Here is a 72,089-nt window from a genome sequence, read left to right as displayed (position 1 = left end):
AGGTCTGGAATCGGTCCTTCTCCACAATCTTCCTCAGGGTCCGGTCACCTCTTCTCGTTGTGCAGCATTTTTTGCCACACTTTTTCCTTCCCACAGACTTCCCACTGAGGTGCCTTGATACAACACTCTGGGAACAGCCTATTCGTTCAGAAAATTTCTTTCTGTGTCTTACCCTCTCGCTTAATGATGGCCTTCTGGACAGGGTCGGGTCAGCAGTCTTACCCATGATTGCGGCTTTGAGTAATGAACCAGGTTGGGAGTTTTTAAAAGCCTCAGGAATCTTTTGCAGGTGTTTAGAGTTAATTAGTTGATTCAGATGATTAGGTTAAAAGCTCGTTAGAGAACCTTTTCATGATATGCTAATCTTTTGAAACAGGAATTTGGGGTTTTCATGAGCTGTATGCCAAAATCATCAGTATTAAAACAAAAAAAGAGCCTTGAAATATTTCAGTTGGTGTGTAATGAATCTAAAATATATGAAAGTTTAATTAAATTTTTCATTACATTATGGAAAATAATGAACTTTATCACAATATGCTAATTTTTTTAGAAGGATCTGTACATACAAATTCGGTAACAATCAAAAGTTAACAGTATCAACAAAAATGGTCTCTTGTATATTGTGTGTGTTAAGGGAGGAACAAAACATGTCCTAAAAACCATATAGGGGTCCAGGTTAAAATGAACCTGCAGCAATACATATTCAGTTTTATTTTGAATTGAACACCACCAAAAGTCAAGTGTGAACTTACGCTTTTTGGTGAGGGGGGTCCCCCTCAGTCCAATCGGAGCCCTAAAATGAGACACAGCCACACAGTTGCACCACGCTAAGAACAGCCCTGCTCTGTAGTGTCCAACCGATATACACTACATTGCTAAAAGTATTGGGACATCTCTCTAAATCATTGAATTCAGGTGTTCCAATCCCTTCCATAGCCACAGGTATACAAAATCAAGCACCTAGGCATGCAGACGCTTTTGTAGAAGTGCCTGCATGCCTAGGTGCTTGATTTTATACACCTGTGGCCATGGAAGTGATTGTGAATGGTCGCTCTCAGGATCTCAGTGAATTCAAGTATGGAAAAAATTTCCACACTACTAAATATTCCACAGTCAACTGCTAGTGGCATTATAACAAGTGGAAGCAACTGGGAACAACAGCCCTGTAAAATCACAGAGCGGGGTCACAGTGCAGAAAACGGACACTTCACGCTTGTCTGTCTGGAAGTCCGATCCAGTAGCCAGGAGAATGGTGCTTGCCTGACTGCATTGTGCCAAGTGTAAAGTTTGGTTGATGGGGATTATGGTGTGGGGTTGTTTTTCAGGGTTTGGGTTTGGCCCCTTATGGTGCGTTCACACTGGACATGAATGACGCGATTCGTGCAAGTGATTTATATGTTAAGTCAATGCAGAGACGTGAATAGGCATTCTGTGGCACGATTCGAGCAAATGAGGCAGTGCGAATGTGTTAACGCACCGTGTTAAGCAGTGAGGAGCCTGCTTACTTAGGTTTGCTGTCACGTGGTGAAGTGACGGATGGGAAACCTCGAGGCCAGAGAAATTTAAAAATACTACTGTTATTGTGTCACAAAATGAAGTTTTAAGAGTTTAAATCTGTTTAAAGCTCAAATATGTGGTTTATTTATTAAGCGCCTATTTGAAAATTTGATCTGGCATTTTCGGAGGTGTGACATCCAGGCGATCAGCAGCACTCAACGCTCATTAACCCTGGTAAGATCAGCCTTAACTCAGCAAGTCCTTCTGCCGACTGCCGCTGCCTGGCAGAACCCCCTCCCATGACGCGAATTTGTGTCTGTTGTGTAATAAATGTCACACTCAAATGAAGCGAATGGATTCAAAATGTTCACGCGTCCAACTTCGAACGAATAGCGCAATTTATTCGTGTCCGGTGTGAACGTAGCATTAGTTCCAGTGAAAGAAAATGCTTCAGCATACCAAGACATTTTGGACCACTTCATGCTCCTAACTTTGTGGGAACATTTTGGGGATGGCTCCTTCATGTTCCAACATAACTGCGCACCAATGTTTGGTATGGAGTTTGGTATTGAAAAATCATTGCAAAGAGCTAGGTCATAGTCATTTGTTCCCAGTTGGACATCACGGCTTGCACCATGTTCGTTGTTGTGCATAAATCATAATATACCATTAAGCCATTATGGTCACACTTAGAGAATCAGTGTGAGGTCTTAATATAAAATATACCATAAACAGTTATGTAAATATATTCCATTCCACAAATATTTACCGTTAGTGGATGTCTTTCCCTATAGGTTATAGCTCTCAGAGATCACTAGTCACAGCTTTATGATGTTAAACCTTTCCAAACACTTAAGTGTTATATATATTGTGTACGCAACTAATTGTAAATAGGGCTTTGCTAGCTACTGCACAATCAATATGAATCTCAAAAGCGATCCATTTCCACAACCACCCTGGATAACAATGAAATCATCAGGTTATGTGAGATCTTGTTTTCATTTAAAGCCAAAGCTGTGCAATGTTTTAGGTCAAGCCCTCATTCAACACACACAATTCTTCAGAGACGAAAGAGAAAACAGGCTTTATGTTAGCAAACTATTCAGACAATAATTTATAAATCTACAGATAAACCATTTATAGAGGACTAGTAGGGCACTTTTAATTGCTATTAATTAAAAACTATAAATAAATATCTTTTTGCATTGAAAAATAAACAGATGTGGTTCAAAAAGGTTAAATTAATATATCACTTAATTTATTGAATTTTTAAGGCATGGCATTTTTGACAAATTTATAAACAAAATAATTTAAAGGGTAAATGCATTTAATGATTATCAATTTGTTATTTATTTAACAAAATTTTCCCCCATGTTTTTTTTTTTCATATTTGTTGCAATGATATTTGTTAGCTAAAGCTGTCACTGTTCTTCAACACCACGACATCTATTCCGCTCAACGAAGTATTGATTTATTTCAGTTCAAAGCAATACAGAGAACATTATAAATTGAGATTTAATTAATAAGATATGACTGTTAAAGCATACATATTACTTACTTTCTAAATCCACTGACAATTCACGAATGCCTATCAATGATTTATCCGTTTGATCTGAGAATAATGTCTTTCTTTAGTTCCCATATCTATAGACTCGAAACAAGTGCTATCAGATATAAATGCCAATCTGCTGTGCAAATCGCCTGAGAACATCAAGATCTTGTGCATCTTTTATTCGAAACCAGAGAAGAAGAAAATAAAGGCTGAGCAGCATTGAAATACGACTGGTACAAGGGCTCTTGGTGATTTCCATTAAGATAGACTCTCAGGCCTTGTCTTATTATAAAGTCATTAGTCTCTCAATCAGTGGCAGATTGGCTGTAATGTAGAGAAGTGAGACAGACAGCGTTACTGACCACGCAGGTGTCCAAACCACTTCGTTTATGATTGACTAATTAACTCATTATATATCTGCTGGAAAGTGTTTTAATTAGGCTAAATTTCACAATATGGAATTGAGGACTTTCATATTTTTGCTTTCGTAAATTCTTTGCAGTCTCAAGATCTATAGTAAAAAAAAGTGGCTAGCTTAAAGATATAGTTCAAACATTTTCCATACTATGGATACCATAAGCTCTTTAGTTATCCATATTCTTCAAAATATCTTTTTAGCAGAAAAACAATTCAAAACAATTCAAAACAATTCAAAACAAATTCAGGGTAAGTAAATGATGACAGAATTTTCATTTTGTGCAAACTACCCATCTAAAATTATACAGAGAAGAAATAAACATAAAATATCCCTGTCTCCTAACGAGATTAATTCCTGCCAGATTTTTCTTATAAGAAAAAAAAGGTCCTCCTCCTTTAAAGAAATGATTAATTTTATTTCGTAAGAAGACATTACACTGATTAAAAGTGACATTAAAGACATTGTTACAAAAAGGTTTATGTCAAATAAGAATATCAAATAATGTAATTAAAGAATCCTAAAAAATTTTTTTTTAAAAGATCACGGTTTCCACTAAAATATTAAGCAGCTCAACTGTTTTCAACATTATTAAAAGTTTCTTGAGCAGCACATCAGCATATTAGAATGATTTCTGAAGGATCATGTGATCATACACTGAAGATTGGTAGAGTTCTACAGGAATGCCATATTTTTGTAAGCCAAACCCCGGAAACAAATAAACATTTTAGCAATTGCAGTTCCATCATGAAGACATGAGGTTATATGCCTGAAATAAGGTCAGTGGTAATCATAAGCAATTTATTCTACAACATAAAATACATCAGTAAAACCCTCTCTTGTGATTAAATGGGACTACAGAGGTTGTCTGGGACATTAAACGTCATCACACCACACAGGAAAACTCATCTTCACACTAGTCCTTATTGTGTCTATAATCATGCTATTGCAAACTGTTCCAACTCAAACTTTCAGGGATAATGTTACGAAAAAACACTGAAAGAAGCTTAATGGGGGTGACATTGAAGTCATGCAACCATGGTGTAGCTCATTTATTGTCTAGTTTAGCATTTTACTTCTGGCAATTGTATTTGGGCTTGAAAATTAATAAACATGTACAAACATCAAAAGCAAACAAAATGTGCATGAATAGACTTTCATTGGTCACGGCTTATTTTCTACATTGACAACAGCCCTGTAAAATTATGGTATGGACTACAAAGATATGCGATATGTGATATGTGTTCACTACTACACAGTTCACTACTGCACAGACTTGGGTCCCCTGTTCACTACTGCACAGACTCGGGTCCCCAGTTCACTACTGCTAACACTCAGGTCCCCAGTTCCCTACTGCACAGACTCGGGTCCCCAGTTCACTACTGCGCAGACTCGGGTCCCCAGTTCACTACTGCACAAACTCGGGTCCCCAGTTCACTACTGCGCAGACTCGGGTCCCCAGTTCACTACTGCTAACACTCAGGTCCCCAGTTCACTACTGCGCAGACTCGGGTCCCCAGTACACTACTGCACAGACTCGGGTCCCCAGTTCACTACTGCGCAGACTCGGATCCCCGGTTCAATTCTGCTAACACTCAGGTCCCCAGTTCACTACTGCACAGACTCGGGTCCCCAGTTCACTACTGCGCAGACTCGGGTCCCCAGTTCACAACTGCACAGACTCGGGTCCCCAGTTCCCTACGCCGCAGACTCGGGTCCCCAGTTCACTACTGCACAGACTCGGGTCCCCAGTTCACTACTGCGCAGACTCGGGTCCCCAGTTCACTACTGAGCAGACTCGGGTCCCCAGTTCACTACTGCTAACACTCAGGTCCCCAGTTCACTACTGCACAGACTCGGGTCCCCAGTTCACCACTGCACAGATTTGGGTCCCCAGTTCACCACTGCACAGACTCGGGTCCCCAGTTAACTACTGCACAGACTCGGGTCCCCAGTTCACTACTGCACAGACTCGGGTCCCCAGTTCACTACTGCACAGACTCGGGTCCCCAGTTCACTACTGCACAGACTCGGGTCCCCAGTTCACCACTGCACAGACTCGGGTCCCCAGTTCACTACTGCACAGACTCGGGTCCCCAGTTCACCACTGCACAGACTCGGGTCCCCAGTTCACTACTGCACAGACTCGGGTCCCCAGTTCACTACTGCACAGACTCAGGTCCCCAGTTAACTACTGCACAGACTCGGGTCCCCAGTTCACTACTGCACAGACTCAGGTCCCCAGTTCACTACTGCACAGACTCAGGTCCCCAGTTCACTAATGCACAGATTCGGGTCCCCAGTACACTACTGCTAACACTCAGATCCCCAGTTCACTACTGCGCAGACTCGGGTCCCCAGTTCACCACTGCAAAGATTCGGGTCCCCAGTTCACCATTGCGCACACCTGGGTCCCCAGTTCACCACTGCGCAGACTCAGGTCCTGAATCTAGATGCCAGGGCCATATTGGGATACTGACGCCTACATTTTTCTACAATGGAAGACAGTGAAGATGCATTGTCAATTTTACAGCTCCAACTCAACCATCAAAAACACAACTTGTACAGGGTCTTGAGAAGGCATGTCTCAACAGGTAGAAACAGACATTAAAAGACAATACACAATAAAATATCCAACATATGAGGAATAATTTTAGCTGTTTATCTGTCATGAGTAAGTAATCAAGTAGGCAACACTGTCTAGAGCGAATGCGAGCATCTCTCTTATAATAAATCCATCTAACATATCTCTACCAGGGGCATTTTTTGACACGATGCGCCACAACTATTTGAGGCTGTTCACACTGGACACATCAAATTAATCTATAAACTGGAACATTTGTCTTTCTGAATGAGTGCGTGATGATGTTGTATTGAAGAGTTCATTGTAGCGTGTTGCAATGCAATGACCTATTTAATTTTATCTGACATATATATATATATGTTTTATATACATATATATATATATATATATATATATAAAATTGAGCAGTGCCACCAGTGTGGATATTAGTGTGAATTCGCCTATTATCAGCCTGAACCTGGAATATATTGACCATCAAGCATTCTGTTGACCTGGATCAGCCTCGGTTCAGTTGCTATGAGACGAGGCAGCAAGCGCTTAAACAGTTAACTTCACAAATACTCCCTGCAGCCAATGTTCTCTGGTGGACAAGTAAAAGATGCGATTTTTGTGTGCTGTCATGATGGTAATAACCGATAAGAAGCTGTTTCCCTTAAAACGTAATGTTTTCTGGCAATCTCCTATTTGAGATTCCAAGATAAGTCTTATAACCGGACGCTGCAGTTTTTTGCTGCAGAAATAAATGGATTCTGAACCTGGGCTGCCCTAAGCCCTTAAAGTCAGGCTTTATGCCATGTGGCTAAATCTTGCTAACACAGTGCAACTTTAAAGCTAATCATCAGTGAGGAAAGGAGGGTGATTAAGGAGAGGGCAGTCGCTACAAGATGCCCTCTCTTATCTCCATGCAGTCAAGTTTCCATTGATCCGCCCCGTTATGGTGTGTGTGCCGCTCCGCAGGCTAGCGAACATTACGATTCAGCTCCACCCATCCCGAGTCCATTGATCCAGTCGTGCATCTGGGAGAGAGCCACAGGAGGCCTTTGAGATGGCTAATGAGTCGAATAAACAGGACGGAGAGACAAGAAAGGAGCACATGCGAGGTGAGAGGCCTCCCAGGTCAAACTCCTGATGTGGACAGACATGTGCAGATGTTCTCCGGTATGTGTTCACATGGAGGAAGCAAAACTGATGGGAGGGGGGTAAACCAGATTGTTCTTGGTCACGCAAGATGTCTTCTGACAAACAAATGGGTGTTTAAATGAGCAAATATGGTCTGTTTTGCAAAATCCGTGACAGTTGAGCACGACAGGAAACATAACTGAGAAATATTACACCCCTGAAACCGAGTAGCATGACTGATGGTAATAAGGTGGGTGTGTTTTGTGATAAAATCTAGCAGAACCGTAACAGGACTGCTGTAAAACTGTTTGGGATTCAAAGCACGTGGCTCTCAGGTTCACACAGTATCCCAGCCAGACTCCTTGGAAGTGATGTTACCGAACTCGGATGGCTAGCTCAGCTGTTTATTTGTACTGGGATCATTCCGCTTTGTCTTTGCAATCTCTACGTAAATTATTGTCGAGATAAAAAGCACAAAAAAAAGAGAGCGAGAGATAATCTCCAAGCTTGCATTGCATTACCATTAATCAGTTTGTTGACAGTTTCGTCCTTTTGTGTTGTTCAAGTTCAAACAATAACTCCACTAATCCAAACATCCGTGAACCATCAGACAGAAAGATGATGCAAAGCGCTGATCTAAGATCAGGTTTTTCTATGCTTCACCTGATCTGAAGGAACATTACCTGGGATTTGATTTTAAATGCAAATCAGGTATGCCTTTCTGAATTTACAGCGATCAAATGTTTGGGTGTTTATGGGTTTATGAAGAGCTGAGGAGAAATATATTCCAGTCACAATCCCTCTCACATCTGTCCCAAATGCCTGACAGCTTCAAAGCAGGTTTGCAACCACAATTCCAGGCCACAAACCACCAAATATTGTATATTTTTAGCACACAGCCTTTAGCGGAAAGCAATCAAGTGGCAAAATGTGTTAACGTCTATTTGAAGTAGTGCTGCAACGACGCGTCGACGTCATCGATGACGTCGACTACGGAAATACGTCGACGTTCGTGAAATGCGTCGACGCGTCGTGTCAGACGTTCATCTCGCGTAATGTTGGCTTCCTCTCCTGGTTCTATCACAAAAACCTAGACCGCGAATATCAAAAGTATGGGAATACTTTAAACAGAGGCCAAACAGTGTTTCCCACACATAGACTAATTTGTGGCGGACTGCCACATAATCAATAACGGCCGCCACATTCGTCATTCATTCATTTTTACGCTATTTAAAAGACGCGCATATTCGTTTAGCTGCATTTCCTTAACTTCTCTCTCCGCCCTTTTGCGCGTCTACTCACTCACACACACACGCGTTGCATTCGACCGTAAACAAGTTTTATTGCATTTTGGCGCATTTAGTATGACATAGCTTTTAAAACCAGAGCAATTGAATTACAAGCGACAAGCAGTTGAATAACAAACGACAAGCAAGGCTGAGTTGCGACAAGCCTTCATCACGCGGCAGCGCGCGGTCACGGCGCTCATATAATTCTAAACAAGCCAGCGCGGTGTCAATCAATACAGACCAGTGTTTCCCAACCGGGATCCCGAGCAAAAGTTGCGGGGACGCACTTACACTTCGGTTCATCTCGCATCTGATGACGCATCTTTAATATGGGTTGTTACTTGAAAATAATGCTGTATGTTTCTGTCGATGGATACACGTGCTGACTCCTCAGGTACACTACAACAACAGCGATAATAAAAGAAAAACGTGGGCAAAACGGTCTCTCTTTGTAAACTTTATAAAACGCATGCGAGTGCTGCTGTACGTCCGAATATGAGCAGTCATTTTCACCGTCATCACCCCCGTGTAGCCAGGAGACTCGAATGAGAAGATCTGTCTTTGTGCATTCGTCCCAAAGCGCACAAATATTGAGTTATCTTTCAAATCCTGTGCTTAAACGGACAAACTCACAAAAAGTATGTCAAAATGTCATAGCCTACTCTATATGCCTTAAGTGAACTTTATACAGAAAATACGACGACTATCCGTGGGTCTTAAAGGGGCAGTAGCATTCACTGCTGTCTGTTTAATGTCAAACAAAAGATAAAGACATCACTCACTGCTCCTGACTGAATAGCTTTTGTAAGTTTAATAAGGATTATTTTTTAATTTTAAACAGTTAAATGTGTGGTTATTTTACTTTTGATTACTTAATTCCATTTCTCTACCTAAAAACTAATGTTAGACCTACCTGAAAATCCTGAAAAGCATTGTTTATTTTATTCTCATCTTTGCTCAATAGTATTTATTTGTGCTGCTGCTTCTATTTAAGTTATCTGTTCTTATTTTCTTTATTTTCATTTGACAGTAGTCCTTTTTCCCCTGAACATAGCAAATACCGAACTGTACTGAAACGTGAACCTAAAACCGTGATACAAAGTGAACTGTGAGCAGTCTGTACTGTTACACCTCTAGCGTAACTTATGCGAGGGGGTGCCACAGAATTTTGAAAAATTTCAAAGGGTAAAAAAATTAATCGTTAGATTAGTCGACTAATCGAAAAAATAATCGTTAGATTAGTCGACAGAAAAAATAATCGTTAGTTGCAGCTCTAATTTGAAGTCAATAACCGATTTTCAAAAGAGAACGTGAGTGGCATTTGTCCATTCAAAACTGTCACAATGTTGCAAGGCATTGCTATGCAGAAGCTGATGTGTTCTTCAAATGTTCTTGATATGCATGTTGCAATATGATCGCTAGGATGTTTTTAATCATCCTTTTTCATGTGAACATTATCCGTCCGATCACTCAGAAAATAACTAACTTCATGTTCAAACTTGGTATCATTCATATCTGTAGCACAAATTGTGTGCCAAAGTTTAATCCTAGAATAGGGTTTAAACAGAGTGTGATTTTTCTTCTCAATGAAATCATATTTCATAATTCTTTGATATTCCATAGTATAGAAATACATACATTTTGTATGTGAGATTGAGCAAGACATCATAATGTTATTATTATTATTTTTTTTTCAGATTTCATTCATCAGAGAGTGAGGAGCTGACAGACAAGATGATCCCAGAAGATTTGGATTGAAAGTGAAGCATAAAATGTAGCGAAATGCCTATTTAATGGAGTTTGTCATTGTATTATTTTGTTGTGTTTTTCATTAAGAATAAGCTAATGAACCCACAATTCAAGCAACCCGCACCCGAATTGGCACTAATTCTTAACCTAAAGTAAACCGCTCCAGGAACTTTTGTAAAATAAACAGTTATGGAAATGTAGAAATTAAAGGGGGGGTGAAATGCTGTTTCATGCATACTGAGCTTTTTACACTGTTAAAGACTTGGATTCCCATCCTAAACATAGACAAAGTTTCAAAAACTAATGTTGGATGTTTGATGGAGTATTTCTGTGTCAAAATTCCCCTTCCGGTTTCTCACAAGTTTCGGAGAGTTTTTTTCGAGTGTGGGTCGGCTTGACGTTAATAAGAGCGGAAGGTCCTTGTATGGGCCATACGGGCTCTTCTCCCGGTAGGGTGTGCCCGCGCCGTGACTAGAGCGAGAGAGGAAATGCACGCCCATAAACACTCTCAGCTGCAGATCCAGTCGTCCGTGAACACTTATGTCACGTCGCGCTCCACTTTATTCCTATGGGTGACATCAAGCGACTTCAACGCTTCAGCACAGCATTCCGGGAAGGCAGCGCTGCATTTGAACCAATTTGAACGCAGAAATGACGGGAAGCTTCACAACATCGCTTCAGTCGCGTCGCAAAGTGGATTTCCACGGTCACTGCTGTCAGGACTTCACCAAATCATACCAAAGAAGTGTGTTTTTGACGGAGCGGTCCCAGCAATAAAGGTTCGGTCCTGCTTTGGAAGCAGCCGGTGAGTAAAACTGCTTCAAATGTCTATGCTGTTGGCTATCGTCACGTGAGTAAACATCAGTAAACGACACGATCGCGTGCTTCGTCGTTCAAATGTGCTAACGTTACTCAATTGTTGTTCTATGTATAACGTTACACTAGTCTGACGTGCAAAACCGTTTTGCTTGCTACTGCTAAGGTTTAGTCGCATACAATGGTCCATAAACCGAATCATGTCCTCATAAACTGCGAGTAAAGAGACACAAATGTTAACAGGCCACTAAATACAGTCCATACCACAGAGACGGACGTCCTGCTGTTGCTGTTTCTCCTGTTCAATTTATTCCAGCCTCCGAATAATTCTGGATCATTATCTGTATTAGCTGAGATAGCCATGGGTTTCTCCACACTTGAGGACGTCACCGCTTTGTTCGCACTCGTCATTCTTCAGCTCCGCCCACACGATACGCCTCCAGGCGCTCGTTTTTTTCCGGAAAGACTCGGTTCAGCCTATATTTCTTTTATTAATATAATAAAACTAAAGACTTTTTGGAGATATGAAGGATGCAATACTACTCTATAGGTACTCAAGATTGACATGAGATTGACAGAAACCAAGTGCCCCCCCCCCCCCCCCCAAAAAAAAGTTAAAACTTAATTTTCAACACTTGAACTAACATCACTGTGATAAAAACTGCCTAAAATGACAAAAAACATCTTTGAGAAAATTAATTTAAAGTATGATTTGATTGTTTAGTTTGTCTATGTCCCATTACATTATATGGAGAGGGCGAGGTTTATGTTCTATAATGCATCCAGTCACCTAGGGGCGATCCAAGTCGCTTTGGTTTCCCTTTTCAGGACTCATGTGGCACCCTCGGATGTAATTGACACTGCTTAGCACATGTTCAGGGAATGTCACACCCCTTACGATAACCACAAGTTTTATCTGCTCGGGTGTAAATATTAAAGATGACATCAATTTCAAACCAAGCCTGGTTCAGACTTAACAAATGTAATATACAAGTGGATCAGACTTTGCAAGCACGTATTTCAAAAGACGTTGAGAGTGTTTTTTTGTTTGTTTTTACTTTAATGATACTTGTCAGAAAACTATGGTAATACAACCAGTAATCAATCACAAAACCATGGTTAATTTTCCAAAGGTGCGGTGAACAGCCTTACAAAAGCAAGAGCTTACAAATGCTACAGTAAACACTATAGGACATTTCAGAATGTTTGTAAACAATCGGCACCAAGATACTTCCGGGTGCCAGAACGTGAGCGGCTTCTACTGACAAACTGAAGAGATCAGCCAGCTACTGTAAACAGTTACATAGTTAAGAACATTGTTGTTGATTAAAGTTGAAACTATGACGAAAACGTGTTGTGTTTGGGGTTGCACCGTCAGATACACAGCAAAAGGTGTAGGATTTTATCGATTTCATTCAGAAAGAAGTACATATATCCAGTAAAACCTGTGGGTGAGGAGGCTAAAGGCATAATAATCTTCAGCTGGGGAAATTCGAGACTAATATTAGTAAACTTTAGATCTCTTTTAAAGATCGAACTCATTGCCAGTCACTGCCTGAAGTAAAAGTAGGAAGAGACCGGACTTGTAGTGTCATGTAGGCTACTGATCGAATGTCAATGGAAGAAATAGGAAACGCAAAACATAGTTGTAGGCTGATGGATGATTGATGCGTGTACCACACTGGCTTCATCATCACCGCGAGTTTAGTTTGAGTGAATGCCTAAAGTTAGCAGAGTAGTGCTAGTCTACAGCACACTATCCTTTTGACCATCAGATGCTCACGTCTGTGCCATCCGATCCGAGCAATAGAAAACGATCATAGCCTTTTGAGTTAGATAACAGGAAATAGAGTGATAGCCTAACGTATTGTAATTCAAACAGCAACAGTCACAAAAATAACTCCTCAATGGTAGCGTGAGGCTCATTTAAAAATGATGGTATTAGACTAGCGCTACATCTACTGGAGCAAGGTTAGGCATTTCATGTATTGCTATCTCCTGAATTAGTTGTTATTGTCATTTTCACCACAAGCACAAATTTATATTTCTGCTGGTGGGTGCCCAAAGGGGCGCAACTGCACATTTCCTGAGGGGTATAAAGATCAGTGATGAATGAATTTAAATTCTCACTGCTTATGTTGTTTTGACCCAACCTTTTAGATAGGCCCAGTGAAATGTTTGATACCACAGCAAAATAGCCATAGTCTAACTATACGGTTCAAATGTTATTAAAGAATAAAATAAGCACAAATAAACTTAATTACAAGCAATCGCCAGTCAGTCCCTCAATAATCATGTTAACTTTGAAACCCAAGCAATTTACTAGCGTTGCCATAGGAACGCTTCGGCTATTGCCACCCGGACGAACGTTTATTACTGTTGTGACGTGATGGTGAATTGACGTATATAAAGTAAACACTAGCGGAGACAAAGCGTTGTCCTTTGTTTATATATAGCAACAACATAAAACTTATAATTTGTGTTTTTAATAGAAAACGCAACAACAAATAACAAGATTTAAGACAATACTTACAAGTTGTGATCCACAAACAACAGATTGCCCTGACAAAGTGGGAACAGCTCAACCAGGCCTCTTCCCCTTTTTTCCAGCAGGGGTTCAGAAAAAAAAAAAATCGACAGCTGGCAGCAGGAAGTACCTGCCGATGGCAGCCGGAAGACACTTATTGGCAGCCGGAAGTCAGTCGTTGGCAGCCAGGCAACCTGCCAAAGTAGGCGGCACCTGCCACTTCTCGATCTCCAATCACTAGCCCCCAAAGAGTGACACCAACCAATCAGATGATGACCGGTGACTGCAGCGTGTAAACAGCGATGATGTCGGCAGAGCTCGAATGAGTAAATTGATAGGCATCATAAATAAATAACACCTGGCATTCGCGAAAAATCGTTAGGTTAGTTAACTTTAAAATCAGAGAACGACATACCTGAGTTAATTGTTTAAAGAGCTGCGTCTTGTATTTTACATTTAATTAGCATCACCGGCCGCAGTATTGTCTTTCAAACATTAACTTGTCAAAACAGAAGAGTCAACACTGGAGACTGTGGAATATGTATGTTTATGGTAAGAAATGTAAGTAAAAGAGCAGGCTTTTCTAACACAACATTAATGATAGACATGTTTAATCATTTGTAAAACACTGGGATATTCCTTATTTAGGTGTTTTCAAATCTTTAGTTTGATTTATATTCATAATTGTTATAAAAATGTGGGGGAAAAAACACTACTACATTGAATATTGCGCTGGACTGGGGGTTTGACTTTACTAACCATAATACATTTTGTAATTATTTATCAAAAGTATTTTGGGACGTTTTAAATGTCATTTTGAATGTATCTACTGTGCTTCAGCATGACTCCTACCAGTGAATCTGCTGGTGTCAGTAATAAAGAAGTGAAGGAATAGATTATGTGAGTTCAAGATATTTTTGACTTAAATTTTGGAATATTAGTAATAACCAAATAATATTTTCTAGGAAGACACAGGGCATATTTGATGCAGACGAAACAACAGACAAGGTAACAGCACATTCAGTGTGACAGGCTAATTTCAAGTGTTTCCCCCGTATACAGTATCTTTCTGAATAAAATACAGAATAAATGTTTTTCTTAAGTACTAACTGCACCCATAGGATGTACTTTCTCTATTAAGGAAAGTTACTGTAAGTAGTGATGTTTAGAAAATAATAGTGTTTAATGACAATGTCATTCATTTTTGTTAGTTTTGTATGCCTCATTGTTGCCAGAGAAATGCTACTTAATGTGCTCATTGAGGTGCTGTGATCCTGCTTTTGTAAACTTGGGTCTTGTATGTTTGCATTACAAATTCTGGTGGGAACTCATTCTTGTGAAAGCACACATTTGCTGGTTAGACCAGTGTTTCCCAACTCTGTTCCTGGAGGCAAACATTTTGAATGTCTCCCTTATATGACCTCTCCATTTCAGGCCTTGGAGCAGAGATGTGCAGTTTCGTTCACAGTCCTGCAGAGTTCAGCTCCAACCCTGATCAACTACACCTGAACCAGCTGATCAGCGTCTTCAGGGTTAGTAAGTACAGGCAGGTGAGTTTTGATCAGGAGCTGTCTCATTTCCGAGGCTACATTTGTCGACCAAAAAGAATCAGAGACCTGTAGACAGTAGCTGTGTCTCATTTAGTTTAATTTCGAAGGCTCCGTCCTGTGTAGGATGCAGAATACGGAGTGTCCTCAATCAGAATTGAGATGTCCTTCGTAGGACACACAGGCAGGAAGTATCACGCTGCTATGCCAACACGTTCAGCCTCTTTGCGCTCTCATGCCAGTTATATGAATTAAAAATTATTTATAACTTTAAAATGACTATGAAATGTTTCCTATCTTGTCAGCAATGTACTGTTTTAAACGTTTAAACAAGCACTAAACAGTTGTAATCCTGTTTACCACAACTATCTGTTTGAGGTAATCGAGCTTAAAAAACGAAAACAAGCTTGAACTAATTGCATTTAAACACCACATCAACACTTGCATGTATATCTGGCGAGGTGCTGTCTTTTCATAAAATAAAATGACGGTTGTTAACGGCGACGCAAAGAATTGTGGGTTATTCCAGCTGTGAAGGATAGAGCTCATGCACACTCCAAATTCCTGTGAAAGAAGGACTCATTCGAAGGTCGCATTTGGAGTGTCCTACTCACTTTTATTTTAAATGAGACGGCCTTATGACGTATGCAGGCTTCAGATGCGACTGCCGGAGGATGCAGCCTTTAAACACGGCTTATCTAGCGATAACGGTTTAATAGGTATTTGATTGCAAAATGCAATAAGAATAGTATTCACATGGATGTGCATGTATACTACTGTTAATAAGGTCATGTAAATCTCGTGACACAGTTTTCTTATGAATCCTCTAGGCTACACTGGAAGAGGAAAATGGAGAGAGATGCTTCAAGAAACACACTGGTGCCAGGAGAACCATCTCTAACTCAACATCAACAACATAATCAGCTGGTGGTGGATTTCAGGGGAAAGGACAGAGAACACACCCTGTCACCTTTGACGCCTGTAGGGAGCAGGTCAACAGCTTTAAGTTCACATAACTAAAGATTTCACATGGTTTGCGCACAGCCGCACACATAAGCACGTCAGCACCTCTCTTATACCTCATGTGCCTGAGGAAGTTTGGAATGAACCCCAGCATCCTTAGACCATTCTGCATCTGCACTGTGGAGAGCATCAAGAACACTTGGTAGATAAACTGCACTGCAGGTGACCTACAAACCACATTGTAGGAGTTGAGCTTCCCTCCGTCCAGACGGTGTATAAAGCCCAGAGGATCATCAGTGACTCCTGCCACCCGAGCCACGGACTGCTCTCTCTGCAGCACCAGTCCCACACAAGCCGACTGAGGAATGGCTTTTTTCTTTTAGGCTATCAGGCTGCTAAACAACCCGAACTGATGTGCCTTACAACCCCACTCTATGCTATGCCATACACTGCACTTTAGACTCCACACTTTACACAATTTCAACCAAACGTGAACCTAATGTATTATGCACTGCACTTTTAACACCATCAATTCTGCCATCACCTACTTATCAACCTGCTGTACCTCTGTAACTGTACAATGTGTATAATTGGATGCTGAACACTAGTGGTGGTAGGAGAGACCCCTGACATGGTTGTAAAGCACTTTGGGTGTACATCAGTTCATATGAAACCACTGTGCCTCATTCATTCATTCATCTTATGCATTGTGTGTATAATATGTACATTATTTATTGTGTATAATGAGTATTGTTACCTGTTAAGTATGTCCAATTGTATTCTGCACTGCTCTCAGACTTTCACTTACCACAGTGCATATGCTGTTGCTAATGTGACAATAAAAGTGATTAGATCTGAAAAACACACACAACCAGGTTTCTGAAGTGACGTGTGCCAGTTGCTGGAGAAGTGATTCTTTATTTATTCTGTCTTTATAGTTCCACTCTTAAATTCACTCTCAATAAAACATAGTTAACATTTTGTGACTAGCTCAGTGTTTCTGAATTACATCATGAATCAATTTGTGGGATGTTTGAAACTCATCACACTTTGTTTTTTTTCTAACAACCTACCAAATTCAACATATAGCAATGAACGATATACATATATTTTGTTTATAAAAAGTCAGCTAGCCTATCTACTATAGTAAGTTTTAATCATTTAATATCACAATTATGATAAGGCTGTTATTCATTAAATCACTCGTTCTATATTTGCCTTGCTTCCGGTGGCTAAAAGTGACAGGTACCGCCTACTTCTGGTAGTAAACGGCAGCCGACGTCCGGTTTTAGTGGCAGGTACTGTCGGCTGCCATTGGCAGCAACTTCCTGCTGCCAGCTGCCGATTTTTCGCTGGACCCCTTCTCCTTTTTTCGCATATTCTGTGGGAGGGGATTATTTAAATGAGTAACATTGTGACATCAATGTTTTGCAGTCCAAACAAGCGTTCGTTATAGTTCTTGGAAAGGGAATTGTGTTAAATAAAATATCTTCCCCTAGAGTGGAGCTTTTTAACCTTGTCCTTGCAGATCTTTTTATGCTCAAACAGCAACATTACACACTAAATAAAGTTGAAAAAAGTGAAAAAGCATATTTTGTCCTTTAGCATGATGTTTCAATTTCCTGACTGTGTCCTTTTTTTAATTGATAAAAGAAAAAAGATATTAGCTACTGCTATTATTACTGTTCAAAAACAAAAGTTTTTTTTTTGTTTTTGTTTTTTGTAAAAATGTGTTGTTTGGAGATATGCTAATGATGAGAGCTATGACCAATCAAAAAGGAGGAAACTTCAATGATAAGCCGTTAAGCTTCCTGCTGGTGTGGATGTTTGGCAAAGACCTGCTACAGCAATATATCTGAATCCTAAAGTTTGATTCTGCCATATTTATTCTGAATGATCCTTTCACTAAAAAAAAAGAAAGAAGAAGAAGCAATTTCTAGTTTCATAAATTTCACAATCAAGAACTTGTCAAAACTCAACAATACAGAATGCTAATATAATTTGTAATTGGTTGAAGGAGGTGGGATATAAAGTTGAAAGCAATGATAATCCAGGATAAGTCACTATAGAGAAAATGGGCTGTTTAACGCAGAACCATGACATGGCGTTTCACGGTTTTACGCAGAACAAAATAGATAGCAATATTAATGGGGAGACATTTTGCAGTATTTTCAGAAGTTTCCCTTCACAGAGAAGCAAAATCAGTTCACGTCAAAGATGAAGATGTTAATTACAAGGAAAATGAGATCTGCATGGATTATAATTAAAAAAACAGTACATATTGAGTTCCACGGATCAAGTAGGTGTTTATGGGCTGTATTTCATTTGAATAATGAATTCAAACTAATTATTTAAGGCTGTCTTTTCTGAGGAAGCCCGTGAGGGTTTAATTCATTTGTCTTTTCACTCCTGCACTTCTAACAACCTCGTGTCATTTTTAAACTTTTGTCTGTTTCGTTTTAGGAATGCATCCAACTTTCTGAGCACGATGGGACCCCATCGCCTCAGCCTCTATTAACAAATTTCCTTGATTCCTAATTCGAGCGGACAGAAGCAGCCACTGTAATTATGTCAGAAATCTTCCCCATCTGACTAATTATATTTCTCATCATAGTCTGATGATGCTTATTATACTTCCTTTTCATGAAACAGTGATAAATAAGAGGCACAAGACAAGCCGTTGAAAACACTGGGCCAGAGTACAGATGAACCATATGCTCAGTATGAGATGCAGCATTTAAAAAATACAACGCAATACAAAGTACAAAGGAGTTTTTCGAAAACGCACTGCAAGTAATATAAGATATTAGTGTGTAATTTTACCCTAAAATATTCCTGTAATATGCTCACTTCTCTCTACTGATGTATATGCAAAACCACACTAAAGATTACGCCAATCGAATTCACAAACAAAAGAAAATATCTACATCCATTCCAGTATGTAACTTTACAAAATTAAGCAATCTATAATTAAAACCACGCCCAACCAAAACCATTTTCTTATTCGATTTCGCTTGGAAAAATGTCACATTGTGGTAGACATTCATGCTAAATTTAAAAATATGAAATATGTGGAATATGTTGGCTTGACAAAGCCTTGTTGTTTTATAAACTCCCTAGCATGTTGCTAACATATGCTAGGAAGTTAAGTTTTATCATGTATTTAGCTCGTCTTAACGTGTCTTTGTTTTGCATTTTCCTAGCATGTTTTTTTGTGGCATAGGCCTATTTTAGTACATTATTTGCTAACATGAATTAGCATGTTGCTAACTTGAATTAACATGCTGCAAGGACATTAGAATATTTTTTAAAATTTCTTACCAAATTGATATCATGTTGCTAGCATGTTTTAACACTCTCCTAGCATGAATAAGCATGTTGCAAGCACATAAATTAGAGTCTTTCTAACATCTCTTAGCAAGTTGATAACATGTTGCTAGCATGTTTGCAGTACATTTTAATACCTTGTTTGCTAATGTGAATTAGCATGTTGTTAGCTTGAATCAGCATGTTGCAAGCACATAAATTAGAGTCTTTCTAACATTTATTAGCAAGTTGATAACATGTTGCTGACATGTTTGCAGTACGTTTTAGTACCTTGTTTGCTAATGTGAATTAGCATGTTGTTAGCTTGAATCAGCATGTTGCAAGCACATTAGTATCTTTCAAAAATGTCTTACCAAATTGATAACATGTTGCTAGCATGTTTTAACACTCTGCTAGCATGTTTGCAGTATGTTTAGCACCGTTTGTTAGCATGAATTAGCATGCTGCAAGCGCATGAAGTCGATGAATTGCAGTTTCAGTCAATTGCGCATTGAAACTGGGGAAGGTGTTTGTTTTAACACATTGGATGCTATGTTTTATTATTTTTATTTTATGTAAGTTTTATTTGATTAATATTAAAATCTTATTTTAATAACATGTATTGTAATGTAAAGTAATATTTATAATGTTCTATTAATTTATAAATAAACTGGCCAAATGTAAAGAGAAGGACATATTTGGCCTTGCATTGGGTTAATATGGAACTTATCGGCAGTATAGTATAAAGGTGAATTTAATAGTTCAAGTTGTTTGGTATATCAAAATTAAATCATTTACATAATTGTTTATCCATGTTAAATAGACAACAAAAAGTGCTCTGACAAACAATTATACGAGACTCCAAAAACAAACCCCATCGAAAATCAATCTGAACATGCATTTAAAAATGTGCCGTGTCGAATAGACACTTTAATTTGACGACTGGTTTTTGTATGAGTGTATGGATCCAATAAATGCTGGATCGTGAATGTTCTCATTGTGTTTGTCAAGGGACGAATGGCGTAAAGATAGGATACTGTACATTTGACTGAGCCGTAATCAATAATATTGTCAAACTTATCTTGTTCTTCTCTAAATCAAGCCTCTGAAATCAATACTAACCTTGGTGAATGTCATGGAAACAAACATCAATGCAAATCTGCTCAATGATAAACAACAGGCGTCCGGCCTTGTTAATAGGACACATCTAAACTCATGGATATTGATGTTATTTTGAAGTGTCTAGAGGTACAAGAATATCATTGTGCCACTGTTTTTATCCCATTCACTGATGGTGAAAAGTTGTACACAAAGGCAGAATGTATATGAACAAAAAACTGAATTAAATAAATGCTTGCAATATAACCACAGATAATCTATCATAAACCTTTAAAAACCTGTAGTTTTTCATAACCTACTTCTTGCTATATCTGATGTCAGCATTACCTCACCTTAATATACAAGGAGAAATCCAATAAAATATATTAACTTATATCCAGCTTGTCTAAGCAGCTTTTGGGTTATTTTACTCAGATAAATACATTTTAGGATAGATATTAATGAACTATGTGAAAATCCTTGGACTATTTGTCAGGCCCATTATGGTTTTACATGCTTTGGATGTCTCCAAATGAGTTACAGATACCCAGTTTAGTGCTACTAAATAAATGATTGATTACTCTTTAGTGCAGTCGGGAGTTTGTTCCTTAGTAAATACATTAACTTGCATTTAAATATTAATTAGATGTATTATTCAAAACAAATAAATGCTAATCACGCATGGCTCTCCAGTTCCTGGTTTAAGGAGCACAGCGTTTCTTGTTGCTCTAAACAGCAAGGATTGATTCACATACGTAAGACGTTTAACTGTAGTCTAGAGACCCTGAAAACACTGAAGTATAGGTCCGTGTCCAGTTTTAAAACCCTAAGAAAACTCTAAGTAGTAGTACCAAGGCTAAAGGTTTTCTTTAGGGTGTTTGTAGCATCTGGCTGCTGCTGTTTGCATCTGTTTTTCCCACAGTAGGGAGGGATGCTGGGACAGTTTGATTGATGACAGATTTGTCATTATTTTTCTAGCGGGCACATCTCTAAAAGCAATCAGGATGTTGGTTAGACATACTTGCGTCATAAATTGTGGTGTACTACTTTAAACTGATGATGTTTAGCAATAAAGATTAGATATTCATTGATCGCACTTGATATGTACATGTGCTATTGCTGGCTAACAGAATGAAAGCTAGATAGTACAGTCTTATAAATCAGTCAAGTGGCCACACAAATATACAAAAACAAAGTAAACTTGTAATTTGATTAAAGAGGCAGGGTCTCAAGCCCCCCTGTGCACACCACTGTTGTTAGGGAGCCATATTAAAATCATTTTGGGACTACTCAATTATGTTACTTAAAAATTACTTCATTCCATGATGTTGAAGTTATGTGAAAAAATTGTTTGTTTAACTTAATTGATTCATGTGGAACCCATGTACATGATTAAAGCTACACTGTGTAACTTTTTTAGTTTATTCTTAGCTAAAAACACTTAGTTCATGCTCATTAATGTGCTCATTAATGTATATTTACTTCTTTCAAGTTATAAAGTATTCTCGTAAGTTTATAATATGCCATTGAAAATACATACGGGTGAGGGGTTCGAATGCTGGTCGCCATGTTGCCCCTCCATCTTAAAAGTACATTAGCCAAAGAGGGACATACCCGTCAATTCAAGCTTCGCCTTTGGCACCGTGTCGAATGTGAAGAGGGGGATTGCCATGTTTATCTTGGACTTAATCGGCCACCTTAGGAGTTAAAACAAAATCAGAATTGAGAGGAACAGAAACTATTATTCACTGGATGGTCATATACCTTTTCACCGCTAGATGGGGGAATATATCACACAGTGTAGCTTTATAGGGGTGATGAATTGAGAAATCAACTTTCTCTTGAGCTTTTGATATATAAAAGGTCATGGTAATATAAGATTATCCTGTAAGTTTCAGAGCTGAAAACTTCCTTTTTAGTCAAAGAAAAGCTTTTATAGACACCGGGCTCAGAAAACGATGGTGTGCTTCATCCTTACATCATCGCGTGATGAAACACACCTCTACAGAACGTGTAATTCAGTAACCCCGCCCACAACCCATTGGGCCACTGAATCTGCTTAACGACAACAGTTGGGGCAACAGCCTTAGTCCTAATGGGTTGTTATCATGGCTATCAAAATCCAGTGTTTGGTATTTTGCGTATGTGAGTTTTTGTTGTAGATGGCTATTGTAGATGCTATAAAAAAAAAAAAAAAAAAATTGTGTACTGTGCTAATTAATTGAGACTTCTTACAGCTCTTACAGGTTGTTGGCCTTGTCTATTTCGTTGCTTCTATTGCGCTCCCCTTTTTTGTAAGTCGCTTTGGATAAAAGCGTCTGCTAAATGATTAAATGTAATCCACTTACTCATTGAGCTGTTCCTATCACTAGCCAGCAGCAATAACAATGTGGCAAAAGATAGCAAGATATTGTGGAAGAACACAGTCGCTGCATAAGCTTCCTTTGGATGAAAATATTAGGAATGTGTGATACTTTATTTATTTTTAATAAATTAATTGTGCACGCGTGGTTCTCGCTTATGATGACCGATGTAATACAGAAATAATATTCCAATCAATCACGGGTGGATGAGAAAAAAAATAATTTTGTTTGCTTAAGAAAGACGTTTACGAGCCCTGTGGTCGAGAGAATCCTTGCAGTTTGTGCTTCCAAAATAATCTCTCCCTCATGTGAACTGAACTGACAGGGGCATAGATATGACAGGATCTGAAGCTCATTAAATATGCAAATCTTATCCAATCCTAGACGTGGGCGTTTACTTCTAAGTCTTCAGTGCGGCACGCCCACCAAAACCAAGGGTTCAGAACACAGCCTCAAAACCAGTGTAGATTAGTTATGATGTTTTTGAATGTAAAAACCACACAAACGTCATTAGTTCACCTCAGACAACAGTATAAAAAAAGAAAAAAGGCCAATGCATGACACCTTTAAATCATATAAATCCAACACCTTTTTTTCAGTGTACATGTATCGTACCTCTAGAGTCAGCAGAGAAGCTAGCTTCTTTTCTCTGGATCATATGATGTTCAAGCTGGTCTTTATCTGTCTACACAAACTGAGCAGAATCTTGATGTTTGATTTGCTTCTATCTAAAGTCACCATGAAATCTAAATAATTGACATATTTTTATGGAATATTGCAGAATTTATCATATTTAAAAAAATATATATTGTGCCCTCGTAATCATTAATCAAAACAACTTCCTGTCTACCTTGCAGCATCATCTTCTCTGATGACATGTTTACTGAAGTAAGGGCGGGACAACCTGTCACTCACATGAGATCAACCAATAGCAAACCACAACCACCCAATCAATTCCCAATGGACAAAATCTAGTCCTGTCCCAACATTTTTCCTTCTTCAAGAAGCGGTTCCCTTGGATATATGTCACAGGGAAAAACAGATATCCTTTTCTTGCTGAATTTAAATAAAGGATACCATCTCAGACAATCCATTATCATCAGTGTAAGCCCTTTCCATAGATTAAAAAATATATATACACATATATTTTAGATTAGCTTTCTCTACTTTCACTCTGCCAACGAGAGTAGTTTCAAACAAAGCCATAGCAGAAGGAAACACTTCCAAGCGTTGTCCTCAAAATGATAAAAGTGTACATTTACCTTTTATGGGGAGTTTAACTTAAGTGCTGCAAGCCATAGTAATTTTCTCTTGTCAGTATTTAAAATGTGGTGGATAAGGCACCCTATATGGCCTTTTCAGATTTGATGGTGCTCAAAACACAAACTTTCCAGGAATTTCTCCTGCTTATTGCTCTTGTTGTGGCAGCCAGAGAGTATACAACTATGTAGAAAATCCATCAAGGTGGCGAACATCATTTACTCAGGAAAAAGGTGGATGAACAGAACGATAGCCTATCCAAGGTTGTGGACGGTAAAGTAGGCTATAGAGTGGTGCAGGTATATGACGTCATTTTGTAGGCCAACCGGCAGTTAGCATCGCACTGATTCCTTCTACAAAAACCCAAAAGAATTTTCTCATAGGCTTTCAGATTATCGCTAAATTTTTGATGCCTAAATAAAGACACCAGAAATAACAAGCTAAAGTTGGGCTAAATAAACTCAAACGGTCTCAGGACTTCAATGTCACCATCACTAAGCTTTCAACAACTCAGGCTTTTTACCTGAAGACATTTTCCCTGAAAGTGTGAGTAAGAATATTTTAAAAAAAACACAATTATAAGCATAAAAAGGCTGTAAAAGCAAACTGAGGTTGCCTGTTTGCTGTGATGAAATTTAGGGTGCTTTTACTCTAGCATTTTGGTGCGCACATGTGTTTGACTTACTTCAGAGTTCAGTTCGTTTGGATGATGTGAACGCGGTCTTCATAACTCAGGTGCGCACCCGTGAACTGTATCCGAGTTTGCTTAAAAAGAGTGGTCTGAGGTTCGGTTCCTGTGAACTCTGGTACGGTTTGCTTTTGATGTGAACGCAATCATACTAAATCGCGGAAGTATTATGTTGTAGAATTAAACATGATATTGTCTTGAGCTTGTGTACACCATAGACCTTACTTCAGCCATTTAATAAAAAAAAAAAAAAAATTTTTTTTTTTTTTTAAACCATTGACTTTGGGACATTTGAAGCGGAACTTGTTTCCGTGTTTTGGCCTATAAAGTGATGTCACACCTGCACCACTCTTGTCTTTGGTGTGAAGAGGCCTTAAAGGAGGATGGATTCTGGTTGGATGTCAATGGACATCTGAAATTGCCCCATTTACCCTTAAACTGCACTCATTCAATCCCACAATGCACCCCAATAACGAGTTTACAATTAAAGTAATGCTGCGTTACAGGCAACCTGTAACCCGTGTTTTTCCAAACTTCTACTTGTGAAAATCTAGTACGAGTTAACGGGTGGGAAGTCATGGGTTTGACTGCCATTCCAGTGCACTTTCACAAGTAGAAGGTTGGAAAAACACGGGTTATCGGGTGCCTGGAATGCGGCATTTCGGCGATAGAAATGATTGTAAATGAGCAAGACCCATATGACCCCCCAAGCTTTGTTTACATGTAGCTTAAATTCCTTGCGCTCAGGCAGTTTTAGGGGAATGCTGCAAAGTCGTGAGTCGTTGGTTGAAGTCGTAACTTACGGGCTCAAAAACCTTTCTGAAACGCAGAACACGCTCGACGGCTAGCCACGTAACGAATGAAATCCCGCGTCTGACCAGAAGATGGCGCCCGCAGCTGAATCATCCATTCATTTCACAAACCATTGGTCCAATGTGGCTACAGCATAATTCGCTCAGAATTCACACACTTTTATTGACTCCTTCAAGTGGACTATCTTAGTGGAGTAATGTAGGGAATAGTGATTGAGGGTAGTCTATAGAGCGTGATTTCGGACACAGACAAAAATTTGAACCGTTCATTCAAAAGAGGGAAAAATCGTTGTGAAAGTGATTTTATTCACTTATATTCACATTTAAATTCAAATTTATTCGGCACAACAACTGTACTGCACGACTTTACTAGACTAATATGAGCATTGACAACAGAGAGAGTAATTAATTAGGCTATGTCTTTATCGTTTTTGACGAAATACAATGGCATTCACAAAACAAAGTCCATAATTTTTAAGTTTTATGGTTAAACGTGATATTAGCGACTTAGAACTTCAGCAAGTGAATTAGAATCATTATCACCTGTTATGAAGAAACACCCGGCGTCTGTTTTCAAGAGCGTTGAAGCCCTCCCGCGATGACAAGGTTTTTCTTTTTTTGGTCTCTTCATGTGATTTTCCTGTTCCATTCTTGACAAATGATAAATCGTAAACCTTTCGACGGCAAGTCAAGCATAGAAACCGCTTGAAGTCAGTGAACACGCTTTCAACTCCCGCCTTTACATATGCTATAAAAGAGGGCGTTTCTTAAATAAACAGTTACACGGTAAACACCTTACGTTACGACCAATGACTAAATGTCAAATATTCAAAAGGTTAAATAGCGCCCGATAAACCTTTTCATAATGTATAAATGACTTTTAATATAATTTTTATATATTAAAAGTATTACTAATGTAAAAAAAATATTGTATTTAAAATTTTATTTTGACAAAATTAGTTGATAGACTTACATACAGACAAAAATTTACATATTTCATTGCCTATATTTTAATTGAAAATGTGTCATGATAGCAACACTATGCAAACTTAATGATTGGGTTTTAATGAGATAAAATGTCTGAAATATAGCCTACATCTAATTCATGGAAATACTGAATAATAATAACAACTCATTACTTACAATAATTATGAAATGTAACTTAATAAAAAATTTTACTCCACAAATCTAAAAACATGAATGTGTCCACAAGTCAGCAAATAGACACAAAAAAACTTTGATATACAACATAATTAGATCAATTAACAAAAAAATATTCCAATTAAATGACATTATTATGACAGTATTGCCATTCATCAAAAGTGCTGAGGTGAGATTTTGTCATCTATGGCCAGGGGAAAAAATAAGGTGGCAGGAGTCAACTTATCCCAATCTACCATTTTCTCTTGTATCACTCTTTAGTGGTTGTGTAAGTAGCCTATAATGACGTTAGCTATAATGACGTTATATTTATAATATTCAGAATATAATAAACACATAGCCTAAATTGATGTTAGCCTGAAAATGGAGTTTCCCCTGCTCTGATTTAAGAGACAGAGGCACTTATTTTACAAACATGTTTGCATATGATATGCCAAAGCACACTAGTAGAAAACGCAAACAGTGATAAACAGAACTTGAGGGACAAATGAAGAAGCAAAACAGAAAAAGAGATTGCACTGTATGCTTGTTGGTTGACAAGCCAGACATCTCTGGAACAGGTAGTGCTGATCCGGAATAAAAGAGCTCTTTAATCTGCTTTACAACCGACAGTGCTGACCTTGCTAGAAGATTATTAAAGTTTGGAAGAGATCTTTTACAATCACATTCTGTCAGAGCTTAACCGCTTTTGTTAGGTGGGGGTCTTGCCAGGCCATCCGGAGTATGACCATCATCGACGCTGTGTTCGGTTCAAGAGCTCCATCTAGTGATTTACTGCTTAAATTGATAGCAAATTCAATGATGCTTGGGAGAACCTAAGCTTTCAATAGCTTGAAAAATATACTTAACACAGAAGTATCTTGACATTTTTGTCCACTGTATGATAAATGAAAATTGTAAACCAAATTGATACATGAAACACACTTCAACCAAGAAAAGTGAGTTACACAGCCGATGTTTGGAGGCCTCAGAAATACCAAATATAAAGCCAGAATTAATGCAATTAATTATTCCATTAATATTTACTCTAAATTGTATTCACATTGTTGCAGCTCACTCCTGCCAGGTGCTTATTTCATTTGATCGTTTTTCTAAATATTTTACTTAAATCAAATTGGCCCCGAAATGTGTAAAAAAAAAAAAAAAAAAAAAAAAAAAAAACTTTCTTTCACTTTCTGAAAATACATTTTACTTTGGAGCAGGTAACTTTAAATAAACAATAACTGAAATAAAATATATAAAAACATTTTTCAGATGTCAGCATTTTCAGATTTTTGTTTAGCTTAAAGTAAAATAACTAAAACTAAAACACACACACAAACACTGACCAGACATAACATTATGAACGAAGTGAATAACACTGATTATCTCCATCACGGATGTTAGTGGGTGGGATATATTAGGCAGCAAGTGAACATTTGGTCCTCAAGGTTGATGTGTCAGAAGCAGGAAAATGTTTGACAAGGGCTAAATTGTGATGGCTAGATGACTGGCTCAGAGCATCTCCAAAACTTCATGCTCTATTGGGGTATTCCTGGTCTGCAGTGGTCAGTATCTATCAAAAGTGCTCCAGTGGTGAAACAGCGACAGGGTCATGGGCGGCCAAGGCTCATTGATGCACATGGGGAGCAAAGGCTGTTCCGTGTGGTCTGATCATACAGCTGAGCTATTGTACCTCAAATTGCTCAAGAAGATGCTGGTTCTGATAGAAAAGTGTCAGAATACACAGTGCATTGCAGTTTATTGTGAATCGGGCTGCATAACCGCAGACCAGTCAGGGTGCCCATGCTGACCACGTCCATCAAAAGCAAAACAGTGGGTACGTGAGCTTTAGAACTGGACCACGGAGCAAAGGAAGAAAGTGGCATGGTCTGATGAATCACGTTTTCTTTTACATCACGTGGATGGCCAGGTGCTTGTTCGTGGCTTACCTGGGGAACACATGGCACCAGGATGCACTATGGGAAGAAGGCAAGCCGGCAGAGGTAGTGTGATTCATTGGGCAATGTCCTGCTGGGAAACCTTGGGTCCTGCCATCCATGAGGATGTTACTTTGACACGTACCACCTACCTAAGCATTTTTGTAGACCATGTACACCCGTTCATGGGAACGGTATCCCCTGGTGGCTGTGGCTCTTTCTGCAGGATAATGCGCCCAGCCACTAAGCAAAAATGGTTCAGGAACGGTTTGAGGAGCACAACGAGTTTGAGGCATTGACTGGCCTCCAAATTCTCCAGATCTCAAATCCAATCGAGCATCTGTGGGATGTGCTGAACAAACAAATCTGATCAACCATAGTAGTCAATAAAGCAGAATATTTCGCACAGAACATTATAGTTGAGGTTACCTTCAGTAATGTTAAGAAACCAACAACAAAAAAGAGAAAGCACAATTTTTTATTTTTTTGTGTGTTTATTTTCAGTGTACTTAAAAAATACTGGATCTTGCCAGCACTCACTATCATTGGCTATAATGTGATCCTCCCAGAGAAAAGAAACAAGAGTACCGGTCAATACAAGACATTCATAAAAAAAGTGTTTTTAACCCAGAATGCTACCCAGAATCCATACTTGAGAGAGACACAGTTAAACAGTCACAACAGATGGTTATGATTAAAACACCCACACACAAAGCAAAAATAGGCAAACACAGCTTCCACCAAAATATGCCTACTCCGAATATAAAGTTTTGCATACTTTTCTTTGTCCTAATACAACACGTTTGTACAGGCACATCTTTATTCAGACCTACAATACAGTTCCCGAGAGCACAGTAAAATAAAAAGCAACAAATTGGGGTATTTTATTCCCATACTAACTGCCTGAAACATTCACACAAAATCATATGAAAAAAGGGGAATAAACATTCAAAAAAAAAAAAAAAAAACTGGGCAGCAAAATTTTTGGTTTTGCATGAGTGATGCACTTCTGGCTTTCATCGCTACTGTTGTTTCCTCTTCTCCGATTTTTTTTTTTAACCACTCTAAAGTATTACATGTATATAATTTCTTAGCTTTATATAAATATTTACAAACATCACTTAGTTGTGTCCCATAAGAATATTTTTATATAAAAAAGTAGATAACATGTTAATGCCAAGGAGGAGAAGCTTGCATTGACATTACAATAACTTAACCGTTAAAAAAAAAAAAGAACAACAAAAGTTTGATACAGTAAGTGCGGCAGCCCCTTCCAAAAGTCTCTAGAATGGAAAAATCAAGGCTTTGCACGTGATGTAGCACCAGATGGGTTCGCACCTCAGCGCGGTTGAGAAATTACCTTGGAGTACAAATCTTCCAGGAGGTCGTGTGCGGTACAAACCAAAAAAATAATAAATTAGTGTTGGATAATTTAGGATGACGTTATTTACAGCCAGAGTTAAACACGAGGCAAATCGTGGATGGTGATGGAAGTGTAAAAGAAAAGTAGATGGCAGTGTGAGTTCACAGCAGTCTTGCAGCACATTACAGGAGAGTGTAGGCGCTCTCACATTCGTTTGTTGAGAAGATCGCCGGCTCCAAACAGAATCGGGAAGGGGGGCACGGTAAACACGGCCAGTCTGACACGGGAGCATAGCGTCGGGTAAACATGGGGCTTGATGAAACCCTCCAACATCACCCCCTGAATGGGGGTTAATCTCCAGCGCCTAAGTCCTGGACAAGGCCCAAGTGGTTCATGGCACGGTTGAAGGCGCTTTGCACAGCTTTACGGACACCTGACGATCTGCCTTCCAACATTTTGCTTTTGTCTAAGGTCTTGTCGATTCCAAACGGTACCATCTTGGATTTAGGAAGCCATTGCCTGATGGAGATTAAAGAGTAAGGAGTTATTCACAAAAGGCAGCAAAGCAGAAATTTGAAAGCCCAACCAGCCAAATTTCATGAGTCAGGTCCCTTCTCTGTCCACACTGAAACCGCTACCAGTCACATTACTACAGAAACAGATGGCTGGATAAGAACGTTTCAATGACACGAAATATGATGATTCCTCGTGACAGACCCCCTTACTCACACAAAGGCAGTTGTATAGTTTCATGTATTAAAGGGATGGTACACCCAAAAATGAAAATTGTCATTATTTACTCACCCATCGTTTTGTTCCAAACCTTTATGAGTTTCTTTCTTCTGTTGAACACTTAGGGCCAGATTTACTAAACAGGGCAAATTAGACGTGCAAATTAAAGAAAACACACAGCCGGATCATTTCCATAATGACCAAAGCAATGTACCAGTTAGCGTCTGGTTTAAGACGAGCTTTTTTAGAGGCGGTAAATAATGGCACAAACACCATTAAAGTAACGAGTACAAACCTTTGAAATCCCCCTGCGTGATTCATTTAAATATTCTCCTCCCATAAGTTTTGTGTTTAAAAGGGAAACTCCTACAAATACATATGTAATAAGGTCAGCCGCAAAAATAAGTATGCTCACTCCTGTGCTAATGGTTCTCTGTGTAAATCCTGACAGTAGTTTAACACCAAAAGAGGGTTTGCGCTGGTGCAAGCCGTTAGTAAATGTGGCCCAAAAGAAGATATTTCTAAGAATGTTGGTAACCAGATAGCTGACGGCATCCATTGACATCAATTTTATTTTTTTGCCGCTGTCAAAATTAGCGTCAACTCATGCGACTAATTTCAGATGAATGCGTTAAAAATTTAACAATTAATGCAGATAATCGTTTTTTTCTGTCATCTTTGGGCTAGTGATACATTATATGATCACGCTCAGCATTCGTGCAAATGCTTTTAAAAATTCAAGCGTGACAAGACAAAAGAGAACTCTGTGAATGTCCTGGCACCCACACGACGCACAGAAAGACGCACGCCAGGATTGTGCGCACAAACAGCACGCCAGAATCTAGTTTTTTTTTTTTTACAACAACACAGAATTAAGCAAAATGCCCGTTTTGTCGAGTATTCTCATAAGAGAAGTCTTAAATGAGTTAAACGCCTTAAATTAAATACATGTCATGTTCAGCAGCGACAGATCTTAAAGATGACAGCAGCCTAATATACCAGTTGCTGTGATGTCTATCATCAATATTAATCAAAGAACAAAGATAACAGAAAATTGTAGCTTTAGTAAGGATTAATCTATATATATATATATATATATATATATATATATATTTTTTTATGCAGTGCAGACTGTTTGATAACTATTTAATTACAGCATATTTCCTATATGTTAGACAGGAAGTTATTTTTTTTAAACCTAATAAATGTCGAAATAGTTTAATTATACTGTCATGTTGATTGTCTATCATTTATGTTAAACATTTTTTATATATATTTAAGAGATATCAGTAACAGTATTAGTATCAGTGATACTGGCCTTCATTCATAAAAAGATGCCATTACAACAAATATTTAAAAAGATGCCATTACAACAAATATTGAAAACATATATTTGAATCGATTGACAGCACTAATTTTTCCTACTATTGAAGTCAATGGGTGCCAATTGCCAACATTCCTTAAAAAATCTTCTTTTGTTTTCAACAGAAGGAGGAAATTCACATAGGTGTGGAACAACATGAGGGTGAGTAACTAGTTATTTTATTTTATTTTTTGGTTAACTATTCTTTTAAAATCTTTTTAAAATTAAATTGATAATGAAATCATTAATTTTTAAATGTATCAATTACTTAAAGGGGGGGTGAAATGCTGTTTCATGCATACTGAGCTTTTTACACCTTTAAAGACTTGGATTCCCATCCTAAACATAGACAAAGTTTCAAAAACTAATGTTGGACGTTTGATGGAGTATTTCTGTGTTAAAAATACTCCTTCCGGTTTCTCACAAGTTTCGGCGAGTTTTTTTCGAGTATGGGTCTATTTGACGTTAAATAGAGCGGAAGGTCCTTGTATGGGCCGTACGGGCTCTTCTCCCGGAAGGGTGCGCGCGCGTCACTAGAGGGAGAGAGAGGAAATGCACGCTGTAAACAGTCTCTCAGGTGCAGATCCAGTCGTCCGTGAACACGCCGTTATGTGGCGCGCCGTGCTCCACTTTATTCCTATGGGTGACGTCGAGCGACTTCAGCGCTTCAGCACAGCATTCCGGGAAGGCAGCGCTGCATTTGAACCGATTTGAACGCAGAAATGACGGGAAGCTTCAAGGCATCACTTCAGTCGCGTCGCAAAGTGGATTTACACGGTCACTGCTGTCACAGGACTTCACCAAATCATACCAAAGAAGTGTGTTTTTGACAGAGCGGTCCTGCTTTGGAAGATGCCGGTGAGTAAATCAACTTCAAATGTCTCTGCTATTGGCTACCGTCGCATGAGTAAACATCAGTAAACGATACGATCGCGTGCTTTGTCATTCAAATGCGCTAACGGTTACTCCATTGTTGTTCTGTATAACGTTACACTATTCTGACTCTGACGTGCAAAACCCTTTTGCTTGCTACCTCTAAGGTCTAGTCACATACAATAGTCCATAAACCGAATCATGTCCTCATAAACTGCACACAAAGGCCCCTAAATACAGTACATACCACAGAGACGGACATCCTGATGTTGCCGTTTCTCCTGTTCAATTTATTTCAGCCTCAGATTTGATTGTGGATCATTATCTGTATTAGCTGAGATAGATGGGTTTCTCCACGCTTGAGGACGTCACCGCTTTGCGCGCTCATCATTCTTTAGCTCCGCCCACACGATACGCCTCCAGACGCTCGTTTTTTTCCGGAAAGACTCGGTACAGCCCATATTTCTTTTATAAATATGATAAAACTAAAGACTTTTCGGAGATATGAAGGATGCAATACTACTCTATAGGTACTCAAGATTGACATGAGATTGACTGAAACTGAGTGTTTCACCCCCCCTTTAAATATGATTTTGTCAATATTATATAGAAAATATTTATCTCTGTTAGGTTGACATGTTTGTTGTTTCTGTTAGATGTACCTTTATCAATAAAAACATATATAATTATAATTATTAATAATTATATATATTTTATACCTGTTAAAGGCGTCAATTGAACAAAATACTTGTAATTTTATTTAACTAAAACAGAAATATTAAATTCAGTAAATGTGTTAAAAAACATTTAGTTACCATGTTAAGTTTGACTGCCCTAAAAACAATAAAAAAGAAGAAAAACAATTTTTATAAAATACCCCCCCCCCCCAACATTATTAAAGGGATACTTCACCACTTTTTCATATTAAACTATGCTATTCCTTTAACTGAGACGAGTTGATACATCCCTCTCTCGTCTCAGTGCGTGCACTTAATCTCTCTGACGCGCGGTGACGATCTGATAGCATTTAGCTTAGCCCACTAAGCCCAGTTCATTCACTATGGAACCAAACAGAGATCAAGTTAGAAGTGACCAAACACCTCCACGTTTCCCCTATTTAAATAGTTACACGAATAGTTGAACGATAAAGTATAGTGGCACAAATAAAACGTGGCGCTTTTCTAAGTGGATTAAAAAGGAGAACTTTAATGTATGGCGGAATGTATAGCACTTCTAAGAGTACTTCGACTTGGCATAGTAAAAAGTCCCAGTTAAAAATCCCTCATCATCTCCCCCTCCCCCTCTCATTTCTGTCAAAAGGGAGGAGGGGGAGATGTGAGGGAGGAGGTTTCAGGCGGGACTTTTTACTTTTTTGGTACCATAGTGAATGAACTGGGCTTAGTGGGCCAAGCGAAATGCTATCAGAATGTCACCTCGCGCTTTAGAGCGATTAAGTGCACGCACTGAGACGAGAGAGGTATGTATCAACTCGTCTTAGTTAAGAGAATAAAGTTTAATATGAAAAATCGGTGCAGTATCCCATTAACTGTATAAATATTTGAATGCTTCTCTCGAAGAAAGACTTCTCACCAGTTGCGTCTGCTGTCGAAGAAGCGGACGAGGAAGAGTTTCTCCTTGGACCTGTACTGCATCAGCTCTCCGACCCTGAGCACGTCCCGTGGAGGGGTGGGAATGTACTCGTCGTTGAGATGGCAACCCACCCGAGGCATCTGAGGATCTATGATCTACAGGTGGGCAGAGAGGCCGTCAACCCAACAGTAATATTCAAATGTGCATCTCGAAAGGCCTGGTAACCTGGTAACTCAAGAGTGTGCCTGTGACTGCTAATGTATTAACTGTTGGAAATGGAAATGGTTGCCACAAAACACAGGAACGCACACACATGTATACACTCACTCACATACACACACAAAAAAAAAAAATTATGTACGCACATGCACATCCTGGTGTCACCTGGCAATAATGTTATGGTTGACTGTTGGCCACTGAGGAGAGGCTGATGCATGAAATAATGAAGAGGAAAAGAAGGAGAACCAGTCTCTGACGGCATGCACACATGCACACTCACCAAGGCAGGATAGGAAGGATATCCACTAAGTTTGGCCCAAACTAGTTTAAGGGGCTCCAGATTTAGTGGTGTAGTGTTAGCAGGCATCCAAATATTGCTGCTGTCAATCTCTATGAAAGTAGGAATAATGGAAAGTTATGAGGAGTTCACCGTAAAAAATGGCGCAGAACACCTCAAGAGCCACGGCAGTATTTAGCCAATCAGCAGCGGATCATTTCTTTACCGGAAGCATGCCGAGTCAATAACCAAACACCATAATGCTTCTAATATCACTTCCAAAAATACATTTTTAAGAAATTATATTTTGATTTATTCATTCTTAATTCAAAACAGAATTAAAAAATGTGCTAAAACTGGTTTTGGTGTGGTCTGGAAGGTTCAAACATGTCATGTGACTAATGAGTCCACTCAGACTCTGACATGCTTGCGAGTCAGAATGCAGAAGTAAGCCTTCTATTTCTGAAAAAAGCACGTGGCAGGCCAAAATATTTTACTCATATTGATAGGAAGCAGTCAAGGAAATCGTTCAAGAAATACTGTTAGGGATGAAATTACCTTTAAAGGATTAGTTCATCAAAAAAATACAAATTCCGTCATCATTTACACACCCTAAATAGGTCAAAAAGCCCACACATTTTCCTTGAATACAAAAAGACAAGATTATTTTTTTATTTCTGCTTTTTTTCTATGCAAGAGCAGGGACTGTCCACATGACCTCAAGTCATATAATAGATTTGCTAAAAAACATGTCGACATTTAAGTCTCCATTAACTTCAAATCTTCCTCTCTGCCATATAGCAGTCAAATCGTATTTGCTTTGTGCATATTCAAAAAATTTGTGACACAAAACAAGGTAATTGGCCACATTTGAATATGCAGAGGTTCACACTAAGAGATCTTAATGTTTTGCCTGATCGGTGTGTATGTATAATATATTATATATATATATATATAAACACACTATTATCTAATAAATAAGTAATTCTCCACACCACAGACACACGATATCATTGGAATCACTTTCTAAACAATTTTGATTGATGATGAACTCTCATGAATGATAACACTGACTGCCAAAAAGAAACCACCTGACTTTAAAGAGCTTGGCCATTTAAAGTGGCAAACGACAACTGCAGAGAGTGCTTAAAAGGAACCAAGTTATTGTGTGTTGGTGTGGATGCTAATATAGTTATTTTAATATTTACCATGAGCTTATGATCACTATCCAATTTTACTGTAGGAAAAGAAACGTGCTGATAATCAACATTTCATGTTTTACAGAGAATGATTTGGAACATGAGGGTGAGTAAACAATGACAGGATTTTCATTTTCAGATGAGCCGTCCCTTAAGGCAACATTGTTAACAGGCAAACGTAAGCAGCAACTACCCAGAGGGACAGGATAAGCCGTGATGATTATTAAAACATGAAGGTTTTACACATGCAGACACTAAGGCAGTAGGCAGAGGTCTTTATTGTGTTAGACAAAGCCATGAAGAGCAGGTCGGTAGCAAAGCAAGCAAAAGGAAGAACAGTGAGCTTCCACAGAGCTGACAGGACACCAATGCGGCTGCCAGAACGGGTCTGACCCAATTCTCAGAACTGAAGGTTGGGACGCAAGATCCCACATACCCGTTCACGCCTGCAAAAAGCTGGATGCTTACCTGCTGCCAGCTTGTTGGCTTTGGAAATGTTCCCCGGTTCTGCACAATTGACAAGCTCTTTTTTATCATCCGTCGTATTTCGTCTCGTCATCGCCAGCTTCCCTTTCCCGCTCTTTGTGTGACTGACATCGCTAAAAGAGATTCAAAAAAGGCGTTTAAAGAGGATTCTTTTTTATTGTGTAATGTTGCTGTTTGAGCATGAAAAAGGTCACCAAAGTTACAAAGCCACTCCAAAGGGAGTTATTCTCTATACCAGTAAGCACTGTTTCAGAACTCCCTTGTAGTCTTGAGATTTCTTCTAAGAATGAACATGTCACAATATTCCTTATTTAAATAATTCCCGCCCAAAGATTATGCAATTTTTATTTATTTTTTAAAATGAGGCCTGGTTGCAGTGTTGGGCAGTAACATTGCTAAAAGTAGAGTCACAAAAGCAGCAGGAGTAAGATTACACTCATCGTGAATGAGCTGAGGTAAGAGGTAACCGGTAAAAGAGCTAAGGTAAACGCGTCCGCGGCAGTAGTTCTGAGGGCTTGTTCAGTCTGGCTCGTTTTCAGTTCATGCCTTTGGAAGCTTAACTTTTAATAGGAATTAATTTGAGAAGTTAAAACACTCACTTTGCTCCACCGGCCACACCGTTTCCATGAATACCTGCAGCTGCGAGCTGAGCTGTGAGTGCGACCCCATCCCCCTGTGCGAGTTGAAAACATACGGAAATAGCTCCCTCTGCTGGCTGTAGTCTTTAGCCTCTGGTCAAAATTTTTATAGATGGTGCAAAGTGATGATAGGTCAACTCCGGAGTGATTTTTCCAGAAATAAAATGCATAAATGTCTCGTCTCAGGGGGATGGAGCACGATCATTCGAATATACTCCAAGGTTTCTACTGATAGAAAGCCTTATGCTAATCGCTAAAGTAACCCTTTAATTTATCATGACCTGAAACCTGAAAAAGCATCATGCAGTATGCATTTAGAAATTGTATTTTATTTACTTGTTCCTACCTGGTGTTTTCCTGTATGCTCCCGCTTCCGCTGGAAGAGATGCTGGACTCTGAAGCACAGCGGCGGCGAGGCTCTGGCGGCCGAGTCACAGGTACTCCTTTCTTTGGCTCCGAAAAGCCATTAGACAAGCCTGCAGATACAAAACATCGTCTAAAATGGGCTACACTAGACGAGGGTAACATGTTTCTCTAATTTAAAAAAGTAAGCCGTTTACCAGTATCCAAGCGTTTGATCGGACACTCATCCTCGTTGTCATCCTGACTGTCTCCACTTGCACTGCGCGTCCGCTTCCTGCGCTGGAGCAGGGTTTCGAGCCGAGGGATGACCACAGAAAGGAACGTCTTAGTGCCTAGCTGAGGGCAGTCAATTGGGGATTCACTTGTGTTCGACGACTTCTGCGGACTCGAGTTCTTTGACTTTCGGAACAGCACAGCCGTTCGTCGGCTGACCATATTCGCTGGTTCAGTAAGAGTGGAGGTAGCGACCATAACGTTATTTTCAGAGGGCAGAATGTCAGGGGAGAGACCGTTTAGAAGTGAGGTAGAGAATGTCTCCCCGAATTTGACCTTTTTCGGGCACTTTTCAGGGTTGGGCTCCATGGGTTTCAGTGTTGGAGGTTCACAGGGACTGTCTGAGTTTTTCAGGAGTGGCACAGAGTCTGAAGGCTCAAGTTTTGGAGGTAATGACTTGTCACCTGCAATGACAGATCAAGTATTTAGCACAAACCCATTCTTAAGAGTTTCACAGCTCCTAAAGGAGGCTAAAATGGCTTTTAACCAGCTATTAAGGAAAATGATTAAAATAATATGCCTTCAATTAGATTTTTTAACATTTAAACCTGATAATTGACAAAACATTCTATTTTTAAAAAAGGTTCAAATTATTATGCTATTATTATATATGCCATAATTTATGCCATGTTAATTTCTTGTTTCCTTTTTTAATACCATACCAGCTTCTATTGCCATCTTCATGGTGAAAGTCAGGTTTAGTTAAGAATAAGATTCTTGAGACTAAATTTGGATTTACTTGCTTAAAAACCTTTTCAAATAAATAAAACAGAATAAAACAAGTTTCTCAAAGGGGTAGAAGTACAACAACCCAGCAAAAAATGTTTAATGCACAGTGGATATTGACAAGAACACTGGTGAATTTTCTCCTGTAAAAATTAATGTGCGAGTCTTGAGTGTCCTATTCCGCATCGTGTGTAAATGACTTGAGCCCAGCGATTATTAAAAGGGAATATATGTTTTGTCCCAACATCAACATTGATTTCATACAATGTTAAGCGCGATTTTGACAAGACATGATTTTTTTTTATCAGTTATTATTGAAGAAATCTCAATGAACTTCAATGCCAATATGGAGCGTTTGCTTCTGCAGTGAAAACTGAACTTTGGCCAAGGATGTGTACACCCTGACGCTGTTGATTTGTTCACTTGATTTCCAGATTTAGATCCATCTGTGTATATTGGGGTATGTCGTGGGAACATTGCTATGATGTCCAAAAATTGCCGGTGATAATCATTCAGATGAGTTTTTGATTTTTGGTTTCTTGCTAAATCCAGACAGATTTAGTGATTTTTGAGAACCCATGGCAGAATTCTGAAAAAATGTGTCCCGAAATGTTTAAAAATCAACTTTCAGATTCTCCAGATGGGTTATAATGCGTAGACTAAATGGACATATGTAACTTGGCTTTCTGTCATATATTATTGAATGCTAACTAGGTTGCAATTTAAATGCACAAATTAAACAAATATATAGTGAGTTAACAAATAATGATAATGTGTGTTCTTTTGGACTGCACTGTATATATTGATACAATTATGTGAAGTGGTTTTACGGCGTTTAAAAAAATATGACGTGTTTAAATAGGAGTGCACCTTCTTGCTCAGTAGCTTGTGGTACAAAAAGAGATGCTTTTTCCTCTTCCTTGGTATTATTCTGCTCCAATGAAGGGGGCTCCGTTTTGTGACCCATTTCCATTCGCACATCACTGATGGTCTTTTTGAGCAACTTGAGGCGTTTGCTCCTGGAAGGACATGACTTCATGGCACTGGTTAAATCCAGCATTTCCAACAGCTTTTTCAACTGTTCCTCCTTAGGCATGTGCGCACGATTGCCTGGGTTTAACAGTCGATCAACTGGTACAAAAACAGAATAAAATCTATAATGGTTGACCAATAAACCTAAATGTGTAACTTTCAATTTTAATTAGTCTAATATAGAAATGAAACAGATAGGTAATTACCATCATCCCAGGTAAATGATGGAGCTGGCTCTATCTTAGGAGGCTCAGCGAGGTGCATTCCACTGGCGAAGTCAAAGCCTATCCGTTCTGTGTCCCGCCGTGTCTTCCTGAGGATCACTCCACCGTGATCTCGCATACGCACAGCCGCACGGTAGAAAAAGGTGTCCTTGGCGTTGTACTTCATGCAGTTGTTGATAATGAGGTTGAAGTCATCTTCAAAGTCATCCAGGCTCTTATATTCATAGGCATCAATGCGTTTTCTCATTGTAGAGAAGTCCATGGGGTGTTTAATATGATCTAGATAATCAGGAACCTGTACACAAGAGGGAAATCAAACATAGAAAAAAGCTGCTAGCTTTATGTACACTAAGGCCTTGTGTCAACCAAAGTGTTTTTAGCCAGCTGAAACCGCTAGGCGCTCTGCTGAAAACGCCTCGCTGTGAGCGATTGAGTGTTTTTGGAAGGGAACGTTTTTTTTTCTTCAGTTGAGACTCTTTGCTTGTTATGATACGGAAAATCCACGGAAGTGTTACTAAATTCACAGGTAGTTTGTTTCTGTATTAATTCTATATAAAATTGCAGATACAATGTAAAGTATTTGCTTTGGCTCTTGTTTAAAATCATTTTGTTCCGTTATTATTGCTTGTTGTCACCTGTTGACGACAGGCAGGATGTGGCGATTGGTCTGTGTTGTATTTGCCCCGCCCCTCCTCCACTGTGATTGCATGGCTGGGTGAAAAGTGACAGTGATGAGCGCAGCGTTTTACTCAAAGTTGAACATGCTTTAACTATCGCGACCAGTAAAAAACGCTGAGCGTTCAGCGCTTGAGCGTGAAATACTCGCTCAGCCCCTCGTTGCGCTCCAGGCGTTCTTAAAACGCAACACTCCTATTGAAAACAATTTAAAACGCCAGCCAGCTGCGTGAAAAAACGCTTTGGTGGACACACTGACTAAAAGAATTCAGACACCTGCTAACTCAATATTTTCACGAATTTTAGAATAACAATAAAACCCTCAAAACTAGACTCATTCGTCCTATGATCACATAATACGAATAAAAAACGCTGAGCGTTCAGCGCTTGAGCGTGAAATACTCGCTCAGCCCCTCGTTGCGCTCCAGGCGTTCTAAAAACGCAACACTCCTATTGAAAACAATTTAAAACGCCAGCCAGCTGCGTGAAAAAACGCTTTGGTGGACACACTGCCTAAAAGAATTCAGACACCTGCTAACTCAATATTTTCACGAATTTTAGAATAACAATAAAACCCTCAAAACTAGACTCATTCATCCTATGATCACATAATACGACACTACATTACATTGTATAATGAATGATGAACCATTCTCTTGATTTGTATATGCTGGTTTTACATTGATGTAAAGATGACAGACACTAAAAGCTTGATATAACAAAATATTTTAATCTGAACATTGTTTCCAATGAGCATAAATTTTAAAGAAAGCATTACTAAAATAATATAACATATAACAAGTATTATGTGATTTAAAACATAAATTATAACAATATAACATGAATATGTTAATTTAATGGCAATGTGTCACGACAATATTCACGTGGCAATACAGCAGCAATAGTGCTTGTATGGCATATCTATGGCTTTTATTACGTTTTTTAATTTTTTATTTATTAAAACATTCACAAACTTGTTGGGTGTCTCATCAACTACCTGACATCACAACTCTCAAATACATGTAAGTGAATGTGTCTTGTTATTGAAAAAAAAAAAAAAAAAAACACGTTATAATGATTAGATTCATAATATGTTAGATGATCTATAACGCGTGATGGGAGCGTTTGCACCGCAGTTCAGAGAATCGGATCTGTCCGATTACAACAGATAAATTCATCCACTTCTCCCAAAATACATGACAGTAAGTGACCGGTGAAGTAGGAGAAGAAAAGAGTAAACTTTATAGTTACTACAGAACCTGTCTCTTGATATGATAACGCCTCATCAATTTATATTTGAATGGACTGTTATCCAAATTTTCCCCAATCTAAAAGCCCCGCTGTTTTATGCAGTATTTTCACACCAGGAATCTTCATATAAGAACAAATTGGACTTTGATAAGGTAAAAACGACTCATAGCCCATAGGAATGAGACAGCCTTACCTCTTTGACGCTGACAGGCTGGGCAAAGATTTTAGCCTGGTCTTTCTCCAGCAGTTGATCTAGCACCGCTCGCAGCAGGACAGGAAACGGAGTGAGTTGCATCTCTAAAACCGACTGCTGCAACTTCATCTGTAGAAACCAGACCGAGACATGGTGGAAATTACATTAACTTTGTCAACAGCATCAGGAATCTAAGAAGTCCCAGTATTGTGAAACCAAGTTCATATTAAATTATAAATTCTCTCTCTTCCACCTTGCATCACATCATCTAAAAATGACAATTGTACCTCCTCTCTCTTTAGCTTCTCTCTCTTGCGGATGAGCTCCAGCAGCAAGCGAGCTCGCTCCAGGTCATGCCGTAAACGGTGCCAGTCCTTTAACTGCTCCGTCAGCGCTTGATGGTCCTCGACATTTGGTGCCTGTCATTCAAAAACAAATCCTCTTTCAAAATTCATATAAATATGACCTGGGCTGTCAAACACTCTGGTCTGAGAGAGTCTCACCTGTTCTGGTTCTTTTTGCATTTGTATGCCAGTCTGCAGGCGCCTTATTAACGGGACGCCATTCCTCGACTGTCTCTTGAGCATCCAGTAACTGAGTACCCGTTCCACAAACATTTTCTTCTTCTGGACAGAAACTTGATTGAGGATTGTGTTGAAACTATAAGGAAGAAGGATCCACTAGTCAATTCCCTTGCGAATCACAGAGATTCAAATTTGGGATGCACAATATATATTGAAATAAAACCGATTTTGCAAAATATGGTTTGGATTGGATAATTCAATTATTAAGAGCAGCTCCAGAGTGACAAAGCTTCACCAGCCCACATGCAACCGGCAGCACATACATCCATTTAAAAGCTCAATGGTCTGACATTATGGAATGAATAGGGGTGTAACGGTACACAAATCTGACAGTTCGGGAAGTACCTTGGGTACGATTTAGGTAAAGTAGTTGTACAAAATTGCTTTTTATTTATTTTTATTCAACAGTGGTCTATATACTGAAAAAATGTTGCCTCTCCTTAAATGAATTCAATTATAAGTAAAGGTTTCTAAGAGATAATGCTGTAAATATAGGGAGTCCTTACATTGCAATATTAAAGGTTAACAACAGAGCCCAACTATTAGCCTCAATTCAGTTATTTATTTTTTGATATAATAATCAACACTCATAAGCTTCACACAAGGCAGTTTTTGCATTAACTTCTAAATCTAATGATAATTTTCTTTCTTTTTTAAAAAGTTAAAGTTTCTTTTAACTTTTAACACTTTTTTTTACAGTTAACATAATATATTTCTTCTTTTGTTTAAAATTTTTAATAAATACACACACACAAAATATATAATTTTTATTTTACACTGAATTGTCTTCAGAAGTAAAAATATTAGTTTCCTGCTTTTTTAATTATTTTATTTCACACTCCTAACAAAAATAACCCCACTCATTCTAATCCATTCCAAATAAAGATTTTTAAGTCACCTGCTGAACATTATTGTATTTCTAGTAATATATATCTCTCAGAAAAAGTGAAATATAACAAAGTGCAGCCCTATTCATAACAATTCAAAACAAGCATTCGGTGAATCTTTCCAATAAAAACATTTCTTCCAACGCACACCTACCTTTTAGGCGTAATACTAGGCCCGGAAACCGTCGGAACCACTGCGACTGGCTCAGATTCTGGCTTTTTGTTCTTCTTCTTCTGGCATCCTTTTGCTCTCTCCCTGTGAGCGGCTTTCTGACATAAACCGTTCTTGGGTTTGGAGTCCTCGTATATAGTAAGAGGTCTCCTCACGCAACCGTTTGGGGTATGAGAGCAGCAGTACGCTGTTTTCTTCACAGAGAACGTTGTGGCTCCTGATTCATTGACCTCTTTGATGGGCTCCATCTTCATGTAGAGACCGGCTTTCTGAGCGCAGCTCACGTGGAAAGCCGTGTAACAGTTTGCCTTGCTGCACTGAATGCAGGCGCCCACTCCTTTCTTCTTACACAGGTAACAGGTGAGTTTCCAGCGAGCTGGAGGAATGTTCGCCACGCCATCGATTGGTTCGATGAAAACCGTATTGGTGAAACCGACTTCTGGGACCCAGATGGCACAGACCACGTGCCCCCATCGATCGTCGTCTGTTCTCTTAAGCGCACCACCTTTATTCGGACAGAAAATGCACTCGGGGAGCTGGGAAGGAGAATTTAAGCAGTGGCGGCAAAGCCAGCGGCCCTCTGGGATGTGGGGGACGCCGTAACACTCCTGATGCACGGCGAGATTGCACATGTCACAAAACAGAATTGCGTTACTGTTCTGGCACTCACCGTCCATGCAGATGCAGCAAACAGCGTCCTCGTCTATAAGTGGCTGCGGATCTCCTTGACCCTGGCTCTCGAAGAAAGACTCCTTCTCGAAGCGGTCCATGAGGAACTCGAAGACGTTCTGAGAGACCTGGCTGTAGCCGTCACTCTTCCTCTTCTCATTGATCAGCTCAAGCCAGGCGTAGTCTTCCTCATCCATGTCGTATTCCACCTCTTCGTCGAGCTCGTCTAGCGTCTTTTCCACATAGGTATAGTACGTCGACGGCCTACGCGGCACCGCTGGGAGGTTGTACTCAACCATTCGTATCTTTGGCTCCGGTAGCCTGCCCTGAGCTGGCGAACCCTGCACAGTCGTCAAAGCGGCGCTCTTCTTCTGCTGGTTATTTTTAAGCCGCACCGAGCGCACAAGGACCTGTTGAGGCTTCTCCGTGTTCTCCTTGTTGCTGGTGCACTCGCTGATCTCCTGAGCTAAAGGGTCATCACTGTCGATGACATCCAGTTTGTCATAAATGCTGAGCCGGTGCACGCGGCCGTCAATCTCAATCTCGACCATGCGCTGAGCCTCTGCATATGTCAAGGTCTCGCGGTTGCGTGAGGGTTTGATGGGCGAGGGAGGCCTCTGCGGGGTGGCGACACGATTATGCCGAACCTTCTTCCTCATTTTGAATGACTCAGAGGAACTGAAGAAAAGAAAAGCACACAACATCTTTCAACTGTTTCAAGCAACAAGTTGTATACCCCACAGATTATATTTAATTGTCAATAAAATAACTTCCCATTCTAGATTGAATTACAAACAAACATGCATGTTATAAAACCAATGCAAAACACTGCATCACACTGTAAAGGCCTGTTCACACCAAGAACCATAACTACAACAATAACTATATTAGCATCCAGACAATAAACAGATGGAAAAATATTGTTCTGAAAGTAATTGTGACAATATCATTCCTCTGAATAGTTATTGTTAAGGCCTTTTCACACCAAGGACACTAAATTAACTGCAAAGTCCACACTACTACTATCATGACAGAGGCACAATATCATTGGTATGGATGCTAATATAGTTAGCTATATGAACGGGTTTTAAGCGTTTTAAATGCTTGAGCTCTTTAAGTTGGTGGAATCAGATTGACTGTTAATGTTTTCGTTCATCAGCTAGTTCCAACAATATTGGGCGTGGCATATATTGGGCGGAGGGGAGAATGATTGCTGCAGCAGCTACATGTCTGTCTCGTAGCTCACAGAAAATGTTTAATTCTGTCATTAATTAGTCCCTAATGTTTTTGCAAACCCGTAAGACTGTCATTCATCTTTGGAAAACAAATGAAGATTTTTTTTATGAAATCTGAGAGATTTCTGTCCCTCTATTGACAGCTACACAACTACCAATTGTCTTTGACGCTTAAAAAAAGTTCATAAAGAGAACGTAGAAACTAATCCATATGAATCGCGTGATTACTCCATATTTTCAGAGGAAACCTGATTGCTTTATATGATAAAAAGATTGAAAGTCTTTAATTTACATATAAACATTGATCACAAACATAAACAGGAGCACATTTGAACATGATTGACACGCAAGAACATTAGAACAACCTCATTGGTTCTTGAATGTCAAGCAAACATGCTTGAACTTCCATTTACCAAAACTGAGTGGTCCTGAATGAATGTGAATAAAAGCCTAAATTCAATCTGTTCTTCATATAAAAATATCATGCGTCTTCAGAAAATGTGGACTAAACCACTCAATTTATATGGATATATGTATATGTTTTAAAATCTCTTTATAAAGTGTCAAAGTGGTAGTTGCGTAGACTGTCAATGGAGGGACAAAAACATCTCAGATTTAATCAAAAAGATCTTAATTTGTGTAAGTAAGTAATGACAGTGAACCATCCCTTTAAAGTAGGGCTGCAAGAACTATTCGATAAAATCGATAATTGGGCCGATTTCGAAACCCAGCTTCCTGAAGCAACGGCACTTAATGAATTAGTGTATCAAATTAGCGGTTCGGATCACCAAAGTCACATGATTTCAGCAGTTTGTCGGTTTGACACGCAATCTGAATCATGAATCAATACGTTTATTCATTATATTTATTCAAAATAGGCAAGAATAAAACTGGCGTCCTCCGCGATTTGCATTATTTCCGGCAACAAAGTAATTCACGACATGCTGTAAGTACCGCGAGATTTCAGTTTGTAAAAAGCGTCCACTTCTTCGCAATTACAGTTTCTAAGATGCGAATTTTCTACCTGTACCACTTGACTGATGTACTGCCTGACTGTTGTAGATTATTTATACGTTGATAGTGTAGCCATAGAAACGCATAAACCCCAGTCCGAGGACGTGAACACCTCCTATTAGAACGTCACGTGCTGTCATCTCGAGACTACGGTAATTACTACATGGTGAATGCAGCATTGAAAAACGAGCTCATAATCACGACTTCAGATGTGGGAACTAGGAAATTTCCGATAGCACGTGAAGACAGCATACTGTAAGCATGCATCCCAACCGGTACCCATGGCAACCTAAATCCAAGTTTGAAACCGTTGGCATAGAAACAGAAAACGCGCTTGTGTTCGTGTTGTCAAAATGTCGATTTTGCCACCTGACATTGCAAATAATAAATGTAAAAAAAACCGATATTAATAACACAGCAGCATTTAACGTGATGGTCAATTTGAGACAATTCACTATTTTTATAAAAAAAATCCCAACCTGACTTAAGCTCTGCAATCTGATACATTAACCAGTTTAACTAAAGCACTGGCGTGTAACAACAGAAAACAGACACGGTTTGCATCCAGGCTTTTGTTTGTTTGAGGGGGGCAGGGCAGGGCAAGGCCAAACACACTGGACTGGAAATAAAAAACACTCAAACTGAGCAGCAAGGGCACACACACGGTATCCGGCGGCCTGCTGGTGGCTGTGCTAGTGAGCTAATGCTGTTGGAGAGACCCACCGACATTACTGCAAACATGGCGTCAAACAAAACAAAACATTCGCTGTAAAATATGAATACACACGCAAGTTTAAGACTGCAAATATATAAATAAACCCCAAGAGAGATTGTGGTTTGTTCTTACCTTCGCCGTCGACGTTAAAAGAAGATATAAAGGCAGTACAGCCGAGCTAAAAGCAGCAGCGGTGTGGCCTACTGAGCAGAAGTAGGTTTAATCCGTGCACGAGCCGCACTACCGTCCACCAGCCACTTCTCCGTTGTATTCCGATGGTAATATGAGGTATCCGTAACGGTCTGCCGGATCCAAAAATAACCATTTAAAAGCCGGAGTTACACGCTCAAGATAACAGCAGCTCGACCATACTAACGCGCCTGTTTTCGGTCGTTATTGGGTTGGCCGTATGGACACTATGCTAGCAGGCTAGCTCGCCTCTCTTCCCCCCACAACAATGCGGCTGCAGCTCTCCATCGCCTTACGCTCTGCGTCATCGCGCACGACGTCGTGCGCATACCGTCATTACGTTCATCGTCAAAACAAGGAAGCGGACATTAGACAGCGACCCGTCGCTTGATTTTTGATTAAATACATGATGAGGTGTGTTCTGTGTTTCACATTGTTTCATTTTTTCATTTTAATTCACTTTATACTGTACATTGGAAAATAAATACCAAAATTAAACGCCCGTTTACCGAATATACTCGATTTTTAGGGGTCTATGGTCTGTACTAGCGTAAGTTATTATGTGTACCAGAAGGGGCGCAGGCGCAGCTAAAATGGTGTTTTGTTTGGGAACCTCTGGGTGATCATATTATAAGTAAAATGTTAAATCTATGTTTTCCATGCATGTGAAAATATATGTAATTTGCAGTATTAAATTTAATTTGCAGTATTAAATATATAAATACTGGAAGTAATTATTGTTTGCAAATAAATAAATGTAAATATATTATTATGCTCCGCTGCAAAATATAGCTTCTATCGACTAAAGTATAGTCTATGTGGACATTCTAGTCAAAGTATTTTCAAGTAATGAATCGGTGATTTAATAAAATTGAAATAAATTATTTATTATTAGTGGTTCTGTGTGAATTCTAATGATTTGGTAAATAAAATTGTTCTACACCGGCCTCATCCCAATTCATGGGAAAGTACTAGCTGCGTGATTTATTGAAATAATAGGCCTATCAGCTGTCATTTTGTTATCAGCTTCATTATGAGTATGGCCTCACATGTTCATTTAAATCTTAGGCTGTAGTTTATTAGTTATCTTGAGTAAACTGATTCAGTTACAATGCAGGCACGATATGCAGGGCGTAACGTGCATATGGCGACTAGCGAAATATATCTGTTCGTGGAAAATGTGTCCGTTTTTTGGAAATGTAGCCTATTGCATTTTTCTCATTACATTCTAATACTAGGCTAATTGGTATTACGTGTCACGTTCATTTTGTAACTAGTAGGCTATTTGATACCTTAGAAACAGTAGGCCTATAGGTAGCTACAACTGAACTTCATCTCAGGTAATTATACACCTGACTCATGCATTAGGCTACATAACAATGAATCATTAAAATATTATTCAACTTTCTGACGGTAGGCTAATGCTTTACCGCCAATGTGTCATCATTGCATTTGCATACTTTGTTGACCAACGTGGGTAATATTAACTATTCATCAGGATGTTGGACATTTCGTGGAAAGGGTGAGTCAGATACGCATTTGTATACTTTCTCATGATCAACAATAACATATTGGAAAGGACTAAACTGAATTATTGAATTGCAAAACCTTTTAATTGTCTTATTTTACCGAATGATGTATGCTGTCACGAATTTTTCTATTGATTTCAGTCCAAGGTTAAATTTAACGTCCTAAACCTGTAGGGGGCAGCGTTTTCACACAATGTACAACTCAATCTTTACGCCAGACAGAATATGTTGGGGAAAGTTATTAATTTTTTTAATTTATGGGAAGTAATGTTACTTTACAATTACTTTTTTATCCTGGGCTTGGTTGTTTTTAAAAAATACATAAATACATTTTTGGCAAATGTCAAGGCCCTTTCACGCCAAAAATGAAATGCAGAATTTTTTTGAACCCAAATATGTTTAAATAAAGTCATTTTTGCTTAGGTATGGTTGAATTGTATCATCAAATGTCAACAGCAAAGACACTGTTGAGATTAAATGCATAAATTGTGTTAAACATTTTAATTATAGAGGTTTGTTTAAACATTTCAGTTGTTATTCATGTTGAGGAATACTTAATCAGTTTTTGTCAAGTGAGATGAGTAAATGCATGTTCACACTTAGCCTAGAACTACTATAAGCAGGTTTATGCAGCACACACACACACGTCATTGTAAAAGCGCCATATAAAGTTCACTTGACATCACTATTTTTGTCTGTCAATACATGGGAAAACATTAATTTGTGCCACTTATTTGAAAAAGAAACTATTTTGTTGTAAATTTAAAAAGAAATGCATTACTTTACGCACTAAAGTAACCTGATTACATAACTTGTGTTACTTGTTACACTGTATATAATCAATAGGAGAACCACAGCTGACCATGAAAATATAAGGAGCAGACACACAAAACATGTTACATATGAAAGGAATTTATTGTGTCCAATATAAAAAAATAAATGTTTCACCAGATCAAAAAAAAAAAAAATCCACACTGTCACAGTGGAAGGACTAAAACATTTTTACTTCCACTTAACATGGAGAAGGAAAAAAAACTGATTCTAAATTTTACACTACATCAGAAAATGGCATCACTAAACATTTCAATCTTATATTTGTATCAGTATTAGATAGCTTTAGCGTGTCTATGATCCTTTAGGTTAAACTAAAGATAAGCCCAGGGAACGTTACATTTAACAATTTCAATTTACTTTTTGCAGATGGTATAAAATGAATAAATAAATAAATAGCCACTGAATGTGGAATGTTTGTATTGCATGAATAAATAAGATACATGGAAGATAATGTACATAAATACAATACAAATACTTGTATTTAAAAAAAAAAAAGTTAAAAAAATGAAATAAGGAAAGACAAGTCCATGAATATTGCATTGATTGTGCACATCACTCAAGTCTCTGCTAAGCAAAGTCTAAAAAGTGACGTAAACAGATGTAGTGGAAAACATTCAGAAAACAACAACAGAAGGGAAAACCATCAAAAGTGAATATGAATGGCAGAGCAGCAGAGAGATAGTGTTAAGAGAGTAGTAAGTGTGTACTTCAAGTATTCGACCACTAGAGGGCAAGGGAGACCCACCACATAACTAGATACAGTCTTTGAAGGTTCCCATGAATCCAGGGAGTTCCCCTAAAATCCATGAAAATCCACCTGGCGTCTGTCGTGACTTGAATCCCATAAAAGCAGCTTTCCAAAAAAGGCACCGAAAACTAAAAAGATAGTCTAAAAGGAAAATAATGTCCAAGCTCTATAAGAGCAACCAGTAAGATCAAAGGATCACTAGCATTGCTGCTCACGCAATCCCTACGGGTAACAATTCACCCTTAGCAAGAAAAACAACCAAAAAAAAAAAAAAAAAACATTTATGTAACATAAATTGAAGTCCTGATAACCAACAGACTGGGAACAAGGGCAAAAGGGTCTCAGAGTCTGTTCACTCGGCTTCCCGAATCCGTCAAAGGCTGTCTTTGCCCGATTCTGTGCTGATAGAGTGAAGTGTGATGTCGACGCTTTCTGCTTTCGGGCTTTCTTCCGTCCGCATCCACTGATGCTCAAAGATCTGCTCTAAAGTGGGTCGATCTGATGGTCTCAAGCAGAGGCACCATTTGATGAGCTGCTGACACACTGATGGACAGAAAAAAGCAGCAAGGTTAAATGTCTCCTCTACAAAAGGGTTTAAACCTGAAAGATCAGACTGTTTAGAACGTACCTGGAGAGATTCTTCTCCTGAAAAAGAGCCGTCCTCTCAGGATCTCCTCATCGTGCTCAAACGGGATGTCGCCGCACACCATGTCGTACAGCAAGACGCCAAGGGACCACACGGTTGCCGAGCGTCCATGGTACCTGTGGTAACGAATCCACTCAGGGGGGCTGTACACTCGCGTGCCTACAAAAACAAAACAGATTTGGTTTGGATGGAGATTTCTGGCACATTTCATAATCGCCTTTTTTGGCGTAAAAGCACCGATTTTGATTACACTGCAGCACTGTATAATGAGCCGCTCTAGTCAGCTGACTCTAGCAAAGGGGGCGCCAGCGGTCTGGCGTTTGCACAAATGCTCCTCCCTCCTCTAGTCTCACTGTGAGCCCGGAGAATGGCTCAATCCAAAAATACAAGCAAGCTGAAACAGGAGGGCGATCTAAAAAGGACACTTTCAGGTACAAACAATCCCAAGCTTTGGCAACTCCCAGTGTTTTCAGCATGAGTCACTTCCCTCAAAAAAAAAGCACCTTTACTAGGGGTGGTGTAACAGGCCCCCAAAGACCAGGAGCCTGGATACCAAACAAAAACAGGGATCACGTGGTCCCACAACTCAGGTTTCACAACAAACAGATGCTACGCAGTAACAGCTGATCCCACCAACTTAGCTTATATTCAACAATTTTAACTTGCATTAAAAGGGTAACCAAAAAAAAGTTTGAGAATAAATTATTCCTTCAAGTGACATAAAAACAATAATCCAACCTGTGTGGATCATACTGAAAAAAAAAACATATCCATCCATTTATGAAAAACTGTTGTGAATAGATTAAAAGTGTAATGTTGTCAAATCTTTAACTTTTCACATAAAACATTTTTGGGGAAAAAAGGTAGTAAAATAGTCTTTTTCCCCAACAGTTCTCTTTTAACCTAATGCTGAATATTAAGTGAAATCATCATCAGGATTTGACAACGCATTTTGTACAAAGGAGGATGGGAAGGAGTCAAGGACGCACCATCAAAGTCTGTGTAGACGGTGTCCTTGAGGATGGCCCCGGAGCCGAAGTCAATGAGCTTCAGATCTCCCGTGCGTAAATCCACCAGGAGGTTCTCGTCTTTGATATCCCGGTGAACCACCCCGCAGCTGTAGCAGTGCCGAACCGCCTCCAAAACCTGCCTGAAGAAGCCCCGGGCGGTGTCCTCATCCAGCGCGCCTTTCTCCGTGATGTAGTCGAATAAATCCTTCACCATCTCCGGCCTCTCCATTATAATCAACCAGCCGTCGGGTCTCTCATACCAATCTATGAGTTTAATGACACCCTGAAACGTACTTCCCACTTTCTTCAACAAAACGATCTCGAGTGGAACCAGCGACCCATTCTGGAATACAAAAACGCATGTAATTAGCATTTAAGAAGTGAATAATAAAACTAAAATAAATCAAATGCTAGTTTACTTACAATTGTACCCCATTCGGTCACTCTCTCCTTGGCGACGTGTTTTACCGCGACCTAGAGACAAAAAGAGAAAACGCACATATGAGTGCGTGGCTGTGGCGCCAAACGCGGCCATGTGCTGCCACCAAAACAAAGCCAACGCTTACCGGCAACGCGTCTGAGATCCGAGTACCGGCGTACACTGTCCCAAACCCACCGCTTCCCAGCACCGTACCCACATGATAAACCTTCTCAAACGGCTCCCTTTCGCTCTTTGCTGTAAAATTAAAGTGAATAAACAGCGTTAATATAACAACGTGATGTAAAGCGAGCGTGTATACAGCACGGTTGGCAACAAAATGGCTCCATACTCAGGTCACGGACAGGCGCGTGCCGATTAAGCGGCTAGATATGTTGCGTAAGGAAAATTAGGAGTAAATAATTGAATAAAATAAACACTATTACACTCAACTACAAAAAAAGGGAAATAAATATTGTAATGAATTTGGAGAACGAAATATAACGTTACCTGCTTGAAGTTGAATTTTCACCGGTAAGTGGTCGATGTTGGTTGTGTTGCAAATATGGGAAAAAGATCCAAACTTGGAAAGTAACATTTTTTGTTGTCTTCTCAAAACGATTCTTAGTCCTTAAGATGCGTAACTGTGCTTAGGACCGGAACACACCGGCACTCCGTCCTTCACAGTAAACACCGAATTCCCTACAAAAAAAATGTATTTAGCTGTGGAACTCCGCTCGAAAATCCCACAAATGCTCGTAAAACGATTCAGAATCCTCTTCTACAAAGGTGTCAAACTCCGATAATTATTCACAAATGTCCCCGCGCACCCATAGTGAGAGAGAACTGCACACGTTTGCGCTTTTGAGTCTGGTCGGCGCGCTCAGTTGATGTGTCTGTGTGTGTGAGCGCGGGGAGACCGTATTAACTCTTAATTCTCGTGTTTGGGCGCTGGACGCGCTGCACAGATCCCTCCGCCATGGGTAGACTCAGTACGCTCAAATTTAAAACAAACACATTCCTCAAAATTCTTTAGCATTCCATAAGGGCCAAAAATACTCAGTGTTAAAATCTAGAAAGACGCCATAAATGTATGACAATTCATCTGCAGTTATAAATAGTGCGCTGTTGAATAGTGCGAGACGCGCAGGGATACCTCGTCTGAGAGCTTTGCGCTAAGGCTATATAACAAGACCAACCACGTTGCACAGTTTATAAAATCGCACAGTGACTAATTGGAGTAATACTGCTGGGTTGTGCCTGTCGAATAATGATAATAATGTTAATAGTATAACAATGGTGTTTTTCGCAACAAATAACATTGTATAAATAATAATTAGAACAATAATGAATATTAAAGCAGCTATATCTATCTATCTATCTATCTATCTATCTATCTATCTATCTATCTATCTATCTATCTATCTATCTATCTATCTATCTATCTATCTATCTATCTATCTATCTATCTATCTATCTGTCTGTCTGTCTGTCTGTCTGTCTGTCTGTCTGTCTGTCTGTCTGTCTGTCTGTCTGTCTGTCTGTCTGTTTATCCATCCATCTGCCCTTCCTTCCTTGATTCCTTGAAGCCCTAAGTGTGTGTAAATAGTGAATTTGGGTTGATTGGAACCCAATTCCAATCAAATTTTCACCCTATATTTCCCTGTCAATTGTATATAGCACACTTGTGCACTTGTCTGTTTTATTTTTTATTTTACTATCAGTGTACTGTTGTTGTCTATATGCAATGCAAATGAGTCATATGTTCAGGTGTACATTATATCTATCTGGTGGCATCACTGAAAGCCTCAATGTTGATTCTGTTGTCACAACTAAAACTATTATTCATAGTAAACTATCATGTAGGCTAAGTCAATGGTGTAATATCATAAAGTAGTATTCAATGGATATAGAGTGTAAGATTATATGAGAGTCTACATGAAATAATTAGGTAGATCCTTATATCAAGCATATGACTTAAGATTTTCAGATTTATTTTCTGGGATTATCTCTTCGTCCAGATCAATCCTAATCATCTCGCTCATCTAAGGAGGTAATTTGGAAAGAGGCTGATGGAACTAGGCAGACAGGATGTCTCAAAGACAGGGAGACAAGGTAAACAGTGATCCCCTGCTGTGATAGAGGATGAACGACGTTATGAAAATTCATATGATAAGACGTGCTCTGCAAACAGCTGTGCGCCCCAGACCCATTAGACATTGATATCAAACTGCAGTCAAATCGATGCTTAGCCTTTACATAAAACGTCAAAAAAATAACTATATCTCAGACCGAGATGAATAAAACGTGCAATTACACATAACTTTTGACTGCACTTTATGTAAAGTGGTTCAAATGGTTTCTGAAAATGAAACGTAATGAGCCATAATCGAACATCTTGCATCTGACAGTGAATATGCGACATTCATTCTCTTATTACATGTCATTCTTCCCCTACCTTGCTAGAAAAAAAGAGCATATCCTCACTTTCATCTCATGCCAGATTCATTAGGTCATACCTCAGAAGGACATCAAGGCTTTGGGGAGCTTTTATGAGACACACTGGAGCAATCAGGATGGAAATCCCTCAAGGTTTTCAGCAATCACCTGATGTAAGGTCAAAGCACATGTATCCAAATGAACAAAAAGTTCAATAGACCCCAATGTGTGATTTAGTTGGTGAGTACACATTCACACTTGATTATTCCTATTATAGTAAATTCAATGTAAAGTAGACATGGCAAATCTCCCAACCTCACTGGGCTATTGTTGGCCGCTGTTCTGTCATAATGACCTCTGTCTGACGAATTCCAGAAGAAAATGTGATAACCTGTAGCAAAAGTGGCTTTATGCAGCTTTACACGTCTAATCGGACTGATCACAAAGACCCCCACTGTTTTGCGCTGACAAGAGGGGGGCTTATAGTGCACAGTTCCGAATCCTCTTCAGAGGTTATCTGGAGGGCAGGGTTAGACAATCACTTACCTTTTCACTGGGCTGGAACATATGGTCCAATCCAAAGTATATTCAAAGATAGGACAAATATTACATGTTTTAGATTAAACAGGCCTGTTCCAAAGCACATGCTATCCGTGACTTGTTCAAAACCTGAAAATGCGTTATTTACATAATTGAAATATGTATTGTTGTTGAACAATTTATTTATAGAAACTAGAGCTGTCAAATGATCGAAAGCAATTAAATTGTGTCAATTAACAGATTCAATTAATTGTTAAAGGGGGGATGAAACACTTAGTTTCAGTCAATCTCATGTCAATCTTGAGTACCTAGAGTAGTATTGCATCCTTCATATCTCCGAAAAGTCTTAAGTTTTATTATATTTATAAAAGAAATATGAGCTGTACCGAGTCTTTCCGGAAAAAAACGAGCGCCTGGAGGCGTATCGTGTGGGCGGAGCTAAAGAATGACGAATGCGCACAAAGCGGTGACGTCCTCAAGTGTGGAGAAACCCATGGCTATTGATCTCAGCTAATAGATATATGATCCAGAATCACATTCGGAGGCTGAAATAAATTGAACAGGAGAAACAGCAACAGCAGGACGTCCGTCTCTGTGGTATGTACTGTATTTAGTGGCCTGTCAACATCTGTGTGTGTTTACTCGCAGTTTATGAGGACATGATTCGGTTTATGGACTATTGTATGCGACTGAACCTTAGCAGTAGCAAGCAAAACGGTTTTGCACGTCAGACTAGTGTAGCGCATTTGAATGAAGCAGCACGCGATCGTGTTGTTTACTGATGTTTACTCACGTGACGATAGCCAACAGCAGAGACATTTGAAGCAGTTTTACTCACCGGCTGCTTCCAAAGCAGGACCGAACCTTTATCGCTGGGACCGCTCCGTCAAAAACACACTTCTTTGGTATGATTTGGTGAAGTCCTGTGACAGCAGTGACCGTGGAAATCCACTTTGTGACGCGACTAAAGCGATGTTGTGAAGCTTCCTTTCATTTCTGCGTTCAAATCGGTTCAAATGCAGCGCTGCCTTCCCGGAATGCTGTGCTGAAGCCTTGAAGTTGCTTGATGTCACCCATAGGAATAAAGTGGAGCACGGCGCGACATAAGTGTTCACGGACGACTGGATCTGCAGCTGAGAGTGTTTATCAGCGTGCATTTCTTCTTTCGCTCTAGTCACATGCGCGCGCACCCTACCGGGAGAAGAGCCCGTACGGCCCATACAAGGACCTTCCGCTCTATTAACGTCAAGCTGAGCCATACTCGAAAAAAACTGTCCGAAACTTGTGAGAAACCGGAAGGAGTATTTTTGACACAGAAATACTCCATCAAACGTCCAACATTAGTTTTTGAAACTTTGTCTATGTTTAGGATGGGAATCCAAGTCTTTAACAGTGTAAAAAGCTCAGTATGCATGAAACAGCATTTCACCCCCCCCCCTTTAAAATTAAACAAAATAATAATGAATGAATGAATGAATGAATGAATAAATGAATGAATGAATGAATGAATGAATGAATGAATGAATGAATGAATGAATGAATGAATGAGGCATTTATATAGAGCTTTCATATGTACTACTTTACACCCAAAGCGCTTTACACTCATGACAGGGGTCTCTTCTCAACCACCACCATAATAATAAAAAATATTTTATTTCCAAAATACTTTTGGCTATATAATTTTAAAATTATGCAGACCTATCGTTGAACACTTTTTGTGTAATTTATTAAAGACACTATAGGGCTTTCACACTTAAATAAATAGTTAGTCATGGGTCATTCTGAACCCCAAATAAACATAATCTTGGGTTATTTTGCTTCACGTTTCACATTGCTCATAATTTACCCAGGGTTAAGGGTTAATGGATATTATTCATAAACTTCCGTTTCACACTGAACATCCCTAAATGTTAAATTATGGTAAAGTGCTTATTTGCATATTTGCGGTGTCAGCGGCACTGTCTGCATGAACACCGCACGCAATATGTTCACATAAAGGCTCTTGCATTGTGCATCCTCATATTATCCATTGCCGACTGTACTAAATTCATCCTGAGTTAACTGTTTTTGTATTTTGGACCCGATAATATTCCCAATAATAACCAACTGCAGAGCCAAATGTCACAGCAATGTGAGGACAGCAGTCTCAGACCAGTGTTGGGTGGAGTTTATAACATCATTAAGGGTAGGTTTAGTGGTGAGGTGGTACTGTGTCGTGTGGTTCTGCAGTTAGATATACTGTAACTCGTTATACCACACAAGTTTCTGTGACTGTCCAAAGCATGCACATGAATACGAGATATGCTATTGGTTGCTGGATGCCTCGTGTTGGACCATTGATCATCTTTGGAACACAAATTAATCATTAAAATCATTAAAATAGTCATTGTGACTTTGGGTTAGTTCACCCAAAAATGAAAATTCTGTCATTAATTAGTTACCCTAATGTTGTTCGAAACCCGTAAGACATCCATTCATCTTCGGAACACAAATTAAGATATTTTTGTTGAAATCTGATGGCTCAGAAATGCCTTCATTGACACCAATATCATTTCCTTTCCCAAGACCCATAAAAGACACTAAAGAAGTTTGTTAAAGCCCATCTCACTACAGTGGCTCTACAATAATTTTATGAAGCAATGATGAGAATAGTTTTTAAGCACAAAAAACCCTCAAAATAACGTCGTATATAGTAATGAGCTGATTTCAAAACAAATTAATCATGAATTATTCGATTCATGATTCGATACACTGATTCATAACGATTCGAAACTTTGTTTTGATATCAGCCCATTACCATATAAGTCGTTATTTATTTATTTTTTGCACACACAAACTATTCTCATCGCTTCATAAAATTATTGTAGAGCCACTGTAGTGAGATGGGCTTTGTAACGACGTCTTTAGTGTCTTTTATGGGTCTTTGAGAGAGGAAATGACATTGGTGTCAATGAAGGCCTGTCTGAGCCATCGGATTTCAACCAAAATATCTTCATTTGTGTTCTAAATATGAACAGAGGTCTTACAGGTATCGAATGACATTAGGGTAAGTAATTAATGACAGAATTTAAATTTTTGGGTTTCGCTCTCTCCTTCCGAGTCTCTCGTTTATATGATGTATAAACCAGAAGCGCTGTACTGCATTTACTTCATGTTCAGCGTAGGATACTTTGTCTGGCCATAACCAGACAAAGCTCAATCTTTTAAGATTGAACATTAGTTTGGGGAATCTGCTCTGTATTTTTACTGTGCAAGAGGTGTGATGAAGGGGCATAGTTCAAATAACTATGTACGTAATTGGATAGTCCTTCAACCAATCAGACCAATGATGCATTGCTTTTCTATCCGTCATTGTGTTAAACTTGCCAATAGCGCGGTAGGTGGATAAGCCGGTTTGTGACTGGTCCCCGCAAAAGTGTAACAGAAGCAATAGAAATTAATGTAGAGGTTTCCAGCATGACTGGCAGGGGGACTCAAACTGCCAGCAGATCTGGGTGGGTTTATTAAGTCTATATGAGACTAACACAGAAGAGAAGAAATTGTTGAATAAAGTTGTTATTTTTGCACACAAAAAGTTATTTTTAAAAGTTAAAAGTTATAAGAAATTATTATCGCTTCATAACATTAAGGTATCTTTCTGGGCCTTGAAAGAATCAAAAATATCTTCATTTGTTTTCCGAAGATAAACGAAGGTCTCTCGGGTTTGGAACGACATGAGGGTGAGTAAATAATGACAGACATTTTTCCATATATCCTCTCTAAAATATATATGACCTACTATTTTCTCAAATACTTTCTGTATAATTTTGTATTCTAGGACACGTTTTGTTATACATTTTACTATTTTATACATTTTATTTAAAAAAAACTATAGCTGTTAATTGTTTAAAATGTAATTAAATTAATGATGTCAATTAACTTATACCATTAATTATCAAAATGAATTAAAATTATGAAATGTAGCATTTTAAAAAAAATATTACTTTCCCAAATACTTAAATGTCTATTGTGAAACAATGTTTTTATTATTTATATATAGAAACTAAAGCTGTCAATTTATTTAAAAGTGCAATGAAATTGAAGTGTTTCAGCGCATTAACATATGACAAACTATTAATCAAATGAATCGCATAATGGCAGTATGTCAGTTGTTTAAATGTATATATAATTTGTAGATTTTGCAGACATTGTGGCTAGAACAACAAATCAAGGAACTGATTTTTTTTTTTTAAACCAAATTTAAAAATGGAGAAATCAGGCTCACACACTCTAAACAGGTGAGCTGGCAGCATTAAATTAGGGTTTTTAATCTCTGTGGATTAGAGCATTCTAGGAAAAACGGTCTAATCAGATGACATATGGGTGCATAACAAATAGACAATATGCTAGAGTGCAGCATTATGGCGTATTATGCCTAAAGCATAAATGTAATTAAACCCTATAGAGGGTCAGCCTGTGCCTATACTTCCTGTTGGCACATCAGAGGTCAGTACAAGTTTAGATAGCTTTCTGGTTTCTACAAAATCCAGGCATTGTTTTTAGTGAGAGTGCATCTTCTCTACATAACAAAAAATAAAAATAAAAACCAAAAAAACCTGCCAGCTGGCAAACACTGGACAAGCAAAATGCAAATGGTGTCACTTGGACCTTGAAACATGTTGAGCTGTGACTTTTCAGTCAAATGTAATCCAAATATCGGTTTTAGAAATGTTTGAGATGGCGACTTATGTCATGAGGAAACTTTAGTCAGCTTTCCTTGCATTAAACCAATATTTGTTATGGAATGTTAATTTTCAAGGAACATCAGAGTCAGAGACAGGTGTTAGTTTCAAACCACAATCGTGTTTTTATTAACAGATGTGCAGAAAAGATATTCAGGGGAGTATGGGCATATTGCAGGTTCTGGATGGTTGATAGTATTTTAACGAGGTCCTTGTTGTGTTAACAGGGTGAAGAGGAGATCTTGAAGATGAATCAGAGGAAGAACAGAGAACACACACCTGGCTTTGCTGAGTATGAGCATGTAGTGGATGACTGACAAATTTGACTTGCAGGAAAAAGTGGGGAGATCACAAGGAGAGTAGGTGATGATTTACAAGAAGATCACTGGAAGAATCACAAGGAGCACATTGAAGTATCACTAGGGTAAGTTGAGCGGGTATAATCTATTGTCCATAGATGAGAACAGACACTGACTGAGCACGAGGTGTGCTTTTATGCCGTGCTGATTGGCATGCTGATGGGGAAAAGGTGCAGGTGTGTATCAGTGTTCGGGTGAGAGTGAACATTGGGTGTGTGTAATGGTGGAGTCTGGTGAAACCTTGACAGTAAGGCAATTATTGATTTGTACTAGTTGGTTGATCATTTTACCTTGAAGTTAAAGGGATACTTCACCGCTTTTTCATACTAAACGATGTTATTCCCTTAACTAAGACGAGTTGATACATTCCTCTCTTGTCTCAGTGCGTGCACTTAATCTCTCTGACGCGCGGTGACAATCTGATAGCATTTAGCTTAGCTCACTAAGCCCAGTTCATTCACTATGGAACCAAACAGAGATCAATTTAGAAGCGACCAAACACCTCCACGGTTCCTCTGCAGTAACACGAATAGTAGAACGATCAAGTATGGTGACATAAAATAAAACATGGCGCTTTTCTAAGTGGATTAAAAAGGAGAACTATAATGTATGGCGGTATAGCACTTCTGAGAGTACTACGACTAGGCGCAGTAAAAAGTCCCGGCTGAAACATCCTCCCTCACATCACATTTTGAACTTTAGTTAGAGTGTAATGTTGCTGCTTGAGCATAAACAGTATCTGCAAAATTGCAGCACTGAAAGTTCAATGCAAACGGAGATACTGTCTTTTGAAGTTATGGCAGTTTATTGCCTACAAAAACGGCCGATTTGGACTACAACGAGCCTCTTCCTGGGTCGGTGACATCATAAACCCTTGCTAGTCACCGCAGATGTGACTTCTGCCCGTAATGGTAAGAGAGGCGTGGCATTTCTGGACAACCTGTGCTTGGCACTTCAGCCAATAAAAATACATCAAACTACATTTGGCCATAAAACCAATCTAAGACCATTGCATTTATTGGAGGGATGGGCTTCATAGAAGCAGGAAGCAAATGAGCCGTTTAAAGGACAGTGGAGACAGTGGTGTGGAATAAAGGTCAAATAAGAAAAATACCCATTTAAATAAATAAATAAAAAAGAAGTATTAAGACATGTTATACTGTGCTTCATAATAATAACCAAGCCTAGAAAAAAAAACACAGCAGTACCACTGTTTTCAACATTTCTACATCGATTGATGTTTTGAATCAATAGAAGGATTTCTGAAGGATCATGTGACACTGAAGACTTGAGTAATGAGTAATTTTGAGTTTTCATTATGGGAATTAAAATGTCTTTGGGGTGGACTTGGCCACGCCTATTTTCTAAATGACCCAGCTTAGGCTCAGTAGCAAAGTTCAACATAAAATTTGATAACTTTTTACAGAGAGTCATGAGTTATAGCCATTTTAGTTCAAGTACCTCCTCCCACTTTATACATTTTGGCAGCCCTTAGGTACCATAAACCAACATATTTTTTTTTTTAAAACTATTGACAATCAGACTCCAAAGAATTTTGCTGCACTGGTCTGGTTCAAATTGGGTCAAAAACCTAGGACTAGTTCGCTAAAGTAGGCTCTTCAAAAAAAATCCAAAATACCCGAAAATTTCACCTGAGGAACGAGCTAATCCAAGACATGAATTTGGTCCATCGCAAGCCAGGGATTCCAACGATGCAAGACACTTGAGCCTATTGCCTAAGCCAAGCCATTTCCAAAATAACTTGCTCCACCTGACATCATTTACAGACCATTTCATAATTTTTCATGAATATCCTCTTTCCCTCTTGAATATGTCACCTAATTAAAATGGGCTGTGATGATTCATATGCTTTTGTTGTATGCAAAAGAGCAGCATTCAAAAAGTTGTGTCCCTGAGTTGTGACAGCATTTTCATTTTTGGATGAACCCCTTCTTTAAGATCGTCTTCGTAAGGCCCCTGCCGCTCATGTAGGTTTCATCAACCCACTGTAATGGGGAAATCTGTTGAGTCATGACACCAAAAATTGTGCATTTTAAGGTTTCCTGTCCAATGTCTGCAAGTTTTTGCCCCTGAAATAAGAAGCAGTTGTGTGTCTGTGGTTGCCATGAAAAGAGAGAGTTTATCACCCAGCCATCTTCTCTCAGCACCTGCAAAGAGTTAGGAGATCAAAGCCTCCGTCTGCACGCAAGCATCCCGGAGCCCCGCCCCCAGCCTCGGCCGCTGCTCCTCATATTATTGTTTTGACTGAGGGCGGTAGTCACATGACCCTGCAGTGTTATGACTGGGGGCTGTGGAATGTAGGTCACACCGAGCTCTCCCAAAAGAAAGCTCAGTCCTCTCTTATAACCCTGGCCCACTCTGAGCCCACTTTCTTTTATCTCATTCACCAGACGGATAGATGTATCTGCTTGTATATCATATGAGGACGGGGAGCACAGAAGGGGAAAATGCATTGCATGCCATTTTGGGAGGTGATCTTAAGGTCTGATTAGGAACATTGCAGTATTTGTGATAAATTATTTATCCATGGACATTATTATTTTGAAATTCATGTGTCCCCGTAGTCTTGCTTTAAAATAACTTCCCCTCCCTCTTGTAGCGTTTTCTCTTCTCTGATGACGTGTTTACTGGCGTGAGGGCGGGACAACCTGCCACTCACATGAGACCGACCAATAGCAAACTAAAATTCTTCATGGACAAAACCAAGTCCCACCCAAGATTAATTTTTTTCAAGAAGCTTTTTCACTCAGATATATCAACGCTATCTCACAACCAATTCATATGCATTTGTACGAGGTGACTAATTCATACAAATTCGTCCGACCTCACTCGTATGAATTTATAAGATTTGTCTAAACCGCAGTAGGTTTAGGGGTGGGGTTTCAGTTTCAGTGAGGCAAATATACATTTTTCATGCTAGACATTATAATGTTGTGATGCTTAAAGCTACACTATGCAACTTTTCTGTTTGCTAGAGGGCGCCTATTCATTATTTCCGTTTGCTAGAGGGCGTGGTCTCCACCTCACAGCCGGTGAAAAAGAATCAGGATAGGACATCAGGAGAAATCATGATGATAAATGCGATTATTGTTCTCCGGGAAAAAAATGGTGTTTGGGGGGTAAAATGTGTGTTATTTTAGCAAGGTTGCCTGCTAAAATTCGCACTCATGGGTCTATATATCACATAATAGTCGCTTCAACCCACGGACATAGAAAAGAACCCGCGAAAAAAAGCGTGGACTTGGCAACACAGTGCAGTTGAGTTCTGTTGACATTTGACAACTAACGTAATGCGTCACTTCATTGCTCTGATTGGTTGTAGGTCTATCCAATCCTCAATTGATCCAATCAAAAATCCAATCTTTCAAACACGCCCCATAATCGAAGCCCAATGGAGCAGTTTCAGACTCATATTCTGACTAGAATTGAGTATGACCACATCAGGCTAGCAAAAATCCTACGTTTAAATTTACTTTTAGCATTTAGAATGACATGGGCCAGAATAGTAATATCACCGCATCCCTAATATGTTTCCTTTTTTTGCCTGACATCATCATATAGAAGCTTTTTTTCAAGACTGAATCGCTCAATTGACTTGACTTTACACCAGCTTGAAGATGCTTGTTCACGCACTGATGCCCAATGGTCTGAAGCATCTGACATCTCAAATGAAATGCTCTGAGAGAGTCACAGATTCTTTTGTTTTAGCCCTTAATTTAACTGTCAATCAATTTGACAGTTGCATCTAGAGTGTTTCTACCCCCCACTCTCAGCCCACCCCTCAAACACTAGGCCAGGGTGACAGCTCAATATTTATAATGCACATAACATATGGCCACAGAGAGTAAACAAAAGAGATAGTAGTAAACGATATATGAGAATGTGTGTTTCGGGACGCATTGTTGTTTTTTTAATGCATGCCATCGGGGATGAATCTCTTTAAAGATGCATGGATTGTGTATTTGCATCCCCCAGAGTGGTGCAATTAACAGTTGTTGTCAGCCTGACTGGGAGGAAATCAATTCTATTGACACTATAGTGTGGATGTATAAACAAAGAGGCATTTTATGACTTCCCAAGACATTTACACAACCAGTCAGGTTTCGACACACACCTTTATTATTCTTTTACACATTTTTGAATAATAAAATAAATAAAATAAGTCTAAACACAAATGGAACTATAGGAATTATAAACACAATCCAGTCCATTTTATAAATTAAAATATGTACATGAAAATGTGTCTACCACCAGTTTTTAGGCATGTAAGCTCTGGCAATATAATTGAAATTGTATGCATTTTATAAGAAAGAAACAAGATTATTTTCTTAAAACAAGAATATTTTACTTACCCCACTGGCAGTTATTTTCCCACCAAAACAAGACAATATTTTGTTCTTGTCTAGTAAATGTTTCTTAATATAAGAATTTTTAGATATTTAGACTAGAAACAAGACAAAAATATTAAGTAAGAATTTTTTTTGCAAGACGCTGGCAATAATAATTGCAATTGTATTAAATTGTCTGTATATGAATGAATGAATATATGTACATTTAAATTAAGGGGGGAAATTATATAATTTAAGCATTGAATTTCTGGCAATTTAATATGTGTCAAAGTGTTATTCCTTTATTTGATTTATTTTGTTTATGTGATGTATTTTAAAAACTGTTCTTTGGTGGGAAGAGAGAAGTGGGTATGGATTTTTGGTCACTGTTGTGAAGACCCGGAGGGCGTGCGTCTCCCACTGTCATCTGCTTGTCACCCCAAAACGCCAGTCAAGCAGATGGCAATTAAAAAGCGACCCCACTGTTTAGTTCCTCTGCTAATCAATGGAGAAATTAGCGCAGTCATCAAGGATCCATGATTGTGGCTTTGTTTCATTAATTAAACAGCTAGAGTGATTAACTCTTGAGCGAACAAGGGGTGTAATTTCACAAATGAGCAAAATTAGAATAACGAACAGATAGTCGACCCTCTGAGGTACCTTGCATAAACGATATTTATAGCCATAGACGTCTTATGTAAAGAGCTCAGAAATCGGAGTATTTGGGAAGCTTTAAATTCATTGAGAGGTCACCTGCTGGACTCAGAGAGAAGCAGGTGGCAATGTTACTCATACGGAACGGCAGAAACACATGCCGTCATGTGTCAAGTGCCCTGCCAAATGTGCTTTGTAGGTCTTGCTGAATGTACACATCTCCTTTACCGTTGGCAGAGCATTCATTCTACCCTCTTTGTAGTGGGCTGTGCAAGTCACGAACTCTTTAATGCAGCTGTGGAAGCAAAATGACACAACGGTTTGATGTGGTTTGGCCCTGCAGAGGTCCCAGCATGCGCTTTGGTAGGGAACAACAACACACGATCTCTCCTATTGATAGACCGTTTCACCTTCTATCTTTATATCCTCCCACACACTTCCTTTAAAGTGCTCTAAGCTTGTGCTTTCTTTGGATGTATGCTTCTTTCTTTTACGCCGTAGTAGATGTGGTTTCTAATTGTGATCGATTTGTTTTTGATCGAGGTGAGTTTTTGGTCGCTCTTTGATCTTATTTTTTTGTACTTCAGTCAGTGTGCTTTTATAATATCAAGCTGGTTGCACAACACACTCGACTGGACCTTTTCACCCTTACTCTTTCTCTGAAGAAGTCAGACACACTTTTCTCAGTTCACTCCTACTCTTCCATTCACTTCCTCCGCTCTCAGATAAAATTATAGGATTCGATGAGATGCCTGACTCAGCTTTTGTAACCCACACACACAAAAAAGATATTTCAAGCTCCCTTTCTTTAGGTTGCCTTCCTCGCTTTCTTATTTATTAGATAAAACATAGTGTGAGTAAAAGATTGGAATATAAAACCTAACATTTCATAGTAGCACTACTCTAAATATAGTTCCCTGCTGAACACTTAAAGAGGCCAAATTATGCTCTTTTACAAAGTCCTTGGTTTTCATGCTTGAATGTTCAAAAACGCATTACTTTTCACATATTTTACATTGTACCTCTCTACCTAAGAGCACCTCTTTTCCCAGTCAGTAACGTCCTGTTTCGTTTCGGTCTCAATGAAGCAAGAATATATCATATGGCTTCCAAAAAGTCATAAGGACTGCTTTCATGAAGCTTGTGTGTCCTTTTTAAAGCTTGACAGCTCCTCGTTCTTTGTAAATGCATGGATAAGTGCAGCTAGCACATTCTTCAAAGTATCTTATTTTGCGTCCCACTGAAGAAAGAAAATCATTCAGGTTTGGAACAACATGGAAGATGCGGTAAATGATGACAGAATGTTCATTTTTGTGTGAACTTTTCTTTTCTTGTACTGTGTATGTGACTCCACTGAGAGAAAAGGGTAATACATAGCAGCATTGGAATTTTCTGGATCTTTCTGATAAATTTGCTACAGGCTGTCATATAGCCAACTCACAGTGAGTACACACTGAACACAATCCTGCCCGAAACCTGTTACCTAGCTCCGCTCCCGCTGGATTTAGCATCACATGATCAAAACAAAGAGATCACATGGTCCAGCACATGGCTCACCATGACTCAGCACGGGGAACATAAACACATGCTGACCTTTTCACTTGTTATGGTTAGAAATCAAGCTGTTCCCTTTGTTTACAAATTTGCTATCATGCTTTTAGCTCACAACGGCACATTAGTTGATGCATGTGTGGTTAATTTTAGACTCTGATACTAATAGTGTCTTCTTGCAGCCAAGCTGGTCCATTATATAAATCATTTCTATCACCAATAGTTGAATCAGTTACAGAGGTCGCGTAGTTCAAAAGTCTCCACTGTCCTCATCACGTGTGGCCATTTAAAACGCAAATTCACATTACGAGCAGCTGTGAAGGACTAAGACACGTGTGTGTGGTTATACTCGGTGTCCTATGTGTGTCAAAGTTCAACAGTCATGCAGACTCTATTAGTGCTATAAGCGTTTAGGCAGACTGGGGTTGGATTTCTGACACAGACAAGACAGACAAGGCGGGCTCCACTGGTACGGTTTCCATAGTAACACCGTGAGGGCACCCGCTGAGCCCGTGTGTCTTTAGGTGTGTGTGTAGATAATGAATCGGAGCACTCTGGGTAACCCAGGTTGATCTCTCACAGAGATATGAAAGCCCCCAGCATGACCACTGACCTGCAATTACCTCATAACTTGCACTGCAGCAGGGTTAATTACCTTTTTATTAAAGCAGAGAGTAGACCCATGTTGAGATGTATTCTGCTGTGTCTGATCTACTTTAATAAAGAGGTGGTAAACCTCCACAAAACATTAATGATTAACTGTTCTGATAAAAAGTTCAAGATGGACTCACACTAGATAAGGAAATTTTAAAATTTCATTTTAAAAAGTGGTTGCTAGGGTTTCTGTGTGGTTGCTGGTGGGGTTGGTATTATATATATATATATATATATTATACATACACACCGCACCGATCAGGCAAAACATTAAGACCGGTGAAGTTAATAATACTGATTATCCATATATAAGGCAGCAAGAGAACATTTTGTCCTCAAAGTTGATGTGTTAGAAGCAGAAAAAATGGCAAGTGTAAGGATTTCAGTTTGGCATTGGCCAAATTGTGATGGCAAGATGACTGAGACAGAGCATCCCTAAAACTGCAGCTCTTGTGGGGTGTTCCCGGTCTGCAGTGGTCAGTATATTATCAAAAGTGGTCCCAGGAAGAAACAGTTGTGAACGGCGTCAGGGCTCAATGATGCACATGGGGAGCAAAGGCTGGCCCGTATCGTTCGATCAAACAGGCGAGGTACTGTAGCTCAAATTGTTCAAGAAGTTAATGCTAGTTCTGAATGCTAGCACCTTCAGGGATTAAATATAAATATATATGTTTACAGTGTACAAATCTAATTGCAAGCCACACAATTTGAGACGTCTGTTGAACAAACAGTGCCTTAGCAAGCACTTCTAAACATCCCTTAATAAAAAACCTCAAAGAGTCTAGCAGTTAATTTAATTGTTGTATACGACACTGCCGCCAACAAGAACAAACGACCAATCATCACAAGATGCGGTGTAATTTATATCATTGACCTTAAAGTTTTATGTTCAAGTCGTTGCTCATTTCTGTTAATACCTGTCACGAGGCACTGCTGCTATCTATAGGAAGGGCTATCTTAGTAACAAAACTGAATCCCAACACACACACCATGAGCCAGCTGGAGGGGGAACAGTTTTGTTAGCTGACACGCGAGGGACACTTCAGAGCAAATGCCAGGCTAAGGTAGAGTTCTGGTAGATAGACAATTGCTCAATGTGCAAGCAAAGGCTAAATGTCTTGCAATGGGTTTTCAAAAACAGTGAGTATGTGTAGCCTAAAAGAACAAGACTAGTTCAATTAAGTAGGCTAGACATGGATATTGTCAAGGTAAGAGTTGGAGATTGTGTCTTTGAAACAAACAAGTCTCTACTGTTAAGAGAATGCGAATACTTCAGGGCACTTTACAGATCGGGGATGGTAGAGTGCCATCAAGAAGAGATTCACCTGAGGAATCTCAAAGCTCAAGGGTTCGTAATTATGTTGGCCGTGGCCAGAGGGGAGAGACCCATCTTAAATGGTGACGAGATTTTGGATGCCATTGAATGTGCTGCTTTCTTCCAGGCCGAACCTCTTTCCAGCCATCTTCAGGATCTGCTCAACTCTGACAACTGTGTTCTCATGTACCAAGCTTCGGCCACCTACGGCTTATGGGGACTCAATGAGATGTCTGCAAAGTTCATCCGCGATATGTACCGTGACCTGCAAGAGAATTTGAAGAGCCTTCCTCAGGAGCTGACTGAATATTTAGAGTCTCTGGTTCCTAGTGAGTTGGTAGCTGTAGGTTCACACTCCACTTGTACTGCGGATGAGCTTCCTCTTGCTGCCACAAGGACAGTATGTTACCTCAGTGAGGATGATGAGGACTGGAAGGTCCTCACTGCCTTGCCCATGGAGGCCAGCACCTCTCTGGCTGGTTTGACTGTTTTGGACAACCGACTCTACATTGTTGGAGGTGTGCATCGCATTGACAAGAGGGCTGTTGATGCTAGCTTTTGCTATGATGTTGTCACCAACACCTGGAGTCTGCTGCCAGGTCCCAGACAGCCACGGTACAACTTCACCTTAATTGGAATAGAAGGTTGCCTCTACGCCATCGGAGGAGAGTCTGGGAGAACCATCATGTCTTCTGTTGAATTGTATAACATCACCACAAAGGACTGGATCTTCGCAGCATCTTTACCTCGACCGGTCGCGGGTGTTGCATGCACCAAAGCCATGAGCCGAATTTTTGTGTGTCTGTGGAAGCCGATGGAGACTAATGAAATCTATGAATACATCCCAAAGCAGGATGTGTGGGTTCTGGTAAGTACTCTTCTCAAGCACCAGAGCTATGGACACTGCATGGTGGCCCACAGGGACAACCTCTACGTCATACGCAACGGCCCCCAAGATGACTTCCTACGTTGTTTGATAGACTGCTACAACATCACCACAGGCCAGTGGATATCGATGCCTGGGCATTATGGCAACAGCAAAGGTTCCCTGTTTACAGCTGTGGTGAGAGGAGACTCAGTATTCACGCTGAACCGCACCATGACTCTGGAGTACGCCATTGCAGGGAACATGTGGAAACCTTGCAAACAGATGAAGGGTTTTCCTAGGAATGGATCTGTGTTCACATTTCTACTCAGGATTCCAAAGGAGAGGAAAGAAGAGACCGTGTCTTAAATGGACTGAACCAATGGGTGGCTAATATTTTTGTTTGTTTGTTTTGAGCCTATTTACACTAAACATGAATTTTTGAATTCCTTTTTGAATCTCAAGATATAGATAAAAGATTTTTAGACACAAAACAATTCATCCCTTATGGCCTTCATAACAAGTGAGAAAAGTCACATTGCTTTGGAACAATGTTGTTATTTTCAAATTTCACACAATGCAAATTGTGACATATAAGCCTTTAACTTTTCCAGAACTGCAGTAAATGTTAATGTACTTTAAATGTTCCACTTCAGAAAAGTGTAAACTTGTCCATTATATTTAGCTATGTTTTTTTGTGTGTGCATTGAGGCAGGTAAAATTGTACTGTCATTGAAGCAAGTTAAAGCGATAGTTTGCAAACAAATTTGTCTGACATTTCTTCTTCTGCAGAACGCAGCAGAAGATAACTGAATAAATATCTGGTTAAATGAGTTCAATACAATGGCTTGTGGTAAAGTTCTCTTGGAAAATCGTGACTCATGGTAAATTTCTCTTAAAAATTAAGCTGCTGCTGTGCGGAAACTTCTACGGACACTCTTGGGAGCCTTGTAAAGTGGTCAAATGAGTCACAATGTACTTTCATCCTGATATTCAGTAAATTATTTACATTTGTGTTTTACAGAAGGAAGAGTCATAAAGGCTGAAATTGATTCCAATTCTGAAATCAGATACTAAAGAAAGAAAAAAATATATAAAAATTTAAAATTTCATGTGCATTTGAATATGTTTTAAACCATTCAAGCACAAAAAGACTTGCGCGCTGTTCTGTGCTGTGCATACATCCAAAGCGCATGCACAACACGCCCCTTCTTGTGCTTAAACAGACAAATACACACAAAATGATGTCAAAATATCCTTGTAAACACAGTCATATTTGTCTGAACATAAACAGCTGAGAAAAAAAATGCCTGTGTAATAGTATAATGGATCCGTGCATTCGGTCTTAAAGTGACAGCAGCCTCATAAACCTTCTGCGGCCTGTGTCATTAATGTTAATCAAACAACAAAAGACGAAGAGAAAATTCACTCACTGATCTTGACTGAGTAACTATATTTGTAATGTATATTTTATTTATAATATGCAGTGTTATTTTACATTTGATTACAGTTTCTGTATCTGAATACTAATACCTTCCTTTTTAGGGTTACCTTCCTTTTTATTTTTTGTTCAGTTGTGTGCAATTGCTAATTTATTTATTTGTTCTTAATTAATTAGTGAGTGTTTACTTGTGTTTAATAATGTTTAATATTTATATTAGTTTGGCTAGTTTTTGATGAGGTATATTTGTTAAAAACTTAGGCAAAAATTCCTTGTGTAGGGTTCTTTAGCCTGTTGATTTCTGTATGGTATTCAGCAATGTTTTGCAAAAACAGAATAAATGTGAATAATATCTACGTTTTTTTCTTTTCCTTATCGGAATCAAAACTAGGAATCGATACGGAATGGC

At 39.1% G+C, this 72,089-nt stretch overlaps 3 protein-coding genes across 4 annotated transcripts; 1 reads left to right on the top strand and 2 right to left on the bottom strand.

Moving 5' to 3' along the window:
- Positions 1–29,145: 29,145 nt before the first annotated feature.
- Positions 29,146–47,899, bottom strand: brd1b (bromodomain containing 1b). 2 transcript variants are annotated; one of them, XM_067437176.1, is made up of 13 exons: positions 47,551–47,899; positions 43,768–45,132; positions 42,646–42,802; positions 42,430–42,561; positions 42,143–42,271; positions 40,006–40,318; positions 39,638–39,898; positions 37,966–38,445; positions 37,752–37,881; positions 36,750–36,880; positions 35,086–35,195; positions 34,587–34,741; positions 29,146–30,547 (listed from the first exon to the last, which is right to left on the bottom strand). In XM_067437176.1, exons 2-13 carry the CDS (start codon positions 45,111–45,113, stop codon positions 30,379–30,381), a joined length of 3,513 nt encoding a protein of 1,170 aa, XP_067293277.1. In that variant the 5' UTR covers positions 45,114–45,132; positions 47,551–47,899; the 3' UTR covers positions 29,146–30,378. The 2 variants fall into 2 exon arrangements, with proteins under 2 accessions (XP_067293277.1, XP_067293278.1); XM_067437177.1 differs by lacking the exon at positions 35,086–35,195 and having other exon boundaries at positions 30,393–30,547.
- Positions 47,900–50,028: 2,129 nt separating this feature from the next.
- On the bottom strand, positions 50,029–54,084 carry pim3 (Pim-3 proto-oncogene, serine/threonine kinase). The gene is made up of 6 exons (XM_067436634.1): positions 53,303–54,084; positions 52,941–53,050; positions 52,798–52,848; positions 52,354–52,717; positions 51,347–51,523; positions 50,029–51,261 (listed from the first exon to the last, which is right to left on the bottom strand). Exons 1-6 carry the CDS (start codon positions 53,388–53,390, stop codon positions 51,092–51,094), a joined length of 960 nt encoding a protein of 319 aa, XP_067292735.1. The 5' UTR covers positions 53,391–54,084; the 3' UTR covers positions 50,029–51,091.
- Positions 54,085–68,985: 14,901 nt separating this feature from the next.
- Positions 68,986–70,962, top strand: kbtbd13b (kelch repeat and BTB domain containing 13b). The gene has a single exon (XM_067436823.1). The coding sequence runs from the start codon at positions 69,253–69,255 to the stop codon at positions 70,606–70,608; it is 1,356 nt and encodes a 451-aa protein (XP_067292924.1). The 5' UTR covers positions 68,986–69,252; the 3' UTR covers positions 70,609–70,962.
- The last annotated feature ends 1,127 nt before the right edge of the window (positions 70,963–72,089 follow it).

Source organism: Pseudorasbora parva, chromosome 25 (genome assembly GCF_024679245.1).
Source record: "Pseudorasbora parva isolate DD20220531a chromosome 25, ASM2467924v1, whole genome shotgun sequence".
NCBI classification, from domain to species: Eukaryota; Metazoa; Chordata; class Actinopteri; order Cypriniformes; family Gobionidae; genus Pseudorasbora; species Pseudorasbora parva.
The sequence above is the reverse complement of the archived record's forward strand: the minus strand, read 5'-3'. Positions and strand labels throughout refer to the sequence as shown.

Coding starts and splice junctions, on each gene's coding strand:
- kbtbd13b (XM_067436823.1), top strand. CDS start 69,253: ATGGATATTGTCAAGGTAAGAGTTGGAGATTGTGTCTTTGAAACAAAC.
- brd1b (XM_067437176.1), bottom strand. CDS start 45,113: ATGAGGAAGAAGGTTCGGCATAATCGTGTCGCCACCCCGCAGAGGCCT. Junction 39,899..40,005: donor ATCATTTACCTGGGATGATG/GTAATTACCTAT, acceptor TTTTTGTACCAG/TTGATCGACTGTTAAACCCA. Junction 30,548..34,586: donor TTCGACAGCAGACGCAACTG/GTGAGAAGTCTT, acceptor AATCTCCATCAG/GCAATGGCTTCCTAAATCCA.
- pim3 (XM_067436634.1), bottom strand. CDS start 53,390: ATGTTACTTTCCAAGTTTGGATCTTTTTCCCATATTTGCAACACAACC. Junction 52,718..52,797: donor TGACCGAATGGGGTACAATT/GTAAGTAAACTA, acceptor TTTGTATTCCAG/AATGGGTCGCTGGTTCCACT. Junction 51,524..52,353: donor CGTCTACACAGACTTTGATG/GTGCGTCCTTGA, acceptor TTGTTTTTGTAG/GCACGCGAGTGTACAGCCCC.